General features: G+C 41.7%; 1 protein-coding gene across 2 annotated transcripts; it reads right to left on the reverse strand.

Moving 5' to 3' along the window:
• Positions 1-13,209: 13,209 nt before the first annotated feature.
• Positions 13,210-22,262, reverse strand: LOC147629507 (EH domain-containing protein 1-like). Of its 2 annotated transcripts, none has more exons than XM_086812768.1 (16): positions 22,036-22,262; positions 21,104-21,183; positions 17,078-17,146; positions 16,865-16,922; positions 16,710-16,753; positions 16,561-16,600; positions 16,365-16,426; positions 16,154-16,267; positions 15,828-15,930; positions 15,690-15,739; positions 15,480-15,608; positions 14,733-14,984; positions 14,522-14,601; positions 14,182-14,308; positions 13,917-14,060; positions 13,210-13,792 (listed from the first exon to the last, which is right to left on the reverse strand). In XM_086812768.1, exons 1-16 carry the CDS (start codon positions 22,118-22,120, stop codon positions 13,604-13,606), a joined length of 1,626 nt encoding a protein of 541 aa, XP_086668894.1. In that variant the 5' UTR covers positions 22,121-22,262; the 3' UTR covers positions 13,210-13,603. The 2 variants fall into 2 exon arrangements, with proteins under 2 accessions (XP_086668894.1, XP_086668893.1); XM_086812767.1 differs by having other exon boundaries at positions 16,701-16,753.
• Between the last annotated feature and the right edge of the window lie 49,827 nt (positions 22,263-72,089).

The following is a 72,089-nucleotide window of genomic DNA, read 5'->3' on the forward strand; positions in this document are numbered from 1 at the left end:
CTCTCTTCTCCCCTGCATCTTTTCATGGTATCAGAGCCTGGTTCATGCTAAGGGCTGAGCTGCAAGCAAGAGAAGCACAGGAAGCGATACAAGGGTAAGAGCTTCAACTACTCTTCCCTATTTGTGTTGGCGACTATACCCTTGTCGGGAGCTCTACGGGAGGCACCGGCAAACGATCTCTGATTGAGGATCTTTCTTCGCGGGAGTAAATCTATAGGGCAACTATAGAGTCCTATCGGACATAAATTTTTTGGGCCGAAAACGCGTTTCGGCCGCATCTTGACCTTCGTTTTTCAAAAAGCAGGTAATTTCGAGCACTGCGGGTAAGTCATCGATTCTCTGCAAAACTCTATTTTAAGAACTGCAAGGGAAGACATATTGGCTGTGCAAACACTGTGTGTGCTGCAAGGAGGTCAACAGTTGCCATTGGGTGTATGTATGCACATTGAGGCCACTGGTTGTGACATTTGAGTGTAGTACAGTACCGCTGCAGAAAATATAGCAATTTGTGTAGGACAAATCAGAGTGTTGTTTCTTGTAAATTTGTGTGTCTAGCAAGATGTCAAATGATGGCATAACCCAGATTGTTGCTAAGAAGCTTGATAAGAATAACTTCCATGCTTGGAGGTTCAAGCTGACAAATTTCCTGATGGGAAAGGGCTATTGAGACTATATAGAAGGTGAGCATGAAGAGGCACCGAAGATACCGGACATCAATCCGACTGCTGCAGATGTGAAAGAGTTCAAGGACTGGAACCAAGGAGCTAGAAAAGTTATGTATTGGCTCTCTATTAGTATACAGGACACCATGATTGGGCACATACAGGATGCCATGTCCCCCAAGGAGGCGTGGGACACCTTGGTAAAACTCTATGAAATGAATACCAAGGCATGCAAGATACAATTGAAGAATGAACTTCATACTGAAGAGAAAAAGAGTATGTCTGTGAATGACTATGCATTGAAGATAAAGGGTATTGTGGAATCCCTTGCATCTATTGGTGTTTTAGTAGATGATGATGACAAGGTGGAAGTCTGTCTACGTGGTCTCGGGCCACAATACAAGGCGTTCAAAACGTCTATTCAGACTCGGGAAAACATTCCCAATTTCACAGATTTGGTGTCTATGTTGATTATAGAAGAGAAGAGCTTGGGCGAAGACCAATAGTCTTCACAAAACAAAAACAGTTCAGAGCAACAGGCCTTCTACACAAGTTCAGGAAGAGGACGAGGTAGAGGAGGTCGTGGACGCAGTCAAGGAGGTGGCCGAACAAGTAATCAAAATTATGGCCAGCAGCAACAACAACAACAGTCCCAGAATTCACAACAACAACAACAACAACACGCAGGTGGAAGAGGCCAATTCAGAGGCAGGGGGAGTCAAAGAGGTCGTGGAAATTGGCAAAGGCAATATAATGATACACGTGGATGCTTTTATTATGGTAAGCCTGGACATGTGCAGGCAGATTGTTATAAGAAGCAAGCTGACATGCAAAATGGAAAATTGCAGCAAAACAACTATGCATCCTCGAGCAGAAACAATGAGGATAATGAAAGGTTGTTTGTTATGCAGCATGTCGTGAATGCCATGTCTGAAAATGTTGAAGCAGTACATAAAGATGATGTATGGTACGTTGATTCAGGTGCTTCGAACCACATGACAAGTCATGGGGAGTGGTTCAAGGAGATGAAGAACCTTGAAAGACCAGGTTTTGTGGAAACAGGGGATGACACTACTCATCCAATTGCCCATGTTGGAGATGTGCCATTGTCTATGCAGGATGGCAAAGTGAAGTACCTTGTAGATGTACTTCATGTTCCGAACATAACAAAGAATCTGGTTTCAGTTGGCGAGATGATTGAGCAGGGTTTGAAGGTTCGGTTCAACCCTGATGGTTGTTATGTTGAAGACTTTAAAGACAAGTGCAGGTTGGTTACAAAAGGCAACAGAGTGGGTAGAATGTTTACGTTGAATGTAAACATGCCTGAAGTGAGTGCTGCGATGTTTGCAAATGGTTCAGGAATTGTTGCAGACACAGACATTTGGCATAAAAGAATTGGACATGTGAATGTGCAAAGAATGAAGTCTGTGCAGACTAAAGGAGTTGTGACAGGGCTACCAAAATTTAAAGTTGAAGGTATGCAGAGAATATGTGAAGCATGCCAATTTGGAAAAAGCAAACAAAGCATGTATTTCCACGTAACAAATATGTGAGCAGAAATGCACTAGATGTTGTGCATTCAGATGTATGGGGTCCTACGAAGACCATGTCTATGGGAGGCTGCAGGTATTATGTGACATTTATTGATGACCACACAAGGAAAGTGTGGGTATACTTCATGAAGGAGAAGGGTGAGGTTTTTAGTCACTTTCAGAATTTTAGAGTTATGGTTGAAAAGCAAACAGGGAAATATGTAAAGTGCCTAAGGTCAGATGGAGGGGGAGAGTACTTCTCCAATGAGTTCTCTGAATTTTTGAAGAAGAATGGTATTCGGAGACAGTTTACATGCAGATACACTCCGCAGCAAAATGGAGTTGCTGAGCGAAAAAACAGACACATTGCTGAGATTGCGCGAGCATTGATGGAAGAGAAGAATATGCCGCATAGCTATTGGGCTGAGGCTGTTTCTACAGCAATTTACATCATGAACAGGACTCCAACTGCAGCCATACATGATGTAACTCCAGAGGAGAGATTTACTGGCAGAAAACCTGATTTGTCTCATCTGAAAGTCTTTGGATGCATTGCATATGTGCATGTACCAGATGAGCTGAGAACTAAGCTGGATCCAAAAGCTGAAAAATGTGTGTTTATTGGATATTCCCTTGAGCGAAAGGGATACAGGTGTTATAACCCTGCTACACATGAGTTGAGGGAAGCAGGGATGTTGTTTTTGATGAGATGAGCAGTTAGTATGCTGCTGAAAAAGAAGCTGTTGGGACTGATGTGAGTGGAAATGTGGTTGCACAGAATGCAAGTCAGCAATCACAATCTTTGAGTGGACCAGGAGAGTCCTCATCTAGTGGTTCAGTTGATAGACCATGGAGTGGCAGGCTGCGTCATAATACCAGTCGTCCTGCAAATGTGATAAGTACATTACATAAAGGCAAAGAGAAAGTGGTTGAGCCCCTTAGTATGCCTGACATTTCTGTAGGGCATTCTCATGTTGATGGAGAGTCTAGTGGCTCATAGATGAGCCTTGATGAGGAGCTTGGGATCCCAGCTATGAGAACACCTGGTGTAAAGAAGGCTATGGAAGCCATGAATGAAAAACTGCGAAGATCTGGGAGAGAGTGAAGAACCCTGTTGTTATATGTACATTATGTGTGCTATGTTATATACACATTATGTGTGCATATACTAGGAGGCTAACCCACATTAGGCTTGTGAGCATGGGAGCATGGGAACAAGCTCTAGTGGAGCATGGGTTAGGACTAACCTTAAGGTTTAAGGTTAGGGTCAGGCATCCAAGGGTCACACATGAGGAATGGAAAGTCAAGAGTCACTTGAGGGCCCTCCTATATAATAGGGACATGGGGCACACTCAAGGGGGCTTGGAGCTTGGGGGCTTGGAGGTTTGGTCTCCATGAGGCCAAGGCTATGTTATGCTCTCTTGTGTAGAGGTTCATATCTACTCACCTACCATTTCACACTATAGCTATACGCTATTGGATTGTGTTATACCTCTTGATGGTATGGGACATCAAGGTAGAGGTATGATGTATTTCATTCATTATTCATGTGTGCATCCCTTGGGCTCGGGGGTGGTTGGGTGGTTGAGTTTATGCCTGATTTATGCATGTTTATGCATAACAATTATCTAGAGAGATCTTAGGGTTTTAACAGTGGTATCAGAGCAATCTCTATTTAATTGTTGATTTTTTTTTTAGTAAATTTTAATATTTACTAATAAAATGTTATCTTTTGTTGATTTGTGTTGATGAATTGCACGTGGATCATCGATATGGTGATTGGAACGTGTGTAACTACAATTCAATGGACGAATCGACGTTGCGGGGGAATACCGTGAGTTAATGCTATTTTTTCTCTATTTTTTATGGTTAAAATCGAGCATTAATGGAATTTTTTACAAAAATACCATAAATTTTATGGTGGATATTTTTGTAGGATGGATTCCTTGAATTTCTAGAAATTTTAGAAATTTTTTCCTAATTTTTTAGGAATTTTTTGAGCATTTTTATGATTAAAAATATTTTTTATACATTTTTGCGGGTTTTTTCCGCGGGAATGCGATCAAATTTCTGTCAATTTGCTACTGAAATTCAGTAGGGGACAGCGTGTTGATGCATAAATTGCTCTCCGGTGTGCGTGGGGTTCTCTCCGCCTCTCAAATCTGATTTTTCCTTCTCTTTTCCGTGAGAAAATCTCTTTAAAATGATTTTTTTAAACATTAATCATAATTAATGATAATTATGATTAAGATATGTTTAATTAAAATATTAATCAATGGATTAAATTAATCTCTGTTTAACAGAGAAGGGAGGAGAAAGAGAATGGAAGGGAGAGGAAGGAGAGGAAAGAGGGGAGAAGAAGGAGGAGAGGGATTGATTTTCTACTCCCTCCCTCTCTCTTTCCATGCGCGCAGACGCGGGGGGGGCTGCGCTGCAGCCGGGCGGAAAAATTCGCCCCCCCCCCCCCCCCCTTAGAAAAATAAATTTCCATTGTTAAGCTTAATAAAAGCTTATTTTCATTTTTTATTTTTTTTTTTAAAAAATGAGTTTTTTATTTTAAAAAAAGAGCTTTTTGATATTTTTCAAAGAAAAAGGTTAAAAAAAAGCCTGAAAAATTTAGAAAATTTGGGATTTGAGGTAAAAAATCTCTGAAAAATTCTTGGAATTTTCTTATTGAAAAATTTTGGCTTTTCATCTTCCGAAAAACCTTTGGCTTTCCGTTTTCCCGAAACCTTTTGGCTTTCCGAATTCCGGAAAAACTTTTGACCTTCCGTATTCCGGAAACCTTTGACCTTTCACATTCCGATTTTTTTTTGTCTTTTCATTTTCCCAAAACTTTTGGCTTTCCGTATTCCGGGAAAACCGTTGGAATTCCGAAATTTTTTGACCGTTCGTAATCTAAATGCATTCGGGGTTGATTAAAAATTTCAAAAAATTCCTGAAAATTAGTGAAAAATTAGACAAAGGTTATTTTAAATTTTGGAAAAATGTGGGGTTGGTGTTTGGCATGTGGTGTGTCCATTCGGGCGCCCGTGACAATTCAAATTCCTTTAAAATTATATTTTTTGACCCAGAAAATTAGAAAAATCCATTAAAATTAGAAATTTTCATTGGATTTGAGAATTGTCGGGCGGAATTGGAAATTTCGTGAACGATGGGATTCTCAGGAAAAATTAGGAATATTCTAGATATTATATTTAGAAATCCTAAAAATTGGTATTTTTAAAATATCAATGGTATTTTAGCAAATTAAATTGCTAAAAATTTTTCTGGAAAAATATAGGTTTGGAATGCCATGAGATAGGTTTGGTGGAATTCAAAATTATTATATTTTGAGACCCTATAAATTTAAAAAAATTTGAAAAAATTCATGATAATTCTTTTTCTCGAGAATTTAATATTTTCGAGGGTTATTTAATGTTGAAGTACGTTTTCTCGTGCTGACATTAGATAGATGCGGATTATTCGCATATTATTAATACGATTATATCTCGTATTAATGGATATTTATGTTTGGATTAATTCTAAACGATGTATTCATGATTTTTTACCATTTTTTAGCCATTTTTTTGGACATGTTCCTTAATTTCTTTTAATGGCTATAATTTATGTTCAAAGTGTGTTTCACCTTTGACACTTTTCCATGATAATTTATTTTGCACTTTTTTAAGTGTGGTTTGTGCTTAATTTTTTAAGCCTCTATCATGGGTTAGTTGATCGGTTTATTTTGGTGGATTTCTATTGGATGTTTTCCAAGTTTTATATGGACTCATCAGGTTCTGCCTAGATCACTTGTGTCTAGGGGTTTTTTATTGAGTGCTACACACATGTGTTTCACTTTCTTACTTTGGAGTTTTATTTGAACAACATAACGTTCATATACTCCGGATTGATGATGAGTTGGCCCACCAATTTTAATGCTTCTTTTGGCATGATTTATGTCCATTAGATGGTATGCATTGTTTTTTATGATCAACTATGGTTTTTATGGATTCGAGGAGCTTCTATGCTTTTATCCATGGTTTTAGATCTTTTGATCTTTTGAATAATTACATGTGCTTTGAAGGTAGCATTTGCCTTCGTTTTTTGCACATAATTTTGGAGTATATTTATTGTACTCTTGTGTATATTCCAATTCGGATACCTAGTTACTTATATATCTAGGTGAGTTATTTTTCTACCCTAACTTTATTGTGTTTTGGGTAGTTATCATTAGAAAGGCGCCAATAATTCAATTTCTTTTCTGATGATGTACTCAGAAGGAGTTATTCCTTGATGTAGTCTCAAGTATATAGAGACAGGTTTAGTATGTGAAAGTCTGGATAAGGCCATCTTATTCCTTTTATACAGGATTTTATTCATATTTTCTTAGACGGCATACTAGGGAGTTTCAAATTGTTAAGGTATGTATGGGTGGTATCATGGTGGTATGGGACGCTAGGGATCCCTCACATATATTATCTTATGGGATAATTTGGACTCAAGATTGTTGCTTTGCTTACATCACTTAGCATGTTGACCTCAACATTCAAAGACAATCTTATTTTCTAAATTCACTAGAAGTTATAGTGTGGGCATTCTCTAGATAAACTTCTTTTATCTATAGCCTGCATGTTTTGATGAGGGTAATCTCATCGACATTTTCACTTGTTGAAATCTCTTTCTTTAGAGTTCAAACAAGTTTATCTTGTTGTGTTCGGATAAGGAAATTTGGATTCTTCCTTTGTTGGCATTTCTTTCTCTAGTTCCGTACTTTAGGTGATTTACACAATCAACCTGATAGGTTTACGGATGGACATATGTGACTCATCGAGACGTTGATGACTCTATGTTGATATGGGTAACTCGAGACGTCGATTATTCCATATGCAGATGTGGGTATGTCGGGGCGCTGATGAATCCCTGGTTTCTGCTGTTATAATGCCATGCTTTCCTACTTTATTCCGAAAGGTTTACAACGAAGAAGTTACTTTGAATGTGAATTGTTCTGATCATCCGTAGTAGTCTGATGGGCAAACAGAGTGTATGAATCAGATTGTAGAGGATATGCTTCGTGCATGTCTCTAGAAAATCATCATATTGGGAAATATCTTCCAATGATGGAATTTGCCTATAACAGTTCTAAATTTACGGCTATTATTTTAGTCCGTGCATACTTATGTATGGGTATCAACTCAGGGCACCTATTGATGTCAGTCTTAAGGACATCGAGCTTGATGCATCGAGGGATTTCTTGCGAGATATGCAGGAAATTCTGACCGAAGCTCGGGATTCTATCAAGAGTGCTCATGATAGGGCACGGTTTTATGCTGATAGGGGACGCTCATCTTGGTCTTTTGAACCAGAAGCGTTGGTTTATTTTAATGTTCTTAAAGATTTTCAGACTTTGTCAATGGGAAAATGCTCGAATTTATCTCCTAGATATTGTGGTCCAGTTCGAGTTATATATCGGATTGGCATGGTTGCGTATGAACTAAAACTACCTCCAATTGTTAGAGTTCATCCAGTCTTTCATATCGATAGATTGAAAGGGAAACTGGGAGGTGAGGATGACACAGTTACTCCTCAAGAACTCGTTGAAGTCGATGAATTATCCTATGTTCCACATGAACCTGATAAGGTATTTGAATTCAGGGAAAGGAAACTTTGTAGTTGACTAATCTCTGAGGTTAAAATTAGGTGGAAAGATAGGGAAATTGAGAATTCGACTTGGGAGTCGGTTGAGATTGTTCAGCGCAGTTCTCCTTCTTTTCATTGCAAGAGTGCAATGTTTTGAGAGAGGGGAAGTATGTTATATGTACATTATGTGTGCTATGTTATATACACATTATGTGTGCATATACTAGGAGGCTAACCCACATTAGGCTTGTGAGCATGGGAGCATGGGAACAAGCTCTAGTGGAGCATGGGTTAGGACTAACCTTAAGGTTTAAGGTTAGGGTCAGGCATCCAAGGGTCACACATGAGGAATGGAAAGTCAAGAGTCACTTGAGGGCCCTCCTATATAATAGGGGCATGGGGCACACTCAAGGGGGCTTGGAGCTTGGGGGCTTGGAGGTTTGGTCTCCATGAGGCCAAGGCTATGTTATGCTCTCTTGTGTAGAGGTTCATATCTACTCACCTACCATTTCACACTATAGCTATACGCTATTGGATTGTGTTATACCTCTTGATGGTATGTGACATCAAGGTAGAGGTATGATGTATTTCATTCATTATTCATGTGTGCATCCCTTGGGCTCGGGGGTGGTTGGGTGGTTGAGTTTATGCCTGATTTATGCATGTTTATGCATAACAATTATCTAGAGAGATCTTAGGGTTTTAACACCTGTGCAGAGGTTTACCTACAATGGTTATGTGGCACATCACTATGCATACATGGCAAAAGTTGTACAGGTTGTAGGGCCCACATGCATTGATGAGGCTATTGAAAATGTGTGTTGGGAGAAAGCTATGGATGAGGAGATGGATGCACTATATGGAAATGAGACTTGGGATTTAGTGCAATTGCCTGAAGGCAAGAAAGCCATTGAATGCAAGTGAGTGTACAAAGTAAAACATAAGAGTGATGGAAGCACAAACAGGTACAAGGCTAGATTGGTAGCCAAAGGATATGCGCAGATATATGGCATTGATTATGAGGAAACTTTCAGCCCAGTTGCCAAGATGGCAATAGTGAGAGTTGTGATAGCAGTGGCTACGTCGAAGCAATGGTCTTTACATCATATGGATGTAAAGAATGCATTGTTGCATGGGGATTTGCAGGAAGAGGTGTATATGTTGCAGCCACCTGGTTATGAGGATGTGTCACCTCGAGCATGTTTGCAAGTTGAAGAAAGCCTTGTATGGCTTAAAACAAGCACCAAGAGCATGGTCTAACAAGATTTCTGAATATCTTGTCACTATTGGCTTTCGTGTAGCCAATGCAGATTTCTTGCTATATGTGAGACACACTGATAGAGGGGTTGTGCTTGTTGTCATCTATGTAGATGACTTGATCATTACGGGGGACCATGATGCAGAGATCTTTGATGTAAAGATCTTGCTTAACAGAAGTTTGAGATGAAGGATCTGGGGGAGCTCAGATATTTCTTGGGCATTGAGGTGATTGGGTCACCACATGGTATTGGATTACTACAGAGACAGTATGGCTTGGACATGTTGTCCAAGTATAGTATGACAGACTGTAAGCCTATCTCAGTGCCATTGGATCAGAATGGCAAGTTGAGTGTAGATTCACGAGAGATTTTGGAGGATCCTACTATGTATAGGCGCATAGTAGGAAGCTTGATCTACATGACGATCACCAGGCCAGATTTGAGCTATGATGTTGAGTTGGTGAGTCAGTTTATGCAGGTTCCTCGGAAGCCGCATTTGGATGCATTGAGATGCATACTGAGGTATGTGAGGTCTACTTTGCATTGTAGACTATTTTATGAAACTAGGACAGAGATATGTGTACATGGGTACACAGATGCTGGTTGGGCTGGTAGTATCTCAAATAGAAGATCTACTAGTGGCTTCATGTTTTCTTTGGGGAGTGCTGCTGTGACTTGGAGCAACAAGAAGCAGCCTAGGATTGCTCTATCCAGTACAGAGACCGAGTACAGAGGTGCTGCTATGGCAGCATGTGAGGTAGCTTGGTTGAGAAAGCTACTTGCAGATTTGGGTCTATTAGTGGATAGACAAGTTGTCATTTTTTGTGACAATATTAGCAGTATACAGTTGGCCAGGAACCCAGTTTTTCATGCTCGCACGAAGCATATAGAGGTCCACTACCATTTTGTCAAAGAGAAGGTCTTGGCAGGAGACCTTGACCTTGTTTATGTCAGCACACAGGATCAGGTAGCTGACATCTTCACCCAAGCATTGGGTACAGAGAAGCTCCGCAGATTCAGGGCTTCGCTTGGTGTACATGAGATGGAGTTGAGCTGGAGGGGGAGTGTTGAGATATCAAGCTCATCTAGTGAGGCGGTGGACACTGATGACCCGCCTGGGGGATAGGCCCCATACTTACACCACTGGCATGGTTGGTGAGATCATGGGTGATATGCGGCCAGTGGGATGACAGGCTCTGTGACAACCATTCTAGAGACTGGCATAGTTATAGCGCCAGCTCATTTAGTTAGGTTCGCACTATAGAGAACCCTAGTATGTATTTGGTTGAGTACCTTTTCATATGTGTGTACTCTTATCTTGTATATGGTGTGTTGAGTGTTGAGTGAAGAAGAAGAAGATTTTCAGCCTCTCCTCTTGTGTGTTCTCTATTAGGGTTTTGTGAGTGTGTGTGTGCTTGCAAGAGCTCAAGCTCTCTTCTCCCCTGCATCTTTTCACTGAGCCCCCCGCAAACATATCCTTGAATGTCGAATTCAAGTGGGTGTGGAGACCCAAAGCCATGCCTCCGATGCCAACCCCAAAGCTTAAGTAAGAGTGGAGAGTAGTAGCTCCCACCTCAACTCATGTGCCTGCAAACTCTAAGCAACAAGAGGTCACACAGCTGCCCATGTTCTACCAATCTACAGACTTAGTGTACATCGTTACTTAAGATTGGACCATTTTAAAGTTTGTTCTTCACATATTGTCTTTTGGGTCAATTCTTCGCATATGCTCGATTCTTCTTGTACTCCTTAATTCTTCGCATATGCTCGATTCTTCTTGGGTCAATTCTTCGCATATGCTCGATTCTTCTTGTACTCCTTAGCATAATGCATCTTTGTGTTACAAACACTTGCCTCCTCCTTTCGTATATTCTAGGTACTTTTTTCCTTTTGGTTATGGAAGAGGATTGTTGAATGCCATACTTGATCACATTTTAGACCTTGTGTATGATCAATCACAACGCACTTTCTTGTAAGAGAACACTCATAAGAAATAGAACTTTCTTGTAAGAGAAAGCACTCATAAGAAATAGCGCAAAACTTTAGAAACTCAATTGGCTATGTGCTCCTATGAAGGGAGAGAGCTGGAAACGAAGGTTGTATGCTACTAGAAACTACAAAGTAAACTCAGAGTGATGACTAATGAAATGTGTAGAGAAGAGACTAGCTGTGTATCTTTATAGCATTATAGGCCATGACTTGAACGTGTAGGTCTGCAATCATGGTCGATGCCACCATCTGAGCTCATCTTGGGCCCTATTTGGCCCTCGCATTAGGGTGTCCAAGAGTAAATTACCACCATCCCCATTCAGCTCCCACAATAGGGTGTAGACTCTTTCTCCCACAACTAGCTAGGCTCATCATGGTCCCTGTTTGGCCCCCGCAATAGGGTGTCCAAGAGTAAATTATCACCATCCCTATTCAACCCCGCAATAGGGTGTAGACTCTTCCTCCCACGACCATCTGGGCTCATCTAGGGCCCCATTTGGCCCCCACAATAGGGTGTCTACCAAGAGTAAATTAAATTACCACTATCCACGTTCAACCCCCACATTAGGGTGTAGACTCTTCCTCCCACAACTATTTGGGCTCCTCTTGGGCCCTGTTCGGCCCCCGCAATAGGGTGTCCAAGAGTAAATTAAATTACCACTATCCACGTTCAACCTCCACAATACGGTGTGTAGACTCTTCCTCCCACAACTATATGGGGCTCCTCTTGGGCCCTGTTCGACCCCCGCAATAGGGTGTCCAAGAGTAAATTATCCCCATCCCTATTCAACCTCGCAATAGGGTGATAGGGTATAGACTCTTTCTCCCACAACCATCCTGACTCATCTTGGGCCCCATTTGGCCCCCACAATAGGGTTCCACCATCCCCGTTCAACCCAATCATCTACAATAGGGTGTAGACTCTTCTTCCCACGACCATCTTGGCTCATCTTGGGGCCCGTTCGACCCCCACAATAGGGTGTCCAAGAGTAAATTATCACCATCCCTACTCAGCTCCCGCAATAGGGAGTCCATAGTCGATGCCAACATCCACGATATAGACTATATCATTCATGCCCATCTAGTTCGTCTTGGGCCCAGTTTCACCCTCGCAATATGATGTCCAAGAGTAAACCTACTCGATATGTGGTCCAATGTAGCTAAGTGTGCCAAATCTAATCTCAACCATCTATAATCTACGTAGCCTCATCTCCTCAAGTTGCTCAACCATAGCTACTTGCATATCTGTCCATTTTTTCTCACTCTAGAAAGAAGTATGTATCATGCATTATGCATAGACACAATATCTCTCTCAAACTAAGTTGTCAGAAACATGCTATATCCATGAGGCTAGATGACAACGGTTTATAATGTATCTTACTTCCAAGCCTAACGAGATCAACGCAATGACTTGACTATCCGAGGGCAAGTCAAAGTGGTAGTAGGTTAATGGTTTATAATGCATCTACATTCCTTCACTTCCAAGCCATTATTGCAACGCAATGACTTGACTATCCAAGGGCAAATGAAAGTGCTATCAAGTCTTCTCTTTAATTCTTAGCGAATGGAACTTAATGGAATACTTAAAATTAGCAAGAGGCCTGGCTAGCAAAGTAACCAAAGCTGCGACACAAGCGTGTCGTGTAAGGACTATTGATGATTTGAATGAAAAAGATGGATTCATTAGACAAGAACTTGAATGGTAGCATTCATAATAGTGTGAAAGAGGCTATATAGATATCGATTAAGGAATAAATGACTTGCTGACTATGTCGACGAACTTTTAAATTGCTGTGCAATACAACCCCCTCTAACAAATAATATTCTTCATTCGAACACTACGAGTGATATAATGCAGCGTAATATACTATAAAACTAGATCATCTTTGTTCGTTATAGTAAAGTGATCCAGAACTGTACAAATTCTTGGGATACCATGACTTTTGCTTGTCAACTCAAAATGGATGCTAAAAGATGCAAACGACGAAATATGTGTTGTTCTTTTTGACTTAGTGTTGTTCTTTTTGACTTATTATATTATATAAACTCTCTCAGGCTTCAATCCTTAAGCAACAAGCGATCCGATACCCTTTTTAAAGAAAAACAAAATAAATAAATAATGTCTAGAAACTCCACAAACTAGCTCACTTGCCCTGATTCAGATATATCACATTCGCTTGAGGCTTCCTTGAGCCGAAAAACATCATCAAAAAGCCTTTGGAAGGAGAGACCGAAAAACTGTAATAGTTTCCAATATTATTAAACCCCCTCAATGCCTCACGCCCAGCTCTTCATGCCCCAAACTTTGATGGGGGGTGCTTGCATCGGAAGTAGATCACAGTGAAGAACATGCATATTTGGATAATGCATATTAGGACGTTCCAGATGCTAATCGAAGCTGGCATGATGACCAAAACATGGTTCTCACCCAAATGTAGTTCGAGTGGATTTTCGCACATGCTCATTTGCAGGTCACGTACTCGTGACCAAAACAACCAGCAAGACTCAATAAACATCATCATCATTATCATTTTTGTCTTAATCATCCATCATAAGGGTTGCGGAATCTTTTGATAAGGTCTGGCAGATCATTGCTCAGCATATCATCGATGGCTTGAATCATCTTGGGCTTGAACTTCTCGAACTTGTCTATGCTGTACGCTGAGAGGACCTCTTTGAAGTGCTCCACATTGGGGAAGTCTCCGACAGGAAGATGGTACTCCTTTTGCACCTGGCAGAACAAGAAAAACCATAGCATCTTTTAAACTTCAAAACGCTCCGAAGGGCAGAGAATGTAAAAAATTTCAAACTCAGGAAAGGCAGGAGAACTCTGGGTGCATGTTAGTATGGCTTACCTTCTTGAACTCCTCCTCTAGATTGTCCATAAGGCGCTGCTGTGCCTTCGTTTTGCCCATCATGGCCGGCATTTCTCTCTTCAGGTGGCCAATCAAGTAGGCATGGATTTTTGCAGCTCGAGCTCTTTTAACAAATTCATTTATCTTGCAAAAAAGTAAGTTCAAGAAATGTACAACTAAGAGGCAGTAGCAGAATTTGGTGAAATGTAGGCATATATGTCCCCCAAGAATCATGATGCATGAAAATGTGGGTGTAAATCATTACCTTTCGGTCACAGGATTTCCTAGGAATATCCTTCAAATCTGCAAGGAGATTGTCTTGTTCTGGCTCGAAGAGATCTTTACCAATTGAGCCTCTCAACGCCTCGCTTTTTGGCTTGTCATTGAATGATCTGATTGCAAGAAAAACACTCAGAGCAAAGTTTATCAAGACCTTACACCCAAACAATCATGAAAGCGGTACATCTATGATTTAACAGATTCTTACATGACCCAACAGCAGCACAACTTCATTATTTGAGACTGTTCTCTTTTGAATTTTAGGTGTCAAAAAAAAGCCCACATTTAGCACTCACGTACTTCAAGGAAGGCAGAGTGTTGCCTACCCAACATAGACACGTACAACCTCCGGAGAGTTCAGAACTTTTCCAAGGGACCACATGAGAGCTCCGTAAACCCTCGTCAACTGTATGGACAAATCCAATAATCAGCTCATACACATAGTTTAGCTTCAACAGAAACCCAAAAGACACAGGTACAAGCAAAATAGCTTAGCTTTATGAAGTAAACAAAGACTTTCGAAAAAGAATCTCTGACCTGTTGTGTGCTAACTTGATCAGCCTTGTTTAGGACAACTCTAATCTTGTCTTCATGCCCTCGAAGTGATGAGATAACACGTTTGAACTCATCACTGATGTCTAGCTTGTGAGGGTCAAAAAGCAACAAAATGAGGTCACTCTTTGCAGCAAACCATTCAGTCACTCCAGTGAAATCATAGCTACGCTGAGTCCGTTGCTTCTCTCCAGACAAAACTCCAGGAGTATCCACAAAAGAAATGTGCTCGAGTAACTACAAGGTAACAGATTATGGTAAGCTGTATCATGTGTAAACTGAAATGAGCAGGTTAAAGAATGCATGAGGTGCTTGCTAGAAGCAAGTTTAGATTATACTAAACCAGAGTTAACTTTGATAAAAGGTCTAAGGATGTAGCAGATGACCGAGAAACTCAGACAAGATTCCTTACATCCTTAGACACTTAAAAAGCATTCAAAGCTGAAGCATGTGTAAAACTAAAATGTTCAGGTTAAATTAAATCTAATGTCCCAAGGCGTGATGTGTAAAGACTGAAATGCTCAGGTTAAATTACATCTAATGTCCCAAGGCATGATGTGTAAAACTGAAATGCTCAGGTTAAATTAAATCTAACGTCCCAAGGCATGATGTGTTGTGTCTGCCAGAAGGTTTAAACTTAAGTCCATATATAGGTGAACTTCTTACTAAAGCAGAGTTAACTCTGATAAAAGGTCTAAGTATGTGAGCAGATAACCAAAAAACTTTCCTTACAGGATTAGGCATTTGAGAGCATTCAAACTTGGAAAGAAAAGCTGCTCCAAATCGTGTGAGCCCAGTGAATGGCATGTTAGTTTGCACCGCGATTGTATTCCCAGGTATACTTCGACCATCAGGACCTCCCTGCATTCAAAATATGTGAGTGACCAAAACAGTAAACTCTTAACCAAAATAATGGCAATGATAATGAAAGTAAGCTATTACCATGACAACAATAAAACGGTCTGTAGTAGGCTCAGGTCCAATGTGAGCTCCTGAAAGAACCGGCATGAAATCACAGTCAGATGTTAAAGCTATGAAAACCATGGATTCATGGGAAGCCACGTGGAAATGGATGTCAACCAGGATAATCGGTTTTCAGTAGATGCTTGATAAAAGTAGTTTTCCCAGTAGAGTATTGCCCAAGAAGCATGACCATAGGCTTTGCATCAAAATCACTGTCAGTCTGCAAACAGAGAAAACCAAGTTACATTTCAATTTCAACATGTACAGATCATTTCAAACAAACATTCTCTTAAAGATACCTGAGGTAAACATGCTTGACCACTTATCCATACACTAAAGTATGAAGCACCTTCAGCAAACATTCTTATGTTCCATTCAGTGCCACAAGAAAACAATCATGTATTCTACAATGCGCATGGGAGCGTACGCATGCAATGACTCACCAAAGGGGGCAAGGCAAAGTCATTGAATTGGTATGCAACTTCTAGAGGCTTCAATTTCTCCATGTAAAGCTTTTTGAGACCATCAATGATGGAAGTAACATGAGATGGTTCAACCTGGACAAAATTTGCAAGAAAACAAAACAGACTTGCTTCATGAACAATGTACATGTAAACAGCAATATGGCATGATCAACTTCCATGGCAGTCTCACCTTCTTGGTGGCTTTTTGTAAAAATAATCTTGACATCAGGGTTGGAATCTCTTGGGAAGGACCTGCAAAAACATGAGGTCATCTTCATCTTAGCCTGTAAGAGACACCAGATGCAATCGAGAAAACACCAAGGCACGTTCAATTGATGTCAAAAAATGGAATTGAGGCCAGCAAGACATGTTCACAGACACCTTACCCTTCATCTCAGCATCACTTTTTTGAGGAGTCCTCTTGACCTGCAAGCCAAAGAAAAACCCCAGAAGTGTAAGTATGGCCATACTTCGTTTGATGGGACAAACATAAGTATAAACTAGTAAGGCTATCAAGAGAACATACAGATAGCACCTCGTCTAGTCCTTCCATTATTGGGGGACTTATGTTCTCAGCCTCTGCAAGACAATGAAAACAAGAGAAATACAAAAGCTGTAGATCAGGCTGCATCAGTTAATGTCATGCCTAAGCTCCTCATTGCAGCTCATTCAAGTAAAGCAGCATCATACCTGCAGTTAGCAGCACATTGGCCGATGGTGTATTCCCAATCTGTACAAGAGATATGACCTGGCAACAAAACAACTGTATCTTCTAAGATAGAATCGAAAAGTGTTCACATCTTCAAGTTCACAAGAAAAACAATAAAGCAACCCAAAGCACTTATTACAGCATCAACAGAATTTTGTTACAAGTCATGTGCATGTTAAGCAAAGAAATGCAACCTGCATTGCTGTCACGAACTCGTGATAACCGAGGTAGCCCTGTCGTTTAGAGTCAGCGACGGCCCAGACCTGCAAAAATACTATAGTCACGACATTTCTTGCAGCATTCGTAGGTTCGTTCTTCATCAGTGTACAGATGGTGACTTCACTTAAACAACTCTCTCTCTCTCTCTCTCTCTCTCTCTCTCTCTCTATATATATATATATATATATATATATAGCATTCGTAGATGGTGACTTCACTTAAACAACTCTCTCTCTCTCTCTCTCTCTCTCTCTCTCTCTCTCTGTAAGAGAGCTTAAATAAAAAGAAACGTGGGAAACAGCTAATGGGAAACATGGGGGGGATCGTAGTTTGGAGGAGATGATCAGGAAATTCGTAAAAAATCAAAACTTACGGAGAAAACGTTTTGGGGGGAAATCTTAAGAGGAGATTACGAAATGGAAACAGAAACAGCAACTGTCGATATATTTGTGTGTGTTATATTTCTCCCACACTCTTACGCTAAACAGATCACCAGACTACTAACAAACTGAGCAGCCCATTATATCCCAACAAACCGGCCAGTAACCAGCTATGCATGCCGATCATAGTCACAAGGGACGGGGGACGGTGACGGGGGACGGGGATGGGGACGGGACGGGGGACGGCCATAAGTAGGGAACGGGGACGGGGGAGGGAACGGCACTCAAAAAATAATTTTTTTTTAAATTTTCTACTCTGCACTTATTCTACTTTGGAAGCACATCAAAATGAGCACAAATTTACACTAAAATGCTAAGATTTTGAGTCATTAATAATTAAGTAGATACAAAATGAGTCATGACTCAAGAAGGACGGACTCAAATGAGTCAATGACAAAAAAGTGCTGAAGACTAGAGGCTAGAGGCTAGAGCTAAGTAGTAAGGCCCATGAATCATGATCCATGAATGATCATCCACGTGAAGTGCTCGCCTCATGGTCATGCGTAGCTTGTGCGGCTGCCAAAGAAGCATCAAGCTCATCCTCAGTCTCATCCTCACTAGCATGCTGCTCCTGCACCTCATCCTCCCGTTGCTCTTCTTGTTGACTCATCTCCCACTCGGTGAAGGAATCTGCCTTCTTGGTCATGCTCTTGCAAAGCATTCGCAAGTTCGCGTTGACGAAGACAAGGTCATTGGCACGCTCTACCCCGAGTCGGTTCCTCTTCCTAGAGGCAATGTGGCTGTAGGTACTCCAAAGTTGCTCCAAGCAAGAGGAGCTGACGGCCTGGCTAAGTATGCGGATGGCAAGCTGCTGCAGCTCCGGTCCATCTGAACCAAAGTCCTCCCACCATAGAGCAGCACCAACTTTGGAGCGGTCAACCTGTGCATCATGACAGCAAGATGATCCTCCATCCAGCGCTCACCTCCCGGTCGCTCTCCTGCTTGTTGCCTTGGAATTCTGGGTCCACCACATAAGCTGCTGCATGCAATGGAGAGTAGTAGGAATTCCACCTTCCTAGACACAAGGCATGGATCTCCTCGTATCTGTCTTCGTCAGGCACGAAGTCTTTCAACTTCTCTATCATGCGATCCATGGCCTCGTAGACCTTGCCTATGCATGGCTGCATAGCGTCTACAATCCTCAACAGGTGGACTATGGGCCTCACCATAGCATCTGTGGTCTTCACACGCTCCCACCAAGAGGCGTCATCCGCCCGTAGCCTACACTCTTGGCCAGTGTTTGTATGGGACTCTTGCATGGCGACAAACTCGTCGCTAAGGAAAAGCCCCCTCAAAGCACCACTACAATCCTTCAACCGGCCCAACATGAGAAAGTTGTAGGCGAACCGGATGTCGGAATATTTGAGAAGAGAGAGACAGGACCTCTTGTTGAACTCATGCCGAAGTCTTTGGTGGTTGAGGACAAAGGAGACCATGGTGTTGGCCTCCTCAATGAGCGGGCTGATCCATGGTAATGCCCCGATGTCCTTGAGGAGGTTGTTTAGGCAATGAGCCATACAAAAGGACACCGTGACATGTCCATACATACCTTGGAGAATAGCTCCCGCCGCCCTATTGGAAGGCTCCCCATCCGCAATAAAGCCCACTACATGCTCGGGGCCAACGATCTCCATGGTGGTAGCCCTCTCCGCCGCAAGCACATCCGCGCTCTTCCCAGTGCCGGATGCATCATGAGATGAGATGAAGTACATCTCTCCACGGGAATATGCAACCATGCCGTGAATACTCCTCTTGCGGGTGTCACTCCATCCATCCACAATGAGGGAGACTCCGTTCCTCTCCCATTGCCGCTTTGTGTTGTCGGCCGCTTGCTCTACAATGCGCTTCTCCTTGTCGAGCAATGTAGTGCGCAAGCTCTCGGATGAGGGGGGCGTATAGGTTGAGCCATACTCCCCAATCTTCTTAACCATTACCTTGAAGTATTCCGACCTATTCAAGAAAGTAATTTACTAATGACAAGGAGACTAGTCACTAGGATGATGAAAACATGAATGATGAATTGGCAATGATCGAAAGCACTTACCTAGCTTGAAAGGCAATGTGGTCGTGGAAGAAGAAGCGGGCCACCGCCATATCCACCTCCTCCTTCAACTTGGGGTTCCAATTCTCCCCAAGTGTAGATTGTCGCCGTGGGCCACGTAATGATTGAGAGGCCGTGGAGATGGAGGGTGCCGGTGTCGTGGATGGAGTAACATTCCGACTTGATGGCGAAGGTGATGGTGTGCATGATCCCGATCCACCACATGACTCCATGGTAGAGGCTTGAGTTCCTCTCCCCATCGTCGCAGGATCCACGGCCACTCGTGGTGTCCTTCTTGTCGCTTCGACCGCTTCGTAGACGCTAAGCTTGTCAAGAAGTTCGCGTCTCTTCTCGGGCGTGACATTCGTGCAAAACCTCACCTCATGCCCACTCTCATGCAAGAGGTGGGCTCGCACTTTGTCGGCGCCACCCGTTCGCCGGTACGGGCAAAGCTTGCATACCCATGGCCGAGAACCGCCTCCATGAACGGATGTGGTGTAGTTTACCTCCTCCCACCATGTCCATCCCGTTGTCCTTCTACGAGAAGCCCCGGCACGTGAGGAGGATGCCATGGTTGAAGATGGCTTGCCGCTTGACTCTTGAGCCTTGAGGAGTGAGAGAGAGAGAGAGAGAGAGAGCCTTGAGGAATGAGAGAGAGAGAGAGAGAGAGAGAGAGAGAGAGAGCCTAGAGGCTTGAAAGTTGGAAGAGTCAAGACTCAAGAGGCTTGAGGGAGAGGTGAGAGCCTAGGCCCTAGAGCTTGGAACTTGGAAGTTGGAAGAGACTCGAGAGAACTTGAGAAGATTCAAGAAGCTTGAGCAATGAGCAATGAACTTGTGTGTGGCAGCTTGTAGCCTTGTAGAGGTGGGCTCTTATATAGATAGGCAAGAGAGAGAGAGGGCCAAGGCCCAACAGCCATAAACGGCTAGTAGAGCCCAAGCCCAACAGCCATAAACGGCTACAGTGGCAGGCACGCGCGACAGGCAGGCGCAACGGCCAGAAACGGGCGCCGGCGCAACGGCTATCTGCCGTCCCCGCACAGGCCGTCCCTGACAGCCATCCCCCGTCCCTGCGCCGTCCCCGGTTTGAAACGCCAGTCAGGGGACGTCCGTCCGTCCCCGTTCCTGCGCCGTCCCGTGTCGGCGTCCCCACGTTCCTAGGCACCGTCCCCGCCGTCCCCTGTGACTATGATGCCGATGGTGAAATGGTGACAAAAGAAATTCAAAGAAGAGGAAGCAACATAATATCAGCTATCAATGTGTAAGATGAAAAATCGACGCTTCCCATTTGAGCTACTGCACTGAGGAATTACCACTGGGAGCCGAGTCCCGACAATGTATCATGAAATGGCACAATGCAAATGTTTAACCCGGTCATGTTTTACGCATGGCACAATGCAAATGCATTTACCAACTCCTTTTTATGGTCACTTAAAAGTGATTATCATCACAAATAAAAGGTGAATCAAGCATTTAACCTCACAAAATCTAACTCTGTTTGCAGGAATTGAACAGTTATTCACCTGCTTAAGGTCTTCCTTTGACAGCTTTGAATGGGAAAAAAAATCAACAGCATCAGCTCCAGTGATCCTTCCATCACCATCTGCATGCATTCAAAATAACGAACTTCGATTGTTCAGTTAGTCCATCTGTTAATTAACACCTAACCTAAGTCCAGAGATTCCAAATCACAAATGAATGTAACGAAACAAAGTTACAAGAGAAAGTACACATGGCATAAACTAATGCTGGTATAAGTTTGGACATAGCAGAGATGTAAACAAATCCATGCAGCACCAAGAGGACAGTTTGTGCAACATGCCAGATGAAGGATATGCACAAGATTTCTGATTAATCAAGCCCCAAAGATGAGAAGATGGCATGGTGTGAACGGCATGATGTATGCCATAGGGGTGTACAATGCAATGAGGGATGAGAAGTACAACAGTGTGATTCAATCAGTATATAGAATGGTGAGCAGACAAACAACGAGGTAAACAATAGTCAGTGCATGGCATAGCGAGCAAAACAAACAACATGGTGTCTGCTGTAACTACCTGATCAATGCATGGCATGGTGAATGAAAATTAAGTAGGCGTAGCGCATAATGATCTGATCAATGTATAGCATGCTGAGTAAATGACAGGGTACATGATGTAATGATCTGAGTATTATGTAGCATGGGGAACAATGACACTATGTATCATTGGACATTCGTGCCCGGGGCTGTTTGGGGAGGGGGGAGGCGGGAACATATGGAGGGGTATGGCATGGTAAAAGCACATGGTGGATGTATACGGCATGGTGATGGAGGTAGAGCACGGTAATAACGTATGATGGCATGACATACAACACGGAGGCTATAGAAACAAGGCAAGGAGATTGTGATCTGAAGCTTCCGATCTGGTCAAGAAGAAAAGCTTGAGAAACAAAGGCGAAGGTGAGGGGAGCTTACCGAGGTCTGCGTATTGGAACCACTGCTTGTACAAGCGCTCGTCTTGTTTGGCGTAGTTGGAGTTGTGAACTGTGAGGATGTCCATGTCTGCTAGTGTTTTGTAGATCGCTCTGAAGAGTGAAGCAGTATGGATCTCTCCCTCTCTCGCGCTGTCAACGGCCTCTCAATCGCTGCCGCAGAGATTGAGTTTTCAAATGAGCCCCCTGCAACGGAAACTAGGTGAAAACGAGCGCCGCAACACCCCCACGTTCACACGCGGCCGAACACACGACCGATAGGGATTTATTTAGGACCGTTTCACAAAGGGCGGGCGGGCTCACAAAGGGCGGGCGGGCGGGCGGGCGGGCGCAGATTTTCGCGCCCATAACCGCTGTGTTTGAACCAGCCCTCAAAATGCTTGAGTGAACTGCCTAATAGACATCACTCAAAGTTAGCAACCCTCATTTGGCCCTTGGTGTTCAAGTCAAGAGCTTACCTTAGTCTTGCCAAGGTGTGTGTCATTGGGTCTTACCTTCAAGCCATTGTGGGTGTGCTAGCTTGTTCATCATTTCCTCACTCCGTTGTCACACAGGAATGCTCCTTGTCTCAAAGGGGTATATTAAGGTATTGAGCTCAACTAGTGTTGCGGGCATTGATGACCCGCCCTGGTGATAGTTTTCGCACTTACACCACTAGCTACGTTGGTGAGATGTGCTAGTAGCAAGACTGTGTGTTATGTTATAGTATGAGAGTACTTTCCCTTATAATAGCATGCACTTTTATCCCTTTATGTTACGGTTGTAGAGAAGAGAAAAGAATACAAGAAAATTTAGCCATCCACTACTCTTGTATGCTTGTCTACTCTGGTGTGTGTGTTTGCAAGGAGCTCGAGCTCATCGTCTCTCCTGCATTCTTCTCATGGACTAACCATTATATGTTATAGTCGGAGAGTACTTTCCCTAATAGAGAGAGAGAGAGAGAGAGAGAGACAGAGAGAGAGAGATGAATTAGAAAAGGTGGATAAGAGAGAGAAAGAGAGTTAGAGAGAGAATGTGTGAGTGAGTGAGAAACATTGATAGAGAGAGAGAGAGAGAGAGTGTGTGTGTGTGGGTGTGTGTGTGTGTGTGTGAGAGAGAGAGAGAGAGAGAAGAGAAGACAAAGGGAGAAATAATAAAAAAACACTGCATATATATATATATATGTATGTATGTATGTATGTATGTATGTATGTATAATGATTATTTATATACAATGTAGAGTCAGCTATAGACTCAATCAGCTCGTAAAAAGTCTACATCCTCCCCAAGAATAACTATCCTTTCTAAGGGTATATAATCCCTGAGTATAGTCTATATAATATGTGCTGAAGAATACAATCTAGAGTCAGGGTAAAGCATAACACTAGCTCATGTATAACTCCAAGTCATATGAGTACCTTTGTCAATTTAACATTCTTCTAGAACCTAGAAGTCAATGTGCAATACAAATGGACTCGCCTCGCTCACCATAGTACCATAAGTAGTATTGGTCCTCCTGAGTTGGGAAGAACTGATCAATGCAATGGGGGATCAAAGTAGGTCGCGACTCTAGATTTCCGGACAATAGGTGCTCATGAAAAGAGTCGGCAATATGATCTAACCCTTGGACCACTTAGGGTACTCTAGTAATCTGAACAGGGGGATCTGCTGAGCCATCTAAAAAAAGAAGAAACTATATGAGTTTCCCATCATGAAACATCCCCTCAATTGAAAATCGTTTAATTTTTCCCATGACTCACAACGTGAGTCCAAGAGTTTTATCCGAAGGATAAAATCTCTAATGGATTCATTGGATTGGCGTTCAATTGAATAGAGTTCTGTTGTTGCACTCCACCGATCACCTTGTCTGGAAAATCCATGTATAAAGGCTGATTTCAAGGTTTTGAAGTTGGTCTTGATCGCCGACATTAATGCGATGAACCATCAACTAGCTTTTCCTTCTAAGCATGAGTTCAATGCATGTACCTTAGTGGGGCAGTTGGGATTTCCAAAGGCTTCACATCTCTGTTCAAACTTTTGAATGAATTGAACAGGGTCTATTGTTCCATCGTATTTGCCCATGATTTTGGAAATTTAAACGGTCGTATTTCTATATGAGTCATTGAGGCCATATGTGAGTGCTCTTGTTGGAAGAGACTCACTTAGTCCTTGGGCTACCCCCCTTCCTAGACTAGTTAGTATGTCCAAGGTGTGGGCATCCAGGAAAGGGTTGGTACTTATAGGATTTGCAAGAATGTTAAGCAAGGGGCCAAAGCCTGGTGGAATCGAAGTGACAAGGGGTGTAAAACCTGATGACACGCTTGTTATAGGCATGGCCAATGGCATGGAGAGGTGAATTGGCGGCATGGATCTCAATGACTCGAAGATGTCAGCCATTGGGTTCAGTCCTTGTGTAATTGCAGGCAATCCCTCTATTGTGGCCATGTCAGAGTGCTTAAATGCTCCTTAATTTTTTATTTTTATTTATTTACTTATGCTTTTTATACTTTCCCACAGCCCGTTATAGCCTCAAGAGGCTTGGCGTACTCTTCGTTGGATCAAACGAGTGTCCGTTTGTCCTAATTAGCTTAGGCGCTATACGTGAAACTCTAAGATATTTTTTCGAAAAAAGTGTATGCTAGGAACTTTCCAGATGGAAGAGGGGGTCCTAAAACCTATTCTCCATCAATTAAATTTCCATTTTTATTTATTTATTTTACCACCGTGAACTTCTGTTTCACGCCGTAAAACACTCTTCACGTCTGAACCGGACTTCAAGTGGAAATTAAGTTTCAATTTTTATTTGTGCCACGTGAACTTCTGTTTTGTGCCGTGAAACACTCTTCATGCATAAACCGGACTTCACGTGGAAATTAAATTTCAATTTTTTTTGGGTGCCGTGTGAACTTCTGTTTCACTCCGTGAAACACTCTTCACGCGTGAATCGGACTTCACGTGAAATTAAATTTTGATTTTTTTTATTTTTTATTTTTTATTTTTTACCGCGTTGTAAACTTTTGTTTCACGTCGTGAAACACTCTTCACACGTGAACCGGACGGACTTCACGTGGAAATTAAATTTCAAAAAAAAAATGTCGCCTCGTGAAGTTCTACGCCGTGAAACACTCTTCACGCATGAATCGGACGGACTTCACGTGGAAATTAAATTTCAAAATTTTTTTTGCCGCCTCGTGAAGTTCTATGCCATGAAACACTCTTCACGCGTGAACCAGACTTCACGTGGGAATTAAATTCGATCTTTTTTCTCATGCGAACTGGTTTTTCACGTCATTTAAAGGTGTTTGACACTGTGAACCGGACTTCACGTGGGAATTAATTTTGATTTTTTGTATTATGTAAAGTTGTGTTTCACGCTGTGAAACACTCTTCACGCGTGAACCGGAGTTCACGTGGGAATTAAATTTGATTTTTTTTCTCACGTGAACTGGTTTTTCACGTCGTGAAAGATGTTTCACGCCGCCGTGAACTGGACTTCACGTGGGAATTAATTTCTTTTTTTTTGGAGTCTAGTGGAAAATACGAATTTTCTTTTTTTGGGGGGAATATTTTTTGAATTTAAAATGAAAGGGATATGGGCATTTTCCCAAAAAAGGTAAGTGGAATTTAGCCTTAATGAGTTATGTAAAAAGGTAATCAAGGATTAATCCTTTCACTAATCTTTTCCTTTTTTATACTAATTAAGGACTCTAATTAACCACTAATCCCTAATTAATTCACACAATTGAGCATACCATTGGATAGAGGAAGGAAAAACTAATCTATGTGCATCAACAATTGTATAAATTAATATAAATTAGGAAATTAATTAGACTCTTAATTATAGTCTCCTTTTTAAGGTAAAATTAAGTAAAGAGAGTCAAATTTCTCCAATTGATCAAACAATTGATGTGATTATGTGTTTTGATGCATTTAGATGCTCTTAAAACACTCAAAAACCTTAATGTTGACTACTCATATGATCAATTTAAACCCCAATTAACACATTTTCTAAATTTTTAGCAACTTGAACAAGATTAATCACTCTTAATGACAAAAACTAGTCCATTAAGGGAAATTAGTCAAATTCAAGGATTTTTTGATGGTTTTAAGAAATTTTTTGAAAGATTAAGCTACTCTCAATGCTTGCTAGCACTCTAATCCAAACAATTTTAGCAAAAAAACTCACAGTTAAACTAGAATTAATGATCTTAGATCTATGTTTAAACTAAAGAGAGCTAGCATTCACTAAGATATGCATTCTATTGCATTGTTTGATGCAACGGATGCAAACTAAGCCTAATACAACCTATGTGTAAGTCCTAAGAACATGAAAAACCACAAAAACAATAACAAAAACAACAAATTAATTTAAAAATTAAGCAAAAAGCATTCTTTTCAAAACAAAAAAGAGAGCTATTCTACACCAAATCTTACACAAATCACCATCAAATCCATATCTTTTTCATGGAAAACCACTAATCAAGATAATGGGCAATGGGTTATGCGTAGATTAGAGACAAAACGATGGAAAAAACCAAGGGATGGCTCCCTGGCACAACGGCGCCAAAAATGTTAAGGCTCACCCTAACCCTGCTTGAAACACATCCAAAAATGTTAAGGCTCACCCTAACCCTGCTTGAAACACATCCAAAAAGAGATTACCTGGTGAACCACAACTGTCGTGTGAGGATCTTTCCAATGGCCAAGCTCTCACTACCGCGTTGTACTACGGGTCCTCGTCCCTCCTCTCACCTCACTTCACTCACACACACTCACTAGCATGCATTAGGGAGAGAGATTAGCAAGAGCAAGACTCAATTGCACAATGGGAGAGTATGTTGTATTATGAGATAAATTCACTTATATACATGGCCATAAGTGTTCACACTCACATAAACTATGGCCAGTCGGGCGCACTTTAGGCTCATAAGAGGCCTAATGCTATTACAATGACTACTCTCATAATATATCCATGAAGTACATCACTTAGGACTTCATCCTAACTTGCTACCACACGCTCTTGAAGTGGAAATTGCCATAAATACTCCGTCACACCATTACAGGAGCCCATCCAAGTTGTAGTTTTGGTGGACACTATTGCTTCATATCCTGAGTGTATGACCCTTTGTTGTATCTACCGTGACTCCTTGATGTAAGATAATGGCGGTAGCTCTTGTTAATCCTAGAATTGGATTAACAGTAGCCCTTGTAATCATAGAGTTCATTTCTTTTAAGTTTTAGCCACCCAAGTGTGAATAAGGGTTAGGTGTTTAAATACCAAGTGTGAATAATGCCAAGACACAATCCCCCAATGTGCCAATTGAGTCTTGTGCTTATCTCCTTGCTCTCTTGTGTGTGTCTATGGTGTGAAAGAGTTCAAAGGAGTGAGTGCTCTCTTCTTGGTGCATGTTTCTCTTGTGCTTGTATCTATGAGTGCGAGAGTAGAAAGGAGTGAGAGTCCTTGTAAGGATAAAGGCAACCTCTTGGTGATAGCTTGAGAAATAAGGCAAAGGAGTGGAGCTAGCAATCAACTAGTGTAGCTTGGAGTCTTCAAAAGATATGAGTTCGAAGCCAACAAGTTTCCCATAATACATTAAGGTAAGTATTATCCATTGCATTTGAGGAGGGATAGTGTAGCCGTTAACATTTTTGGCAACACCACTAGGGAGCAACCAGTCTCTTTCTACTTTCTTTGTACTTCCATCATCTTGTTAGAAGTCCATATGGCTTCTTGAAGCTATGTAGATGGTTGAGAAGTGCAAAATGAGTGGATATAAGGTTGTGAGAGAAAGGAGAAGAAAAGAGAAAATGAATGGTTGTTTTTACATTTTGAATGATTGTTTACATTAATAAAGAGTTAAAAAAGTAAAAAAACAAGTCATTTGTATCTACATTTGCATGGTGGGAGCTCATTAATCACGACGTGATTATGCAGTAAACACCCTTATTTGCATTTTTCTTAATCATGAAAATTTGAAAAAATAGTGAAAGAGCCATGTCAAGTAGCCATACTAATCCTTTCCTTAGAGCATCCTTAGGTGAAGAGCCTGTCAGACAAATGCTAAGTGAACCATCTCCTAGAAATTGGGAGAAGATATGATCAAGAGGTTCAAATCTGAGAAGATTCTTTGTATCATCTTTGGTGGCAAAGTACGTATAAAGGGACTCTGAAAATAGAGTTTTTAATATCATTCCTATTGAGGGAACAAGTTCTAGTCCATGTCCCAAGAACCCTAATGCATTTCGAATAAATAGACTTGACTGAGTTCTAGTTTTATAAGGATGTATGGGGTAATATAAGTACATTCCTTGTATAGAGCCACAGGTGGGCGTACTCATGGAAGACCTTAGGCAAGGGGAGAGGGAACATTTTCTTGTTCCTCATCTCATGAGCCACCCCCATCAGGTGTTAACTCAACTTCCAATGAGGCAAATGCAAAATAGGGGAGGATGAAGGACTCTGAAGAGGAGCCTGGAAAATTGGAGCTTCAAGTGGATTCCCAAAGTTCACTTTCCACAACACCCAGGAAGAGAGAATCAGCCCACTACTCCTTTGCCACCCTATGACTTTGTAGTTCCAGATTCTTTAGCAGAAACTTATGCGGTGGAACCTACTAGCCCTATGCATTATGATTATATCAATAGTGTGGTTCCACCTATTTCTTTGGGCGAACACTTGTTTTCTCACTCACATTGGCAAGAGGTATGCCTATGCTTTCAACTACAGCTGCTGCCTTATAATCACAAAATAGAGGTAGCCCCCAATAGATGGTGTCCTCATAGGACCACATACATCATTGTGTGTATAAGATGCAATTTTTGGATAGCTCTAACTAAACCATCTTTGGGAAAACATGTTTGATAGGGGCTTCAAGATGTGGCAGCTTAAAGACCATGTCATGTTTATGCAAACGAAGCAAATTGCTAATGTTTAAGTGACCAAAGCGTGCATGCCAAATGTGGTTTAGCATCACCCAATGCCTGTGGTGGAAGAAATTATACATGCAGCATTTCTTTGTCTTTCATATGTATTTGGCCTGTAAAGGCCATGAGATAAAGTACCAGAAGCAATAATTGTCTTGCCTCACTACGATCATGAACAATACATGTGTCATCCTTAAATTGAACCACTAAGCTAGCCTTAGTAATGGTGGGCAGAGACAGATAACAAGTTCTTCTTGATCCCTGGTACATATAATACATCTGAAAGCATGATTGTTTCACCATTTGTAGCATATTGAGAACATTTTTACCAAGTCCTTTTACAAGATATGAGGCTTTGTTTGCACATTTATAGTGTTTCCTTGTGGAGCAGATTCAACTGATGAGAACAAATTGCAATGAGAAGTTGCGATGAGAAGTAATGTGCTTACTAGAACCACTGTCAAAGTACCAGACATGTACATTTGTAATAACAGCCATGCATACATCCTTATGTGAAGGATCATAATTGCATTGCACAATGAAAGCCCAATTATCATGTGCATAGTTTGTAGATTCTTTGTTTTCTACATCATTGGATGCTGATGCATCATCTATAGCCATACCTAAGTCTTTGTTTTTTTTTCCTTCTGTAGTCGTTTCCTGCACTCATTAATGTAGTAGTGACCAAGTGTCCTGCAATAGTTTCATTTGCCTTTTTTATTTAGCTTGTTGCCTTCCCTGTCCTGCAGGCTTTCCTGATGATGACTATGATTTCGGCTTGTAACTACCCTAAAGAAAGGATTTACCTTTGCCTTTTTGTTGATTGGCATCAAAAGCCTGATCTCTTGTACCCATGACCGATCTATTTTTCTTGGATTACTCTTCTTGTAAGATCACAAAAAATAACTCTTCAAACTTCAAGGCATTTGGATTGCCTTTCATCCTCATAAGTCTGATGGTAGAAGCAAAACCTTGATATGAGTATGGCAACGCATTCAAGACAATAGGCACCAATGAACTATCACGATATATTTCATCAACACTGGCCAACTGCTCCTTAAAATCCTTGATTTTTGTAAGAAAACTATCCATGGAGTCTCCCTCATCCATATGCTCTGACTCTAATTGCTTGCATATATAAGCAACATGTGCTTCATTACGTACATGGTACAATGACGCAAGTTGAAAGATCCTTGCCCCCTCCACGCAATGAATTCGGGGGTGCTAGTAGCGAAAGTAGCACTTCTTATGCAGGGCAGAGCCTCTCACTTGGGGCCTCGCCCATAGATATCTAGACAAGAGACTAATCCTTCGGTTCTTCCAAAACCAAACCCGGAAAAACTTCCCTCGCCCAGAAAGCATGGGTGATTCCTCAAGGATATTTTTACTCTAATGTAATCAAGAGCCTTATCTAAACAAACTGATCGGACCAAGCCTGTAAGTCACTTGGTCATATCAAGGAAGAAACTTGCACTTGGATCATAGAGCCCAACACTTTTTTCCTCATCTCAAGAGGCACAGCCGTTGATTCTTTTCCATAGAACAAGACTATCTAGGATTTACTTCATCTATCGTACCATAACAGAATTGAGTCTCATTTTAGGGATCCATCAGTCCAGCCTAACCCCATCTAGTCCCATGGGTTAGCCAACTGCCCCTAACCACTGTAGTGATGGGATCCAATTAGGAATTTGGTTAGGTTTTGTCCCGAGGGTACCAGGGAAAAGAGTTCCCAAGCCCCCTAGCCGGATCTTCATGCAAAGTTCAAGCTAGTCACACCACTTACACACCCAATGTGAAATTGACTTTTTCGCAGATTCAGTTGTCTTTAAAATAATCTTTTAATGAAACCATAGTGTCAGTGATCATAATCCTCTAAAATATCCGGTTGAATTCTAATTTCTAATCATTCCTTCATCAGTGTACCTATGGCATCATTGGCACTAGAACGCTCACCACCTATCCACTAAGGGGACTTTTCAATAGTTCCTAGTTCATAGTACCCGAAAATATATTCACTTATAAAAATCCAGATGGACTCTCTCCGTTGAAGATCATCAAGATCAACCAGCAGATCCATATAAAAGAGCCATGGACTCATCCGTTAAGGACCAGCAAGGTCAATTAACCAGATCCATGCCCGAATTCAGAAAACAACTCTTACTCCTTGTACCAATATCTTCCTCGATGCACGCGTGGGTATCTTCGGCGACCCAGAGCCCGAGCACTGTATGGTCAGCACCCTCTAGGATCCTTCGCAGGTCACCTAGCGCTTCACTCATAGGCCGCTTCCTTGGTCCCTCATCCACCGTACTGAAAGCTCACCATTTAAATCAAACCGAGGCTGGTCAAGACCTCGGTCGACCTTGCTACGTGAGACGTCCTCCGTTGACTCTCTGTTAGCTATTGCAACTTTATCAGTTAGGTCTCCACACGACCTCATTCACAAGACGGTCAAAATGCTTCCCCAGCATTCTTGACATAAAACAGTCATTTAAAAACAGGTCATAAATACAGTTTCTAAAACAAACTCTCATCTTTCCATATTGTTCCACATCAATCCACATTACTTAATCCAAGTCCAATCATATGTATTCCCATCGTCCTTCATCTATTCTCATCCAATTACATCATTTTCCGTCTCATCACATCTTTCCACATTTATACTCATCACATCTCATCCACTTGCATCTACCTATATCCACATCTCATCACATCACATTCATTCACATCTCATCCATTCATATCTACCCCGATCCATATCACATCACATCACATCACATCCATTTCACCTCACATATCATTCATTCACATCTATCCCGATTCACATCCCATCACATCTCATCCATTCACATCACATCTCATCCATTCACATCTATCCCGATTCACATAACATCACATCACATCCATTCACATCACATCTCATTCATTCACATCTATCCCAATTTACATCATATCACATCACATCCATTTCACATCACATCTCACCCATTCACACTTATCCCAACTCACATCACATCACATCCATTCACATTCATCATCACATTCATTATATCCCCATTCCATCACATACATTCTATCCACATTACATCATATCTCATTTGAAAAGATGCAGGGGAGAAGAGAGCTTGAGCTCTTGCAAGCACACACACACTCACAAAACCCTAAAAGAGAACACACAAGGTGAGAGGCTGAAAATCTTCTTCTTCTTCACACAACACTCAACACACCATATACAAAGATAAGAGTACACACAATATGAAAAGGTAAACAAAATACATACTAGGGTTCTCTATAGTGTGAACCCAACTAAATGAGCTGGCGCTATAACTATGCCAGGCTCTAGAATGGCTATCACATAGCCTGTCATCCCACTGGCCGCATATCACCTATGATCTCACCAACCATGCCAGTGGTGTAAGTGTGGGGCCTATCCCCCAAGCGAGTCATCAGTGGTCCACCGCCTCACTAGATGAGCTAGATATCTCAACACTCCGCCCTGAGCTCAACTCCATCTCATGTACACCAAGCGAAGCCCTGAATCTGCGGAGCTTCTCTGTATCCAATGCTTTGGTGAAGATGTCAGTGACCTGATCCTGTGTGTGTTGACATAAACAAGGTCAACATCTCCTACTACCAAAACCTTCTCTCTGACAAAATGGTAGTGGACCTCTATATGCTTCGTGCGAGCATGAAAAACTAGGTTCCTGGCCAACTGTATATTGCTAATGTTGTCACAAAAAATGACAACTTGTCTATCCACTGATAGACCCAAATCTGCAAGTAGCTTTCTCAACCAAGCTACCTCACATGCTGCCATAGCAGCACCTCTGTACTCGGCCTCTGTACTGTTGAGATTCAAGCTCGATGTCAGTGTGAGCCAGCTATGCTATGTGCTGGCATGTTAGGTAGGAACATGTGTGAGACATAAATGACCGCGTCCAGCTGGTCATACTGTGTGGACATTAGCTAGGGTTAGATGTGTGTGGACACAACTCACAGTGTGTTGTGTGTATTATGGGTTATGGCATTATGCTTTGTGGGAGAAGGGAGATGGCTTCCCTCTATGGTTAGGGTTTGCAATATACATTAGGGTTTGCTCCTGTGTGTGTGTCTCCTCCCCCTCTACTGTTCTTTCAACATGGTATCATTTTGTGCTGTTTATTAGGGTTTATGAGTGAGTGAGAGAAGAGGGAGAAGAAGCTGTGAAGAGAAGCTGTGAAGCTTTCCATTGGAGCTGTGAAGCTTGGAGCACACAAACTACTATCAGATCTGAGAGCTTGGCCTACCGGGTAAGGTCTTCTAAACATCCTTGAGTGGAAACATGTATCTGACAAGGAGAGATGTATTGGAAACTCCTATGCAAGCCCTATACTCATTTTGGAGCAATTTGAATGCATTTGAATGAGTGGAATTTACTGGTTTTTGAGCTCTCACAAAATAGAGAAAAGGAGGTGAAGATTTGATGCATTTGGAGCGTGTTTTTGGCAAAAATCCAAGCATTGACTGGTTGCACACATACCTAAGTGTGTTGGGCACTTGTAGGACTCATCAATTAGCAACTCAAACACTTCCAAAGGCCCCTACAGCAGGCGGCGCATTCTGCACAGGGAAACAAAGTAGTTTTGTGATCATTTTGAAGCGAGGAGGTCAATTATTACTTGGTTGGTTGATAACTTCCACAATTGCTTTAGCAATTGGTTGCTATACATACTAGAGAAGAGGGCTATGTGATTGGTTTGGTCAATTATGCTTAATTGAGCTGGGAATGAGCTGATTAAACAGGCTGTCCCACTGGTTGCAGAGAAACAGAGCAATTTTAATTGAGCAATTAATCTTTGGTCTTAAAAAATTGGACGAATTCCTCTTACATGGAGTTAGTGGACATTATTGCTAAGCTAATGAATGCATGGTTGCTCAATTTGGACAAGGATTGAAGAAATTAGAGCCAAATTACTACTGGTTTTTCTGGTTTTTCCCAAAACAGAGAAAGGGGTTTTCAAAAATTGATATGTACACATGTCAGATGGTGTTAATACTCTACATTGAGGTTGTTTAGGTGTCAATACAAGTTTTCCATACTTGATTGCACCACTACATTGTGATTTGGAGCCTTGGAAAGTGCATCAAAGCAGGGTATCCCGGACTGCGTGAGTCAATTCATTTTGGATGCATACAGGTTGATTTTCTACATCAAATTTGAAGATTGTTGGCTACTTTGGAGTATCTGGAACATTCATTGGAGTGTGGTTGAGCTGAGGAAGGCTCATTTACAGATTTGAAGTGTGTGGAAGGTGTATGCATTGAGCAAACATGTCGGATAATCCAGTACAGATTATTGGTGAAAAGCGGATAGGAAGAACTTCCAGGCATGGAAGTACAGGATAAAAAGTTTCTTGAAAGGAAAAGGATTTTGGAATCTCATTACAGGTGCTGAGCCAGAGCCTGAGCTACCCCGACAACCTACACAGCAGCAGGTTATTGCTCATATGCAATGGTCAGAAAGAGCATTCAAAGTGCTGCATTATCTGTCTATATGTATTTCTGATGCTATGCTCATACACATACAGGATGCTAAGAATCCCAAAGATGCATGGGATACTTTGGTAAAGATCTTTGATACAAACACGAGTGCTCGCAAGTCTCAGTTGGTTGCGACAGCAGATACATAATGTGAAGCGGAATAAAAGGAGCATCCATGATTATGTGCAAGAAATAAAGAAGTTTGCAGATGCATTGGCAACAATAAATGCCCCCATGCCTGATGATGATTTGGTGGATATTACCTTACGTGGTCTTGGCAAGGAATATAAATCTTTTGATACATCTATCTCAGTGAGAGGAGTACAGGTTTACCAGACTTTGATGAGTTCGTTTCACTCTTACTGGTTGAGGAAATCAAACTCAGTGATTCACTTCTGGATGCATCTACTAGCCATGATGATAATGGCAGAAATCAGGCCTTCTATTCGCACAGAGGTTTTAGAGGCAGGGGGAGATTTGCATCACGTGGCCGTGGTGGTAATGGTCGTGGATGGCAGGACAGGTCACCACAGCAGAATTTTCAGCCTTCATATGGTGCTAGAGGTGGTCGTGGATATGCACCTCAGAGAGGCAGAGGTAACCCCCGTGGTAGAGGACGTTGGCAATTTTGTTGGCAAGGCCAACAAAATTTTATGCAAGATGTGGAATGCCATTATTGTGGGAAATATGGTCATATGGCGAGAGATTGTTTCCGCAAACAGAATGATTTGAGAGGGGGTAGAGCACAATGTGGTGGTCATTATGGTGGAAATTATGCACAACATGGTGGAAACTATGCATCAAGCAGTAATGACATGGCACAGCAAATCATTTGTTTGCCATGAAACATGTTGTGGAATCGATGATGACAAATGCTGAGAATGATGATACATGGTATATGGACTCTGGAGCATCAAACCATATGACATGTCATAGTGAATGGTTTGAGCATATGAAGCCTATGGATGTGAAAGGCTATGTGGAGACAGGTGATGATACCCAGCATGTCATTACACATGTTGGAAGTGTACCATTGGTTATGCACAATGGTCAAACAAAATCTATGTCTGCTGTATTGTACGTGCCTTCCATCACAAAAAGCTTGGCCTCAGTTGGTCAAATGGTGGAACAAGGATTACAGGTTCATTTCAACGAGCATGGTTGCTTCGTTGAGGATTTCAAACATGGGTGTAGAGTCATTGCTAAAGGCAAGAAAGAAGGCAGATTGTTTAAGCTGGATGTTGGAATTCCTGAGCTAAAATCAGCCATGTTCTCTAAAAGCAGGAATGTAGTACAGGACATTGATATGCGGCATAAGAGGATTGGACATGTCAATATACAGAGATTAAAGAACATGCAAACAAGAGGCATTGTCAGTGGATTGCCTAGATTCAAGTATGATGGGCATATGCATGTTTGTGAAGCCTGTCAGTTTGGAAAGCAGGCAAGGTTGAGGTTTCCTAGAGAAGGAAACATGAGTAGCAGGTCACTTGAGATAGTACACAGTGATGTATGGGGTCCTGCACAAAACCCATCTATCAAAGGCAGTTTATACTATGTGACATTCATAGATGATTTCAGCAGGATGACATGGATATACTTTCTCAGAGAGGAGTGAAGTGTTGGAAAAGTTCATGGATTTCAAAGCTTTTGCAGAAAAGCAATATGGCTATTGGATTAAATGTTTGAGGAAAGATGGAGGTGGTGAATATGGCTATTGGATTAAATGTTTGAGGACAGATGGAGGTGGTGAATACACCTCAAAAGCTTTTGAGCATTTCTTGAGGAAGCATGGAATAAGAAGACAATTGACTTGCAGGTATACACCTCAGCAGAATGGTGTGGCTGAGAGAAAGAATAGAGTCATATGTGAAGTGGCTAGGGCGATGCTCAATGAAAAGAGCATGCCAGATTACTATTGGGCAGAAGCATGTGCTACTGCAGTGTATATACTGAACAAAACACCTACAGCAGCCATTCATGGAAGCACGCCAGAGATGCGGCTTACAGGTTATAGGTCAGACATTGGACACCTCAAAGTTTTTGGATGCATAGCTTATGTACATGTGCCTGATGAAAGAAGAAGGAAGTTGGATCCTAAGGCAGAGAAATGTGTATTTGTTGGATATGCACAGGATCGAAAGGCATACAAACGTTACAACCCACAAACTAGACAAGTGGTCATCTCACGAGATGTGGTGTTTGATGAGCTTACTAGTTGGTACAAAGCAAAAGATGAGGGTGTCATTGAGTCACTTGAGGCTGATGTGCCTGTGAACTTGCCACAAGCAAGTTCTAGTTCTACTTCTATGTCTGGGCCAGCAGAGGCTGAGAGTAGTACTGTACGTCCATGGTCAGGACGTTTGAGGCATGAGAGTGTGAGCACTGGGAGTAGTGCTATGGATAAAGGAAAGAAGAAAGTCGAAGGAATTGGAATCACAGGTTATGAGTCATCTAGTTCAGAGAGTTTAGATGAGGAGCTTGGCATACCTGTTTTACGCACACCTGGTGCTAGGCAGGATAGATATGTGCCACCACATGCTAGAGTTACAAGTGTTCAGAGTGACCCGCATGCATTGCAGAGATCCCAGAGAGTTAGATATCCAGTTGACAGATTGACATATCGAGATTTTGCTATGCACTATGCATATATGACATCTATGGTGAAGCATGTGGAACCTACATGCTATACAGAGGCTATTGGAGAGCATGTATGGGAGAAAGCAATGGATGTAGAGATGGACGCATTGGTCCATAGTGACACATGGGACTTGGTTGCATTACCAAAGGATAAGAATGTTATTGGATGTAAATGGGTTTACAAAGTGAAGTGCAAATCTGATGGTTCTATTGAGAGACATAAAGCAAGATTGGTTGCTAAGGGTTATGCACAAACCCAAGGATTGGACTATGATGAAACCTTTAGTCCAGTGGCTAAGATGGGCACAGTGAGAGCAGTCATTGCTATGGCTGCAGCTAATGGCTAGGAAATGCATCAAATGGATGTCAAGAATGCATTTCTAAATGGAGATCTACAAGAGGTAGTGTATATGGCACAGCCGAGTGTTAGTGAAGCAAAAAGCATGGTAAAGATTTGAGCAAGAGCACCCGAGGAACCACTAGAAGGTTAGCTATAGAGAGGTTAGCCTTTCCAATAATTTACTATAAGGGTCATTCTCTTATGCCGTGGTGGCGAGTCCCTTGGTGGGACAAAGTTGTTGTTGGAGTATTGTGACTTGTTGTTCATGGTGGGCTGATTCACAAGGGCATCCTTTTCCTTAGTGAGGATAGCCATTTTAACATATAGTCCCACTATTACTATATGTGTATCTAGAATTTGTTCATTCAATTGGGAGATGACCCCTGCTGTGGTGGCCTTGTAACATTGTCACCCTTTTTGTTTGTAAGCTCTGCAAGGTCTCCTTGAACTCCTTGGGGCTGATTTTATATATTTCTTTAGCTTGCACTATATTTCCTTCCAAGGTTGCCATCTATGCTTTTACACTCATCTATGTAGCCCTCAATTCTTTCTCCTTCTCTTCTAATCTTTTTTTAGGGCATGGTGACTATCCACCTCATTGTCAAGCTTTTCATGTGCATCAACCATTTGAGTGTGTGCCCTTGTTTGCAACCCAGCCACCCCTATCTTATGCTATTCCATAAGGCTTTCTACTTGGATCTATAGCTATGTCTAGCATGATCTTTCATCTTGCTTCTGGGACTCTAGCTACTTGAGTAGTGCCTGGACTTGTGTTATGAGGGCGTGGTTATTATTGTGCTTCAACTCAGCCTCCTTGGTGAGACCTGTTGAGATTCAAGCTTGATGTCAGTGTGAGCCAGCTATGCTATGTGCTGGCATGTTAGGTAGGAACCTGTGTGAGACATAAATGACCGCGTGTCCAGCTGGTCATAGTGTGTGGACATTAGCTAGGGTTAGATGTGTGTGGACACAACTCATAGTGTTGTGTGTATTATGGATTATTGCATTATGCTTTGTGTGAGAGTGGAGATGGCTTCCCTCGATGGTTAGGGTTTGTAATATACATTAGGGTTTGCTTTTGTGTGTGTGTCTCCTCCCCCTCTGCCGTTCTTTCAACATGGTATCAGAGCCTTGTGCTGTTTATTAGGGTTTATGAGTGAGTGAGAGAAGAGGGAGAAGAGGCTGTGAAGAGAAGCTGTGAAGCTTGCCATTGGAGCTGTGAAGCTTGAAGCACACCGAATACTATCAGATCTGAGAGCTTGGCCTATCGGGTAAGGTCTTCTAAACATACTTGAGCAGATTGCAAGTGATACAGGCAAAAACAAAGCAATTTAGAGCAACTCAAAACAAAGCAAATTTCTAGTTTTTGGAAGCTTTCCATTAAAGCTTGAAAGCATTGATGTATGGTGGAAATACATGTAAATTTGGCAAAAGACACATGTATCTGACAAGGAGGAATGTATTGGCAACTCCTATGCAAGCCTTAAATAAATTTTGGAGCAATTTGAATGCATTTAAATGTGTGAAAAATTCTGGTTTTTGAGCTCTCACAAAACAGAGAAAAGAGGTGAAGATTTGATGCATTTGGAGCGTGTTTTTGGCTAAAATCAAACCATTGACTGGTTGCACACATACCTAGGTGTCTTGGGCACTTGTAGACATCATCAAATAGCACTTCAAACCTTCCCAAAGGCCTCTATAGCAGGCGGCGCAGCCAGCAAAGGGAAACAGGGCAATTTTGTGATCATTTTGAAGCGAGGAGATCAATTACTCATTGGTTGCTTGATATATTTCACAATTGCTTTAGCAATTTGTTGCTACACACATTAGAGAAGAGGGCTATATGATTGGATTGATCAATTATGCTTAGTTGGGCTGGGAATGAGCTAATTAAATAGGCTGTCTACTGGTTGCAGAGAAACAGAGCAATTTTAATTGAGCAATTAATCTTTGGTCTTAAACAATTGGACAAATTCCTCTTACATGGAGTTGATGGACACTATTGCTAAGCTATTGAATGCCTGGTTGCTCAATTTGGACAAATATTGAAGAAATTAGAGCCATTTTACTACTGGTTTTTCTAGGTTTTCCCAAAACAGAGAAAGGGGTTTTCAAAAATTGATCTGTACACATGTCAGATGGTGTTGATATTCAACATTGAGGTTGTTTAGGTGTCAATGCAAGTTGCCCATACTTGATTGCACCACTACATTGTGATTTGGAGCCTTGGAAAGCGCATCAAAGCAGGGTATCTCGGACTGCATGAGCCAGTTCATTTTGGATACATACAGGTTGATTTTCTACATCAAATTTGAAGATTGTTGGTTACTTTGGAGTATCTCGAACACTCATTGGAGTGTGGTTGAGTTGAGGAAGGCTTGGTTACAGATTTGGACGAGTGCGGAATGAAAAGATGCAGGGGGGAAGAGAGCTTGAGCTCTTGCAAGCACACACACACACTCACAAAACCCTAATAGAGAACACACAAGGTGAGAGGCTGAAATCTTCTTCTTCTCTACTCAACACTCAACACACCATATACAAGAATAAGAGTACACACAATATGAAAGGTACTCAACCAAATACATACACGGGTTCTCTATAGTGTGAACCTGACTAAATGAGCTGGTGCTATAACTATGCCAGTCTCTAGAATGGCTGTCACACAGCCTGTCATCCCACTGGCCGCATATCACCCAAGATCTCACCAACCATGCCAGTGGTGTAAGTGTGGGGCCTATCCCCCAGGCGGGTCATCAGTGGCCACCGCCTCACTAGACGAGCTCGATATCTCAACACTCCCCCTCGAGCTCAACTCCATCTCATGTACACCAAGCGACGCCCTGAATCTGCGGAGCTTCTCTGTACCCAATGCTTTGGTGAAGATGTCAGCTACCTGATCCTCTATGCTGACATAAACAAGGTCAAGATCTCCTGCCAAGACCTTCTCTCTGATGAAGTGGTAGTGGACCTCTATGTGCTTCGTACGAGCATGAAAGACTGGGTTCCTGGCCAACTGTATACTGCTAATGTTGTCACAAAAAATGACAACTTGTCTATCCACTGATAGACCCAAATCTGCAAGTAGCTTTCTCAACTAAGCTACCTCACATGCTGCCATAGCAGCTCCTCTGTACTCGGCCTCTGTACTCGATAGAGCAACCGTAGGCTGCTTCTTGCTGCTCCAAGTCACAGCAGCACTCCCCAAAGAAAACATGAATCCACTGGTAGATCTTCTATCTGAGATACTACCAGCCCAATCAGCATCTGTGTACCCATGTACACATATCTCTGTCCCAGTCTCATAGAATAGTCCACACTGCAAAGTAGACTTCACATACCTCAGTATGCGTCTCACTGCATCCAAATGCGGTTTCCGTGGAACCTGCATAAACTGACTCACCAACCCAACAGCATAGCTCAAATCTGGTCTGGTGATCGTCATGTAGATCAAACTTCCTACTATGCGTCTGTACATAGTAGGATCCTCCAAGATCTCTCCTGAATCTGCACTCAACTTGCCATTCTGATCCAATGGCACAGAAATAGGCTTACAGCCTGTCATACCATACTTGGACAACATGTCCAAGCCATACTGTCTCTGCAGTAATCCAATACCATGTGGTGACCTAATCACTTCAATGCCCAAGAAATATCTGAGCTCCCCCAGATCCTTCATCTCAAACTTCTGTTTAAGCAAGATCTTTACATCAAAGATCTCTGCATCATGGTCCCCGTAATGATCAAGTCATCTACATAGATGACAACAAGCACAACTCCTCTATCACCATGTCTCACATACAGCTCCCAATACACATTTCCAACAGCCTCATCAATGCATGTGGGCTCAACAACCTGCACAACCTTTGCCATATATGCATAGTGATGTGCCACATAACCATCATATGTAAATCTCTGCACAGGGTTCTTCACTCTCCCTGATCTTTGTAGCTTTTCATTCATGGCTTCCATACCCTTCTTTACACCAGGTGTTCTCATAGCTGGGATCCCAAGCTCCTCATCAAGGCTCATATCTGAGCCACTAGACTCTCCATCAACATGAGAATGCCCTGCAGAAATGTCAGGCATACCAAGGGGCTCAACCACTTTCTCTTTTCCTTTACGTGATGTACTAATCACATTTGCAGGACTGGTATTATGACGTAGCCTACCACTCCATGGTCTATCAACAGACCCACTAGATGAGGACTCTCCTGGTCCACTCAAAGACTGTGATTGCTGACCTGCATTCTATGCAACCACACTTCCACTTACATCAGCCCCAACAGCTTCTTTTTCAGTAGCATACCAGCTGCTCATCTCATCAAAGACAACATCCCTGCTTACCCTCAACTCACGTGTAGCAGGGTTATAACACCTGTATCCCTTTTGCTCAAGGGAATATCCAATAAACATACATTTTTCAGCTTTCGGATCCAGCTTAGTTCTCAGCTCATCTGGTACATGCACATATGCAATGCATCCAAAGACTTTCAAATGAGACAAATCACGTTTTCTGCCAGTAAATCTCTCCTCTGGAGTTACATCATGTATGGCTGCAGTTGGAGTCCTGTTCATGATGTATACTGTTGTAGAAACAGCCTTAGCCCAATAGCAATGCGGCATATTCTTCTCTTCCATCAATGCTCGCACAATCTCTGCAATGTGCCTGTTTTTCTGCTCAGCAACTCCATTTTGCTGCGCAATCTCTGCCATGTGCCTGTTTTTCCGCTCAGCAACTCCATTTTGCTGCGGAGTGTATCTGCATGTAAACTGTCTCCGAATACCATTCTTATTCAAAAATTCAGAGAACTCATTGGAGAAGTACTCTCCCCCTCCATCTGACCTTAGGCACTTTACATATTTCCCTGTTTGCTTTTCAACCAAAACTCTGAAATTCTGAAAGTGAGTGAACACCTCACTCTTCTCCTTCATGAAATATACTCACACTTTCCTTGTGTGGTCATCAATGAAAGTCATATAACACCTGCAGCCTCCCATAGATATGGTCTTTGTAGGACCCCATACATCTGAATGCACAACATCTAGTGCATTTCTGCTCACATATCTGTTACGTGGAAACACATGCTTTGTTTGCTTCCCAAATTGGCATGCTTCACATATTTTCTGCATACCTTCCACTTTAAATTTTGGCAGCCCTGTCACAATTCCTTTTGTCTGCATAGACTTCAATCTCTGCACATTTACATGTCTAATCCTTTTATGCCAAATGTCTGTGTCTGCAACAATTTCTGAACCATTTGCAAACATCGCAGCACTCATCTCAGGCATGTCTACATCCAACGTAAACATTCTGCCCACTCTGTTGCCTTTTGCAACCAACCTGCACTTGTCTTTAAAATCTTCAACATAACACCCACCTGCAAACCCTGCTCAATCATCTGGCCAACTGAAACCAGATTCTTTGTTATGTTTGGTACATGAAGTACATCTGCAAGGTACTTCACTTTGCCATCCTGCATAGACAGTGGCACATCTCCAACATGGGCAATTGGATGAGCAGTGTCATCCCCTGTTTCCACAAAACCTGGTCTTTCCGGGTTTTTCATCTCCTTGAACCACTCCCCATGACTCGTCATGTGGTTCGAAGTGCCTAAATCCACATACCATACATTATCTTTTTGTGCTGCATCAACATTTTCAGACATGGCATTCACGACATGCTGCATACAAACAACCTTTCATTATCCTCATTATTTCTGCTTGAGGATGCATAGTTGTTTTGCTGCACTTTCCCATTTTGCATGTCAGCCTGCTTCTTATAACATTCTGCCTCCACATGTCCAGGCTTACCACAATAATAGCATTCACGTGCATCATTATATTGCCTTTGCCAATTTCCACGGCCTCTTTGACTCCCCCTGCCTCTGAATTTACCTCTTCCACCTGCGTGTTGTTGTTGTTGTTGATTCTGGGACTGTTGTTGTTGTTGCTGCTGGTGGCCATAATTCTGATTACCTGTTCGGCCACCTCCTTGACTGCGTCCATGGACTCCTCTACCTCGTCCTCTTCCTGAACTCGTGTAGAAGGCCTGTTGCTCTTACCTTTTTTTGCTTTGTGAAGACTGTTGGTCTTCACCCAAGTTCTTCTCTTTGATAATCAGCATAGACACCAAATCTGTAAAGTTGGGAATGTTTTCTCGAGTCTGAATAGACGTCTTGAACGCCTTGTATTGTGGCCCGAGACCACGTAGACAGACTTCCACCTTGTCATCATCATCTACTAACACACCAATAGATGCAAGGGATTCCACAATACCCTTTATCTTCAACGCATAGTCATTCACAGACATGCTCTTTTTCTCCACAGTATGAAGTTCATTCTTCAACTGTATCTTACGTGCCTTGGTATTTGTTTCATAGAGCTTTACCAAGGTGTCCCATGCCTCCTTGGGGGACTTGGCATCCTGAATGTGCCCAATCATGGTGTCCTGTATACTAATGGAAAGCCAATACATTACTTTCCTGGCTCCTTGGTTCCAGTCTTTAAACTCTTTCACATCTGCAGTAGTCGGATTTATATCCGGTATCTCCGGTGCCTCTTCATGCTCACCTTCTATGTAGTCCCAATAGCCTTTTCCCATCAGGAAATTCGTCAACCTAAACCTCCAAGCATGGAAGTTATTCTTATCCAGCTTCTCAGCCACAATCTGTGTTATGCCATCATTAGATATCTTGCCAAACACACAATTTTACTAGAAACTGCACTCTGGTTTTTCCTGCACAACTGCTGTATTTTTTGCACAGCGGTACCGCAGTCCACTCAAATGTCACAACCAGTGACCTCAATGTGCATACATACACCCAATGGCAACTGTAGACCTCTTTGCAGCACCCACAGTGTCTGCACAGTCAATCTGTCTTCCTGCAGTTCTTAAAACAGAGTTCTGCAGAGAATCGATGACTTACCCGCAGTGCTCGAAATCGCCTGCTTTTTGAAAAACGGAGGTCCAGACGCGTCCGAAACGCGTTTTTGGCCCAGAAATTTTCGTCCGATAGGACAGTATGGTTGCCCTATAGCTTTACTCCCGCGAAGAAAGCTCCTCAATCAAAGATCGTTGCTGGTGCCTCCCGTAGAGCTCACGACAAGGGTGTAGTCAATCACCAACACAAATAAGGAAGAGTAGTTGCAGCTCTTACCCTCGTACCGCTTCCTATGGTTCTCTTGCTGGCAGCTCAGCCCTTAGCACAAACCAGGCTCTGATACCATGAAAAGATGCAGGGGGGAAGAGAGCTTGAGCTCTTGCAAGCACACACACACACACTCACAAAACCCTAATAGAGAACACACAAGGTGAGAGGCTGAAATCTTCTTCTTCTCTACTCAACACTCAACACACCATATACAAGAATAAGAGTACACACAATATGAAAGGTACTCAACCAAATACATACACGGGTTCTCTATAGTGTAAACCCGACTAAATGAGCTGGCGCTATAACTATGCCAGTCTCTAGAATGGCTGTCACACAGCCTGTCATCCCACTGGCCGCATATCACCCAAGATCTCACCAACCATGCCAGTGGTGTAAGTGTGGGGCCTATCCCCCAGGCGGGTCATCAGTGGCCACCGCCTCACTAGACGAGCTCGATATCTCAACACGGAAGGTGCACATTGAGCAGTTATGCCGGATAATTCAGTATAGATTGTTGGTGAAAAGCTGGATAGGAAGAACTTCCAGGCATGGAAGTACAGGATAAAAAGTTTCTTGAAAGGAAAAGGATTTTGGAATCTCATTACAGGTGCTGAGCCAGAGCCTGAGCTACCTCGACAATCTACACAGTAGCAGGTTATTGCTCACAAGCAATGGTCAGAAAGAGCATTCAAAGTGCTGCATTATCTGTCTATATGTATTTCTGATGCTATGCTCATACACATACAGGATGCTGAGTATCCCAAAGATGCATGGGATACTTTAGTAAAGATGTTTGATACAGACACGAGTGCTCGCAAGTCTCAGTTGTTGCGACAGCAGATACATAATGTGAAAAGGAATAAAAGGAGCATCCATGATTATGTGCAAGAAATAAAGAAGTTTGCAGATGCATTGGCAACAATAAATGCCCCCATGCCTGATGATGATTTGGTGGATATTACCTTGCGTGGTCTTGGCAAGGAATACAAATCTTTTGATACATCTATCTCAGTGTGAGGAGTACAGGTTTACCAGACTTTGATGAGTTGGTTTCACTCTTACTTGTTGAGGAAATCAAGCTTAGTGATTCATTTCTGGATGTATCTACTAGCCATGATGATAATGGCAGGAATCAGGCTTTCTATTCTCAGAGAGGTTTTAGAGGCAGGGGGAGATTTGCATCACGTGGACGTGGTGGTAATGGTCGTGGATGGCAGGACAGGTCACCACAGTAGAATTTTCAGCCTTCATATGGTGCTCGAGGTGGTCGTGGATATACACCTCAGAGAGGCAGAGGTAACCCCCGTGGTAGAGGACGTTGGCAAGGCCAACAAAATTCTATGCAAGATGTGGAATGCCATTACCGTGGCAAATATGGTCATATGGCGAGAGATTGTTTCCGTAAACAGAATGATTTGAGAGGGGGTAGAGCACAACGTGGTGGTCATTATGGTGGAAATTATGCACAACATGGTGGAAACTATACATCAAGCAGCAATGATGGCACTGCAAATCATTTGTTTGCCATGAAGCATGTTGTGGGATTGATGACGACAAATGTTGAGAATGATGACACATGGTATATGGACTCAGGAGCATCAAACCATATGACATGTCATGGTGAATGGTTTGAGCATATGAAACCTATGGATGTGAAAGGTTATGTGGAAACAGGAGATGATACTTAGCATGCCATTACACATGTTGGTAGTGTACCATTGGTTATGCACAATGGTCAAACAAAATCTATGTCAGATGTATTGTACGTGCCTTCTATCACAAAGAGCTTGGCCTCAGTTGGTCAAATGGTGGAACAGGGATTACAGGTTCGTTTCAATGAGCATGGTTGCTTCGTTGAGGACTTCAAACATGGATGTAGAGTCATTGCTAAAGGCAAGAAAGAAGGCAGATTGTTTAAGCTGGATGCTGGAATTCTTGAGTTAAAATCAGCCATGTTCTCTAAAAGCAAGAATGTGGTACAGGACATTGATATGTGGCATAAGAGGATTGGACATGTCAATATACAAAGATTGAAGAACATGTAGGCAAGAGGCATCGTAACTGGATTGCCTAGATTCAAATATAATGGAAATATGCATGTTTGTGAAGCCTGTCAGTTTGGGAAGCAGGCAAGGTTGAGGTTTCTTAGAGAAGGAAATATGAGTAGCATGCCACTTGAGATTGTACATAGTGATGTATGGGGTCCTGCACAAAACCCATCTATCAAAGGCAGTCTATACTATGTGACATTTATTGATGATTTCAGCAGGATGACATGGATATACTTTCTCAGAGAGAAGAGTGAAGTGTTGGAAAAGTTCATGGATTTCAAAGCCTTTGCAGAAAAGCAATATGGCTGTTGGATTAAATGTTTGAGGACAGATGGAGGTGGTGAATACACCTCAAAAGCTTTTGAGCATTTCTTGAGGAAGCATGGAATAAGAAGACAATTGACTTGCAGGTATACACCTCAGCAGAATGGTGTGGCTGAGAGAAACAATAGAGTCATATGTGAAGTGGTTAGGGTGATGCTCAATGAAAAGAGCATGCCAGATTACTATTGGGTAGAAGCATGTGCTACTGCAGTGTATATACTGAACAAAACACCTACAGCAGCCATTCATGGAAGCATGCCAGAGATGCGGCTTACAGGTTAAAGGCCAGACATTGGACACCTCAAAGTTTTTGGACGCATAGCTTATGTACATGTGCCTGATAAAAGAAGAAGGAAGTTGGATCCTAAGGCAGAGAAATGTGTATTTGTTGGATATGCACAGGATCGAAAGGCATACAAATGTTACTACCCACAAACTAGACAAGTGGTCATCTCACGAGATGTGGTATTTGATGAGCTTGCTAGTTGGTACAAAGCAAAAGATGAGGGTGTCATTGAGTCACTTGAAGCAGATGTGCCTGTGAACTTGCCACAAGCAAGTTCTAGTTCTACTACTATGTTTGGGCCAGCAGAGGCTGAGAGTAGTAGTGTACGTCCATGGTCAGGATGTTTGAGGCATGAGAGTGTGAGCACTGGGAGTAGTGCTATGGATAAAGGAAAGAAGAAGGTCGAAGGAATTGGAATCACAGGTTATGAGTCATCTAGTTCAGAGAGTTTAGATGAGGAGCTTGGCATACCTGTTTTACGCACACCTGGTGCTAGGCAGGACAGATATGTGCCACCACATGCTAGAGTTACAGGTGTACAGAGTGACCCGCATGCATTGTGGAGATCCTAGAGAGTCAGATATCCTGTTGACAGATTGACATATCGAGATTTTGCTATGCACTATGCATATATGACATCTATGGTGAAGCATGTGGAACCTACATGCTATACAGAGGCTATTGGAGAGCATGTATGGGAGAAAGCAATGGATGTTGAGATGGACGCATTGGTCCATAATGATACATGGGATTTGGTTGCATTACCAAAGGACAAGAATGTTATTGGATGTAAATGGGTTTACAAAGTAAAGTGCAAATCTGATGGTTCTATTGAGAGACATAAAGCAAGATTGGTAGCAAAGGGTTATGCACAGACCCAAGGATTGGACTATGATGAGACGTTTAGTCCAGTGGCTAAGATGGGCACAGTGAGAGAAGTCATTGCTATGGCTGCAGCTAATGGCTAGGAAATGCATCAAATGGATGTTAAGAATGCATTTCTAAATGGAGATCTACAAGAGGAAGTGTATATGGCACAGCCAGAAGGGTATGTACACCCAAGATATCCCACTCACATATGCAGATTGAAAAAGGCATTGTATGGTCTGAAGCAAGCACCTCGTGCTTGGAGTGTGATAAGATGAGAAGATATCGTATCTCACTTGGTTTTTAGATTTCTACAGCAGATTCTTCACTCTATGTGAAGAAGACAGAGCATGGGATTGTTTTACTCGTCGTCTATGTGGATGATTTGATTATCATAGGTGATCATGGTGTAGATGTGATGCATGTCAAGAAAGCTTTGAGTGGGCAATTTGACATGAAAGATCTTGGTGAGTTGAGATACTTCCTTGGAATTGAAGTGGTCAAAGATCATGCAGGTACATGGTTAGTACAGCGCCAATATGCATTGGATATGTTGGTAAAGTATGGCATGACAGGGTGTAAGCCTATGAGTACACCTTTGGAGCAAAATGTGAAGTTGCGGGCTGATTATGGTGAGGAATTGGATGATCCATCTATGTACAGAAAGATGGTTGGTAGTCTCATTTACATGACAATCACACGCCCGGATTTGAGTTATGCTGTGGGGCTAGTAAGCCAGTTTATGCAGAGCCCCAAAAAACCTCATTTGGATGCAGTGAGACGCATCATGAGATATGTGAAGACCACTGCACATTATGGTCTACTTTATCAGAGTGGTAAAAGCTTGGATATACATGGTTATACAGATGCTGATTGGGCAGGTAGTTCATATGACAGGAGGTCTACTAGTGGTTATGCTTTTACACTTGGAAGTGCCGTGGTGAGTTGGAGTAGCAAGAAGCAACCTACAGTTGCTTTATCCAGTACAGAGGGGTGCAACCATTGCTACTTGTGAGGCAGTATGGTTAAAGGGTCTCTTGGCAGATTTGGGTGAGCCTATTGATGGCAAAGTTATCATTCATTGTGACAACATGAGCAGTATACAGTTGGCCAAGAATCCAGTATTTCATGCGAGGACCAAACACATAGAGGTCGATTATCACTTTGTCAGAGAAAAGGTGCTGGTGGATGGTACAGTTGATCTTCAGTATGTGAAGACTGATGAGCAGGTGGCAGACATCTTTACAAAGCCACTTAGCAGGGAGAAGTTTGTACTTCCGTACTATGTTGGGAGTACATGGGATGAGCTTGAGGGGGAGTGTTGAGAGCTTTGATATCCCAAGCTCATCTACATCTTCATCAGTAGTACATCATGAGCTTGAGAGGGGCTGTTGAGATTCAAGCTCGATGTCAGTGTGAGCCAGCTATGCTATGTGCTGGCATGTTAGGTAGGAACATGTGTGAGACATAAATGACCGCGTGTCCAGCTGGTCATAGTGTGTGGACATTAGCTAGGGTTAGATGTGTGTGGACACAACTCATAGTGTTGTGTGTATTATGGGTTATTGCATTATGCTTTGTGTGAGAGTGGAGATGGCTTCCCTCGATGGTTAGGGTTTGCAATATACATTAGGGTTTGCTCCTGTGTGTGTGTCTCCTCCCCCTCTACCGTTCTTTCAACAAGACCTAATCCATCTCTTCCATCACTTGTGCATTGAGCCTATTCAGAGTGCTAGCATGTCATTTGATCAAGCGGTTATTGGCACGGGCCTACATATTTAAATTTCACTCCATTATTTGAGCTAAGAAATATGCCTCTATTTCATAATCTTCCCTCTCTTCTGTTGAAATGTCAAGCTCGTATATAGCTGGAGGATAGCACATGGGTGCTGACAGACTGACAGTATGGTAGATAGATATCGTGTGGTGTGTTTATGACCGCGTCCAGCTGGTCATGTGTGTGTGGACATTACATTAGGTTTATCTTGTAGTGTGGACATAACACTATGTTGTGTTCCCTTTTGTGTGTGTGAGAGAGATGGTGACTATGGCTTCTCTCCTTCTTTATGATTGATGATTATGGATTAGGGTTTGCTTCTCTTGTGTGTGTTACATCCTGCTCCTGTTTTTTATCATGGTATCAGAGCCAAGAGCTCATTAGTTGTGTTGTGAGAGTGAGTGAGAGAAGAGGGAAGAAGAAGAAAAAGCTGTGAAGGAAGCCATTGGAGCTTGGAGCAAAGGAGAAGCTGTGGAGCACACATCGGCATCAGATCTGAGAGCTAAGGACCATTGGTGAGTGTAGCAAGACCCCCTCTGCGGATTGCAGGTATCAAAGAGCAAGTTCAGTGAAGATTGAAGTGCATAAAGCAAGCAGAAAATTTCTGGTTTTGAAGCTTTCATGGAAAGCTTGTGAAGGAATGTATTTTGTCAAAAGTATTGGTGCAAATACAAAGGAAACACAGAGGTTCTCATGTATTGTGAAAGGGCACATGTATTAGCAACACTGGAGCAAACCATTGCATGAAAATTGATGCATTACAGGCAATTTGTGAAGAAAAAAATTCTGGTTTTTTGGACTCTACAAAAACAGAGAACATATGCCCGATGGAGGATCAATTGTGGCAATTCTACTCAAAATTGAGTCAAACCCTTCATACCCATGATAGATTAGGTCATTTCTAAGAGACCTATCCACTCATTAGTGATTACCCCTCTCTCCTAGAGCTCCAAGAGAAGGCGGCGCTTTTTGGAAGAGTTTCTTGAAAAGTTTGCAATGAATTTGGTCTAATTCACTCATTTGAACACTAAATTGAATGCTTTAAAGCTTGGAGAGTTTAGCAAAGACATTGCTAAGGCCTTGTGATGCTTGGTTGTAGCTCATTTCATGTATTTGGAGCTCATTGAAGTGATTTATCAGAGGTGTGCAGGTTTGCAGAAATTCTGTCCAGAAACAGAGCATTTTTAATCAAGGCATTAATCTTTGTCTATATCAAATTGGCCTAATTCCTTTGGTACAAGTAAAGTCCTATGAGTTGCTAAACTTTTGAATCAAAAATTTTTGGATTTGGAGAAGATTTGAAGGAGATAGAGCAATTTTAGTGAGAGGTGGTACCTGACAGATGCAGAAAAATTCAAACCAGAGGTTACAAAAATTGGTGGTTCTCATTCCCCTTGAAGAATTGGATCAAACCCTTCTAGGATATGTTGGAGCAATGTGTTGGGAAGCCATTGCAAGTTGAATCATTGCATTTGGACAAGATTTGAAGGATTTAGAGCATAATCTTGACTGGTTACTGGCGAGAATTTACTGGCGAGAAAAAAAACCAGAAAATTTTTTGTGAAGGAGTTTCATTTGATTTCAACTTTGATCGAGTGTACATTGTTGGTGAATCATTGTGGGATGTTAATGCACACAATTTGCAAGCATTTGATGTGATTTGGAGAGATTTGGAGCATTACAGGTACTTCGTACATTGTAATCGAAAGGGTACATCTACTCTATTTTTTTGCAACAATGGGAGATGGTCCGATACAGATTGTTGGAGAGAAGCTTGATCGCACTAACTTTCAAGTGTGGAAGTTTCGAATGAAGAGTTTTTTGAAAGGCAAAGGTTTATGGAGTCTTGTCTCGGAGGAAGATCCGGAGCCATACCTACCTCCTCAACCAAATAATGCTCAGTTACTGGCTCACAAGCAGTGGGTAGAGAGGTCTTCGAAGGTGTTGCATTATTTTTCAATATGTGTAACAGATGCCTTGCTCATTCACATCCAAGATGCAGATACACCAAAAGAAGCATGGGGTATATTGTGCCGAATGTATGAGACAGACACTGGTGCAAGGAAGATACAACTGAAGCAACAGATTCACAGTGTAACACGAAAGAATCGGAGTATACATGAGTATGTTCAGGAAATCAAGGGTTATACAGATTCCTTGTCATCAATCCATGCCCCGATGGATGATGATGATTTGGTTGCTCTCACATTGCGTGGTTTAGGCAAAGAGTACAAATCTTTTGACACTTCCATCTCAGTAAGGTTGGGAGGAATGCCAGACTTTAATGAGCTTGTGTCACTGCTCATTGTTGAAGAATTGAAGCTTGGCCTTGGTAGTATGAGTGTTACAGGTGGTGCATCCTCGTCAAGCAATGATGAACATGCAAGAAATCAGGCTTTTTACTCATCTAGAGGCTTTCGAGGCAGGGGGAGATTTACCCCTCGAGGCCGTGGAGGACGTGGTTGGAATGACAGGTCTACTCAACCACAATCAAATCAGAATTTTCAGAATTCACAGTCATCATTTGGATCACGTGGAGGTCGTGGATTTCAATCCCATAGGGGGAGATTTGGATCAGGTGCTCGTGGTAGAGGACGATGGCAAGGTCCTCAACAAAATTTGAATGGGATTGAATGTTACTATTGTGGCAAACTTGGACATTTGGCAAAAGATTGTTACAAAAAGCAGAATGATGTGAGGAATGGAAGACCACAACATGGAAATTATGCATCTACCAGTAACAATGATGGGAGTTCGAATCATCTTTTTGCAATGAAGCATGTTATGGGGACAATGGATTCTCAGAATGCAGGAGATGAGTCATGGTATATGGATTCAGGTGCCTCAAACCACATGACATGTCATGGTGAGTGGTTTGAGAAGATGCAACCATTGGATACAAACGGTTATGTGGTCACAGGAGATTATACTCAGCATCTTATAACACATGTTGGCAGTGTGCCTTTGAAGATGCATGATGGAAATGTGAAAAATATGTCAGAAGTGTTATATGTACCATCCATTACAAAGAGTTTGGCATTAGTAGGCCAAATGGTTGAGCAGGGATTACAAGTAAGATTCAATGAGAAAGGCTGTTTTGTGGAAGATTTTAAGCATGGCTGTAGATTGGTTGCCAAGGGCAAGAAGGAAGGAAGGTTGTTCAAATTGGATGCAGGCATACCAGAATTGAGCTCAGCCATGTTTTCAAAGAGCAATGGGATTGTGCAGGACATTGACATGTGGCACAAGAGGATTGGACATGTCAATATACAGAGATTAAAGAACATGCAAACAAGAGGCATTGTCAGTGGGTTGCCTCGATTTAAATATGATGGATATATGCATGTTTGTGAAGCCTATCAGTTTGGAAAGCAGGCAAGGTTGAGGTTTCCTAGAGAAGGAAACATGAGTAATAGACCACTTGAGATAGTGCACAGTGATGTATGGGGCCCAGCACAAAACCCATCTATCAAAGGAAGTCTATACTATGTGATCTTTATAGATGACTTCAGCAGGATGACATGGATATATTTTTTGAGAGAGAAGAGTGAAGTGCTGGAAAAATTCATGGATTTCAAAGCTCTTGTAGAAAAACAATATGGCTGTTGGATTAAGTGTCTGAGAACAGATGGAGGTGGTGAATACACCTCAAAAGCATTTGAGCATTTCTTGCAGAAGCATGGGATAAGAAGACAGTTGACATGCAGGTATACACCTCAGCAGAATGGTGTGGATGAGAGAAAGAATCGTGTCATATGTGAAGTGGCAAGGGCAATGCTCAATGAAAAGAGCATGCCAGATTACTATTGGGCAGAAGCATGTGCTACTGCAGTGTATATCCTGAACAAATCACCTACAGTAGCCATTCATGGAAGCACGCCTGAGATGCGGCTTACAGGTTACAGGCCAGATATTGGACATCTGAAAGTCTTTGGATGTGTAGCTTATGTTCATGTGCCTGATGAAAGAAGACGGAAGTTGGATCCTAAGGCAGAGAAATGTGTCTTTGTTGGATATGCACAGGATCGAAAGGCTTACAAATGCTATAACCCTCAAACTAGACAAGTAGTCATCTCACGAGATGTTGTATTCGATGAGCTTGCTAGTTGGTATAAAGCCAAAGATGAGGGAGTCATTGACATACTTGAGGCGAATGTGCCTGTGAACTTGCCATCACAAGCAAGTTCTAGTTCTACTACTATGTCTGGGCCAGCAGCAGAAGCTGAGAGTAGTAGTAGTGTACGTCCATGGTCAGGACGTCTGAGACATGAGAGTGTGAGCACTGGGAGTAGTGCTATGGATAAAGGCAAGAAGAAAGTCGAGGGGATTGGGATCACAGGTTATGAGTCTTCTAGCTCAGAGAGTTTGGATGAGGAGCTCGGGATACCTGTTGTACGCACACCTGGTGCTAGGCAGGACAGATATGTGCCACCACATGCCAGAGTTACAGGTGTACAGAGTGACCCGCATGCATTGCGGAGATCCCAGAGAGTCAGATATCCAGTTGAGAGACTAACATATAGAGATTTTGCTATGCATTATGCATACATGACATCTATGGTAAAGCATGTGGAACCTACATGCTATTCAGAGGCTATTGGAGAGCATGTATGGCAGAAAGCCATGGATGAAGAGATGGATGCTTTGGACAAAAATGATACATGGGAATTGGCTGAGTTACCTAAAGGAAAGAATGCAATTGGATGCAAATGGGTGTATAAGGTAAAGTGCAAGTCAGATGGCAGCCTAGAGAGACATAAGGCAAGGCTGGTCGCTAAAGGATATGCACAAACTTATGGTCTTGATTATGATGAAACTTTCAGCCCTGTGGCTAAGATGGCTACAGTGAGGTCTATCATTGCATTAGCAGCACAAAAAGGTTGGGCTTTACATCAAATGGATGTCAAAAATGCCTTCTTGAATGGTGATCTACAAGAAGAGGTGTACATGGAACAGCCAGAAGGTTATGTACATCCAAAATATCCGACTTTTGTTTGCAGGTTAAAGAAAGCACTCTATGGTTTGAAACAAGCACCTCGTGCTTGGAGTGACAAGATCAACAGATATCTTGTCAGTATTGGATTTGTGGTTGGAAGTGCAGACTCGTCACTTTATGTGAAGAGGACACATGATGGTATTGTGATGATAGTCATTTATGTTGATGATCTGATTATCACAGGTGATTGTGGGAAAGGCATTGATGAGGTTAAGGCCTCTTTATGCAAAGAGTTTGATATGAAAGACCTTGGTGATTTGAGGTTCTTTCTTGGCATTGAGGTGATTAGAACAGGCAAGGGTATATGGTTGGTGCAAAGGCAATATGCACTTGACATGCTGGCAAAGTATGGTATGACAGCATGCAAACCAATGTTGACACCATTAGAGCAAAACATGAAGCTTAGGGCTGATTTGGGTGATGAGCTTGATGATATCACCATGTACAGGAAAATGGTTGGTAGCCTTATCTACATGACCATTACGAGGCCAGATATCAGTTATGCAGTTGGTTTGGTGAGTCAGTTTATGCAGAGTCCTCGTAAACCTCACTTGGATGCTGTGAGACGGATTCTGAGATACGTCAAAACTACCGTGCATTATGGTCTTTTCTATGAGGCAGGAAAAGACATGCATGTCTATGGATATACAGATGCAGATTGGGCCGGTAGTGCATATGACAGGAGATCTACCAGTGGCTATGTTTTCAGCCTTGGTAGTGGAGCTGTGAGTTGGAGCAGTAAAAAGCAACCTACCGTTGCTTTATCTACCACAGAGGCAGAGTATCGTGGAGCAGCCACCATAGCTGCATGTGAGGCTATGTGGTTGAAGAAGTTGCTAGATGATGTCAGGCTACAGAGTGATATGAGCGTTGTCATTCATTGTGACAACATGAGCAGTATTCAGCTTGCTAGCAACCCAGTTTATCATGCCAGGACCAAACATATTGAGGTCCATTATCATTTCATCAGAGAGAAGGTGCTAGATGGGCATGTTGATTTGACATATGTGCAGACAGATGAGCAGGTTGCTGATATCTTTACCAAAGCACTTGGTAAAGATAAGTTCGAGTATTTCCGTACTAGATTGGGAGTCCTAGAGATGGACATGTCGAGCTTGAGGGGGACTGTTGAAATGTCAAGCTCGTATACAGCTGGAGGATAGCACATGGGTGCTGACAGACTGACAGTATGGTAGATAGATATCGTGTGGTGTGTTTATGACCGCGTCCAGCTGGTCATGTGTGTGTGGACATTACATTAGGTTTATCTTGTAGTGTGGACATAACACTATGTTGTGTTCCCTTTTGTGTGTGTGAGAGAGATGGTGACTATGGCTTCTCTCCTTCTTTATGATTGATGATTATGGATTAGGGTTTGCTCCTCTTGTGTGTGTTACATCCTGCTCCTGTTTTTTATCATCTTCTTTAGGTATTTTTCCATCTTTATATTTTGTTTACAGATAGTGTATAAGGCCTTTTTCTAGCTCATGGACTACCACCCACCTTGCTATGTTGTCCATGTCTTGTAGTTAAAGTCGAAGTGGCTTGAAGGTATCTTCTTCTTTTTTCTTTTCCTCTTGCTTTTGCCACTTTTCTACCATATTAAAACTTACTTGAATACTTTTTATGCATGCATGCTTTTTGGAGGAAGACAGTTCTGCCGCTTGGGTTTGTACGCAATAATCAGATCTTCTAATCTTTGAACAAATCAATAGAATCCTCATGATGTACAAATGGGGCTTGTTGTTATGGTAAAGGTAAGCCTCCTTTTGGCTTTGTGTGGTGCTCAACATTGTATGGGCATGTTGGTGGGGAGAGTGGCTTTTTCTTATACTTCCAGGATAGCAGGTTCTTGTAGAGTTGGAGAAGGTGATGATGGAGTACTTGGGACTTCTTCAGCAGTACCCTCTACATGCTAGTGGGGAGAGTGGCCTCTTCTTGTACTTCCAAGATAGGAGGTTCTTATAGAGTTGGAGAAGGTGGTGGTGGAGTACTTGGGACTATTGAGAGATGTAATTGCAATGTTGTGTGTATGTGGGAAAGCACCCTAGAGGTGGGTGTAAGCAAGTTAATGTAGTATGTTATTTATGCTTGTTAGCACATTTCAAAAGCTTCTTTAACTAGCATAGAAGATAGTAGTTGTGTGGGGTAATATTATAATAGCCTAAAATGTGTGATAAATCTTAATAGTATATTTACCATGTGTGAAATGTCACGTCAAGTTTTCTACCACTATTCTTAATGATGACTCAAGTTTTTCACCACTATTCTTAATGATGAATGACGAGGAATAAGGGAATCGAAATGTGAATCATAAGTCCTACTCATGTAAAAGTAAAGTTTTGAAATTTTTGTGGGCACCACTTGTGGGGCTTACATTCTGTTTGTGAAAGGATGAAGCAGCAGAGGAAAATATCATGCTCTCTACCAAATCGAGCGAAGAAATTTGAAATAGCAGGTTCTCCAGCAGAGCAAAGAACACCAAAGAGAGCGAAGAAATTTGAAGCAGCAGTCTCTCCAATAGAGCAAAGAACACCAAAGTGAGCCCGAGTAGCCCCTCCAATCAAGGTGGAGTCAGATAGAGAAGAGGAGAAGATGCTGAAGAAAGATAAGTTTATTAAAAGACTAAGGTCATGTAAAAGGGTAGGAGAAGGGTGTGTGTGTGAATGGACTTATGGTCCACTAGCTCACCTATTTAAAGGCAAAGCTAAAAGGCATTTTGTATGGTGCAAAGGCCAAGTTGTATGCATAAGAAACTTAATAAACAAGTTCATTTCTTGTATTTTTGGGTCTCTCTCCTCCACATCTTCTTGATCTAGCATAAGTACCACGTTTTCTCAACGTGGTATCTAGAGCTAGGCAACTTGCAAGGTGTAGACTAGGTCAAAAAGTTGTTTCTTGAGTGCATCTCATCTACCCCTAGCCACAGTGGAGGCCTTCTAGCATCTTGAAGGAGGTCGAATCTCGTCGAGATTTCAACTAAGGAAGTGTGAAGGACCTTAGGGCGCTCATATCCGTATAGCCAATTTGGTGTTTTTACCTATCTGAGCAGTGGCATTGCATCTGGTTCAAGTCGGCGCCCGTTTTTCTGCAGCACTGAAGTCGTACAGTACATTCGCCGTCTGTAGGAGATTAGGGGTTATGTGGGCTTAGGGTTTTTGAAGCCCATAGTCTTGAGGCTTCTCTACTTGAGTTTCAGCCCACGAGGAGCAGTAATGCGCCGGCTAGAACCAAAAGACAAGGCCTGGGTTTGCGTTCTCCATGGCAGCTTTTATAAAAGCTTCAAAAATTAGTGTTATTAAATACTAATGATGCAATAAATCTAGCAAAGGGGAGCCATTACAGAGTGCTTCTAAAGCACTAAGAGTGTTCTTAAACACTAATGGTGCCTAATCCCCAATGCAAGTGTCATTTGACACTAAAAAAAAATATGCTCTTAAGCACTAATAGTGTTACTAAACACTAATGGTGATCTTAATCACCAAAGAAAGTATTTTTTTAACACTAATGAATCTCATCTCCATCAAAATTTATGGTCGATCACACACCCTAACTGGTAAACCATAAGCTTCATCAACTTAATCACTTTCTATGCAACATCCTTGGCTTGATTAAGGGTTGTTGCACTCTTATAAGCCATTCTCTTTCTACTTAAGCCAAAACATCACAATTTTTCTGGTTTTCTTCTTCATAAATCAGCCCATTAACACTCTTGTAATCTCCCTTCAATACCCAATGTCAAAGGAAAACACCCAAATTAAGAAGTTCTGGGCTTCCACACTTGGCAAGTTCTTGTCAAGTATAAGATGATGTCCAAAGGTTTTTGGCCATTCATTTCTGGCACTAAGGTTATTGATCAAACTAAGGCTAAAGATATTGAAGATGATGAGATGGCACAATCCATCATTATGCTCCATCTTGATGAGGCTCTTATTCATCATGTGGACTAGCTTCCGACTGCAAAGGAGAAATGGGATGAGCTTGACAAGCTGTATGGAGCTCGTGGTGGTAAGAATTCCAAGATCTCACTTAAAATTGAATTTTTTAGCTTGGAGCTCAAAGAGGGAGAGGGCATTGGAGCCTTTATCTCTCATTTGAAGGGCCTTATGACTAAGTTGTCCTCATGAAGTAGGTTTCTAACTCATAGAATGTGTTCTCTTTCTTTCTTCTCATTTATATAATTCTGATATTGGTGTTTCTTGCATGTCATTTCTACAGCAAGATGGAAGGCCCCTAAGGTATATTATCCACTTCAAACTGCTTTTTGTTTAACAAAAGAGGATTTCCACACATAGTACGGCCTCGACATAGAAGGCAAGGACCCAAGGCTCTTAAGGGATTCAAATGTCTCCGAATCTGATTAGTTGTCAATATTCAAGCACACGAGTGAGACAGGTGCATATCGGATTAAGTGCAGTAGTATTTTAGTAGCAGAGCAGTTCCAAGACATTTTGATATTTTACAACAAGGTATACAAGAAGCATCCTACGAAACATGGAGTTTAACGTCTCATTTGCTAGAGCATATGTGTTGCAGTTCAGTCTAAGTGTTGTCAGAGCAGGAAAGGCAATGTCTTTTGCTTAGGCTATTGTTGTCGAAGATCACAACAATGATCTTCAGAAAGACAGCTACTTTGACAGCCATTCCCTTTGAAGGTAAACAATGGTGGTGTGGATAGTGCCGTGGAGGACAACAAAGGGGCACAACTCCAAATTGAAGAAACTCCTAACTCAAGAGCAGCAGAGCAAGCAAGAGCTTAAGTTTCCCGCATGCAGATTATATGTTTGAGGCCTTGAAGATGAAAGCATTAATTGAAGATGTAGAAATAAGAATGAGAGAGGCCAAGGATGCATATGAAATTTGTGAGAAGAAATTGGAGGCTGCAAAAGTTTAGAAATTGAGTGAGGAGAAATTTTCCAAAGCCCTCAAGCTATTAAAAAAGAACAAATGGAAACAACACAATCCAAGTTGGCTTCCTTGCCTGATGAAGACTCTGTTTCACAAGAACCACACTTAGTGAGCAGCTAGCAACACAGGAGTCGATGTTAGAGGTTCTTGGAGGAGGATCAACAGATTTTGTCAACCTATCAGTGATTGATGTGAATTTATTAGTTTTTCTATTTTTTATATTTATTGTATGTGTGTACATTTTGATTGAGTGCCTTATGTGTGTTTTCTATATAGATATTGATTGACTGCAAGTTGATATTGATTGAGTGCAGGTTGATATGGAGCTATAGGCTGATGTAATCAAGGAGCTAGAAATGTAGCATGCTTGGCTTGTAGAGATGCTTTAGTAGAGTCGAAGCGGGCTAGCAACAAGTGTGCCTCTTCCCATCTCCACCTTCTCTGGTCTCCCACACCATAGACAATCTTACTATAGCAGGAAAGTGTGCTGGGTGTGGGTAGGGTTTCAACATCAATGAAACCCTGATGTTGGTGGTACTTCCATGCAAGCACACATATCACTCAATGTGCTTTGCATCATTATGCACTCTTAGGGATCGATGTATATTTCCCTATTGTACTATGGTGATTCCAGGTAGTGCTCATTTGAGTGTGGTTTGGAGAGTAGGTAAAGACCTTTGTTTCATTTTTACATGTATATAATTTGTCACCAAGATGCTAGTTAACACTCACATGTATGCTAGTTGATAGGATCCAGTATGCTAGTTAACAGTCACTAACATGCTATAGTCAGTAGTCACCTATGTTAATTAGCACTCAACATTTTCTAGTTAGCAGTCACCTATTCAATAGTATGCTAGTCAACAGTCACCTATATGCTAATTTATATTCCCCAGTATGCTAGTTGACACTTACTAGTATGCTAGTTAATATTACCAATATGCTAGTTAATATTGCCAACAAGTATGCTTGTTCTGTTAACAAGCATAATAGTTAATAATGCCTAGTATGCTTGTTAATAGTCACCTATTAACAACCATAATAGTTAACAGTGTCCAATATGCTAGTTTATAGTCCCCTCTATGCTATTTTATAGTCCCTAGTATGCTAGTTAACACTTATCAATATGCTAGTAACAATGCCCACTATGCGTATTAACAGTCACCTGTTAACAAGCATGATAGTTAACAGTACCCAATATGTTAGTTAACACTCCCTACTAGTATGCTTGTTAAAACAATTTCCAACATATTATTTAACAATCACCTGGTCTCACTAGCATGCTAGCCAACAACCACCCATGTTAGCTAGCAATTAAATATGTTTAATTAACAGTCACCTATTCATTAGCATGCTAGTCAACAACCACCCATGTTAGCTAGCAATTAAATATGTTTAATTAACAGTCACCTATTCACTAGCATGCTAGCCAACAACCACCCATGTTAGCTAGCAATTAAATATGTTTAATTAACAGTCACCTATTCATTAGCATGCTAGTCAACAGTCAGCTATGTTAGTTAGCACTCAAGTATGTTTCGTTAACAATCACATGTTCACTAGTATTTGACTAGGTATGTTAGTTAGCACTCATATGTAGATAGCACCCATACACTAGTGTAGTCAACTACTCCATAGACTCATATGTTAGATAGCAAATGGTTTCCAGTTTGTACTTATGTTTTCCAGTGGGTTTGTCTATTTTTGTAGCTCTATTGACATGCAGCTCATCAAGACGAACAAATGCCCAAAATATGTTTTCACGAAAATGGAGAGCAATGTAACAGCGGGTCATATGCACATGCAGGATAAGGGTGGTGAAGACAACAGCTCTTCTACAAATTTGGCCAATTTGAAGAATGCTACTGATAGTGTCGGTGTTGACATACACCCTATTTACAACATGTTAAATTTGGAGCAGAAAGGTGACATACATGACCTGAATTATAGTGAGACACAAGAGTTGGAGGAAAAGGTACAGGACCTGAATTATAGTGAGACACAAGAGTTGGAGGAAAAGGTACAGGACCTGAATTATAGTGAGACAAAAGAGTTGGAGGAGGAAAAGGTACAGGACCTGAATTATAGTGAGACATAAGAGTTGGAGGAGGAAAAGGTACAGGATGAATTAGACCACCTGCAAGAGGATGCAGTACTGTCTGCCCCATATGAAGAAATTGCTGATGTCCTAGAGTTGGAAAGTCAAGGGTATGATCCAAAAATTGTGAATGTAAGAGATCCTTGGGCCACCTTGTAGGTCAGATTGCAAGGAAGGGTCGTAAGCACATGGTGAGCCGAGCATCTCCTGCAAAGAAATGGAAGGTCACAGCAGGTACAACGAAATCCCAGAATCCAAAATCACCTAGTGTAATAGTTGGCAAAACTTGTGCATGCAAGAAACTGTGAGGTCACAAGGCTAGGTCTTTCTTTTATCCATCCTAGTAGCTGCACACCTCATGGAGGTGGTGTATTTTGTAGTTCTCAATTATATTGGAACTATGTTTTGTAAACCAACGATATAATAAAAAATATTATTTTTTAATCCATGAGTTTCAATTTTGTGTATGAGTGCCTAAGTAGTACAACTTTGTTTGCATGATACTTTGTTCTAGTGATGTGGGTGCCCCCATGTTTATGTATTGCAGTTGACTGCTCAGTAGGGAGTTTAATGCACGTTCTTTGGGTACCTTAAGTTTTGTGTTAGTTTTCAAGCCTGCAATCAGTTTAGTGAGGTGTTACACATCTAAACATACCAATAATAAAGTTAAAGCCATTGTTGGCCCCTGGGTCATAGCCAATAAAGAAACGAAAACAAAAGAAAACAAAACAAAAGAAAAGAAAACAGGTAGTCAGGCAAGTGGAAGAAATAGTGATTGATCGAGTGCTACCTAACGGTAACATGTGAAGAGCCGGATTTGAACCAGAAACTAGCTTTAGAGGAGAATGATCGCAGCTATTGTGCCATTTTAGGGAAGGTGAATACATTCCAAGGTATACAACACGGATGAAAGAGGTGACATATGCCCCTGGAGAGCGAGTATTTATCCATGAGGGAGCCTCTGCATTTTTGCTATGGTGCATGAAAAACTTCACTATGTTTATATGGAGTTGTGTGTGTAAGCAAGCTGTTAAGGGCAACATTTCCAGAGTCTGCAACCAAATTAGTAGGCTGCCTAAGGGTAGCATTTCCAGAGTCTGCAACCAAATTAGCAGGCCAGATTTTGTCCCAGCAGCATTGTCAAAGACAGGAAGACAATGCAAAAGTTCTTGGAACATAAAAGCCGATTTTTTATAAGTACATGTTTGATTTCTAGAGCCACTACAAGCAGTTTAACGATTCGAACACTTTGATAGTTGATGATTCAGCTTACAAGTGTTTCAAAAACCCACATCACTGTTGTTTAATCATTCCAAAGCTTGTAGACATGGAAATGTCAAAAATCATAGGGTTTCTTAATGATAAGATTCTTAATTGGATTTGGCATTGGCTGCTTGCTGCAGAGAACCATCTCCAGAGCATGTAATCGCCAATCTTATGTGTACACCCTTGGATAAAGAGAGCCTGGAAGTGTTTTACATGGTAACCAAAAAGTAGCTTTAGAGGGATTTTGTAAATTTGTGGCCCAATATGTAATCAATACTTCTTTTCACCTCTTGCAGCCTTTTCAAGGGGCTTTTGTAAATTTTTGTAAATTTTTGGCCCAATATGTAATCATTACAATGAATATACATTCAAAGAATATGCAGTCTATTAAAGTGTGTATAAACTAACATGTATAGTTTATGAAAGAGTGTTGTTTGTTAAAATGAGTCACATGTTGATTAGTTACAACAGTCACCTATTCTCTCTAGTAGTCAATATGTTTAGTTAATAGTCATTTGTATGCTAGATAACAGTTACCAGTGCTAGTTAATAGTCCCTGGTATGCTTGTTATCAATCACCTATATGCTAGCTAACAGTTACTATTGCTAGTTAACAATCCCTGGTAAGCTAGTTAACAGTTAGCAGTATGCTAGTTAACAATCCCTACTATGGTGGTTAACAGTATACCAATCTTCTTTTCACTGGGAAAACAAAGCGGCACCTATTCTCTTCTCTCTAGTTAGTTAGTTAACAGCCTCCTGTATGCTAGCTAACAGTTACCAATATGCTAGTAGTTTTAACAGTCACCTCTATGCTAGCTAACAGTTTACTAATATGTGTGTTAATAGTCACCTTTCCACTAGCATGCTGTCAACAGTACCTATGTTAGTTAACAGTACCTATGTTAATAGTCACCTTTTCACTAGCATGCTGTCAACAGTACCTATGTTAGTTAACAGTATACCAGCCTTCTATTCTCTGTCAAAACAAAGAGGCACGTATTCTATTCTCTCTAGTTAGTTAACAGTCACATGTATTCTAGTTAATAGTTACCAATATACTAGTTAACAATTACCAATCAATATGTTTGTAACAGTCACCTTTTCACTAGCATGCTATCAACAGAAGTCACCTATGTTAGTTAACAATCCCCAGTATGCTAGTTAACAGTTACCAATCAATATGTTTGTAACAGTCACCTTTTCACTAGCATACTATCAACAGAAGTCACCTATGTTAGTTAACAGTATACCAGTCTTCTGTTCTCTGGGAAAATAAAGAGGCTAGTTAGTTAACAGTATACCTGTATGCTAGTTAGTTCTCTAGCTAGGTAGTTATTAGTCACATGTATGCTAGTTAATAGTTACCAGTATGCTAGCTAACTATTACATGTATGGTAGTTTAGCAGTCACTTGTATGCTAGTTAACAATCACCTGTATGCTAGTTAATAGTCACTTGTATGCTAGTTAATAGTCACCAGTCTTTTTTCTAGGAAACAAAGAATGTGCAATCTATTAAATTGTTTATTTATTAACACATAGTTTATGAAAAATCATACTTTGTTTAAATGAGTTTATAAAATGCCATGCATTAAAAATGAGTGACATATCAAATGGCATGCTATTATAGATTGCCTCATGGGTTTTTGGAGTGATACATTACAAATTTCTTTTTTTTGGAACATGCTCCATGGGTATCTTAATACAACGCACAAGATGTGATAGTATGTGAACTGGGGGTATATTAGAAAGAAGATTAAAGGAATATGCATCTCTTTGCTTGTAATACAAACCCTTGATGACATATGTTCCTTTAGCAATTTTATTCTGCCATTCATCCATATAATTGTCTTCAGTCTCATCCTTCTCTGCAATACATTTGATGAGGTAAAAGTCAACTGCCTTTGTATTGGTTGCAGCACTGACCAATTTGTAGTGCATTGCTCAACACATCATGATGTCCCTCATATGACACTTCATCATATGCATCTTCGTCACATCAGGAAGGGGTTCAAAATCAGGTAAGGGTTGCAAATATGATAATCCCAGGAAGGAACATGTTCTTGTTGACACATCTATTTCAACATCATTCATAGATGCATCACAAAAGCAAGCCAAATGTCTGATGGCAAGTCCTATAAAATCCCGTGGGTTATGAGCACGAATGGCATGCACAGAGCGTGACTTTGGGATAGGTTCACAATTCCATTTTACCTCCCTATTTACATCTCCTACTTTGACCTCCCAAAAAACACGGGCACAGTTTCTCTGTTTTGAAGAATAGCAAGCTTCAGCACCCTCTAATAGGTTGGCCCTACAGTAAGCGACTACATCGCAGCAACACACTTTAAGGTAGCACCGTTTGGCTTTAATTGTTCATGTGTCCACATTCTCTTCACCACAGGTCCTGCTCTGTCATGTTCTGCCTTGCCATGTCCTGATGCTGAGAAGAAGTAACTCAATTGTATCCCAATCAAACTTGCATACCTTGCTACAAAAATAGAATGGCCTGCGTGCCTTGAACTGTGAAGCAACACCATCAGACCACACCCAATGTGATTTAATTGTTACCCCTTGTTCCTTCAACCATTCAAAGTGCAACATAAAGCAATGTTGCACAAACAAGGTGTCATGAACTTTGTCATCTAAAATGAAGAAGTGGATAGTTTTGATGAGTTCACCTACCTTCCTATAGTAAGTTATGTGTACAAGTATGGTAACTTATGTCGAATGCCAATGCATAGACTAGATCTCATGATTCTCTTTAAAAGCATAGTTTTCATCAAAGTTGATCACAAATACAACCACATCATCAAGGAAATTTTGAATACACTCTTTAAACTGTTGTGCTTGCCACCGGGCAACGTAATTGTGAGTAATGAAGAAACGTAGCTTGGATTTCAAAAGTGCAAGAAACTCCCAACACTACATCTCTTTGTCCAAAAGATCTTTCCTCTTCCATTTGTTTCCTTCTTTGTCCATAGTCTCCTTCTTTGTCCATAGTCTCCACAAATGCAAATACCTTCTTTCCTCTTCCTTTTGTTTCCTTCTTTGTCCATAGTCTCCACAAATGCAAATACCTTCACAATCATAGAATTCCCTCCCTTTCTTGTCTCCAAAGGGCAGCATGCCAAATTCTTCACACCACAATTTTTGCATTGCCCCATCAAGCACTTTCTGTTATGGAAGGACTCATCTTCTTGCTTTGGGTAGACTATTGACTCCCACAACTGTGTGCCATTGAAGGTATGCCCTATAGATGAGCATGTTTTGTTGGTACCATCTCCAGCACAAATCTCACAACTGCATGGACATCCACGCCCATGGAGACCAAATTTCTGAGAGCGCATGTGATTGAGTGCATCTTTCAAGAAAGACATCTGCACGTGATATTCACAGCAACATGTATATCTGTCCTTCACTCGACAAACAAAGAAAGGCTTCAAATACTCAAATGAACGTAATTGAATTTTGCATTATGGATGACAAGCTTTGAATCTATGAAACAACTTAACCTATAGATAAAAAAACCAAAAAGATACATTACTTAGCATGAAAGATGACATGCTACTTGGTTGAAAGATATGCTAACAGCACGATAGATATGCTACTTAGCATGACCTAAAGCAGGAAAGATATGCTAACTAACATGCAAGATATGCTAATTAGCATGAAAGATATGTTACTCAGAGTGAAAAACATGCTAACTAGCATGTATGATATGCTGCTTATCATAAAAGATACATTACTTGACTTGAAACTAGCAAGATCAAATAGATGTGCTACTTAGTAGGAGATAACTAGCATGCAACATATGCTAATTAGCATGAAAGATGTGCTACTTTGGATGTAAGATATGCTAATATCACAATTTTCATGCAACTTAGCATGAAAAATATGTTACTTATAGTAATAAACATGCTAACTAGCATGTACAATATGCTACTTAGCATGAAAGAAATGCTAACTAAATTGAAATATATTCTACTTAACATGAAAGATATGTTACTTTGCATGAAAGATATACTCAGTTTAGCATGATAGATATATTACTTAGCATGATAGATATACTACTTACTTAACATGATAGATATTCTAACTAGCATGAGAAATATGCTACCTAGCATATATGAACTTTTTATGCCAGCTAGTTAGTATCATTTAGGCTAATCAGCATGATAAATATGCTAATTAGACAAAGAATGTGCCCATAAAATGAATTAGTAAGTTGGTTAACACTTGAAACTAGAACAATTAAACATAATATACCTGCGGCTCATCGAGTAGATGGACTAGGTGTTTGATGTAACTTTTCTTTCCTAATATTTTTCTACAAACATCCTTCTTATTGGGAGAAACACGTGACTCAGATTCCCAAAATGAGTAAACTAGTTCTTTCAATTCTTCAGTTATGGTACTGCCACATTGATGCTTCCAACATGCCGCCAATGAGAATAAGCCATTACCATCATCTGAAGTAGCTTGGACATGAGACCTTGCCTTGTACAAGGATGGTTTGGAAACTTGCAAAACCCTTACCACCTTAGCAATGGGCATGTCTGCAGTTGAGTTCATCAGCATGGTCAAAGTACTTTTCTTTAAGAACAACTCTTCTTGTGGTTGCTTAACAATTGCCAATGTGTTATGCACATTGGCTACTAGAGCTGCTTGCACTTGCAACTCCTCTATAGATGATTGATCTCGTAATCTTAGCACTGCAGGGTGTTGTAGAATTTGATTGAAGATTTCACACTTTAGTTTCTTTTCCATGCTTTGGGTCTTGTCATTGAAGAACTTTACTCTCTTAAAGATGATTCGCTGCTTTATTGATTCATCAATCTCCATCAAGTTAGTCTCGCTCTTGTGCCTTGCAACCGGAATCTTATTCTAGGAAAGATTGTGGAAGAGTAGAGAATTCACAAGAATTGATTCAACCATAAAAACATTGCTTTGTAAGCTTCAACTAAATCAAATCAATTGAAATTCAAAACACTTAACAAAATTAAAATACTTAGCTTAATAGACCATATTGGGTGCAATCTTCCCCCCTCTTGTGCGTGGCCTCTCCCCACACAAGAGTATTTCTTTATTAGCTTTCTTTCCACCAAAATTAGGCCATAGCCCCCAAAATATACAAGATGTGCTTTTTAGAGAGCACGGCACTCTTCTTTTACAAAAATAGTGTGTCAAATATTGGGACTAGGATAAAGCCATAGGCTTTAATAAATTCCACATAATAAATGTATCTTTCTTAAAGTTCAAAATGGAAAAATTCATTTACTAAGGTTGCAAGCTACTATGCTTGCCAAAAATGAAATGTGATGAACCAAGACATTTCTTCCAAAGTAAACTCTTCAATTCCCATAGTCTTCATCACTTGAAAATATAAGCCCAATTAATTATTAAATTAATTCCACAAATATTAAACAGGCACAAATCATCACCAACTCATGATTACCAGGCGTAAGTACCCCAGGAATCACCCTGCCATACAAACCTAACTAAAATAATCATAGGTGGCCTCAAACATACGTCATATACCGCACGTATTAATATTTATAGTGGTATCACCTACGATATTAACCTAGCCGGCATGACGCAAGAGTAACCTAGGCGTCCCCAAATTACTCAAGAGGGGATAAATAATATTTTTCTAGAGGACTTAAAATATATTCTCATGACATGCCTGCTTTGTTCCCATTGTTCTCTCTTCTTTTTGGCCTCCTACTCCTTGATGATGGCACGTGATTCAAGTTGTTTCTCCCAAAGGGTATGATTGATTAAATCTTCATGTCTTTGAAATCCTATAATTAGTGAAAGTGAGCTTTATAATCCAGTCAAGTGACTTGGTAACAATACAAAAATGTAGCATGTACCATCTTCTTCCATGACCATTGCAATCATAATACAAAAATTTACCTTCTTCCATCACTATTGGGAATGCACCTCTGTTGTCCTCAACAATCAACCCTGTAATCTTGCCTCTAATGTCCATGTTTGGGGGAGAGAGAGAGAGAGAGAGAGAGAGAGAGAGAGAGAGAGAGAGAGAGAGAGAGAGGAAGAATGAGACAGGGCGTTCTGAGTGTGTGTGTCCACCAAAAATTTGTGTGTATCAACAAATCAGCCCTTCCAACCATCACTACTGAGAATGCACCTCTATTGTCCTCAACAATCAACCCTATAATCTTGCCTATAATGTCCACGTTTGTGTCAGAATATGCAGCGAAAATGATAACCAAACTTGGGTAGACAAGAGCAAGTAGAATGCAGAAAATAGACAGCACAAGAAACACAGAGAGATAGGTGTGTAAACTCTTCTCTATACACAAGATCGCGCAGAAAACTGAATAAGGAAGTGATGGGGGCATGGGGCCTATTTATATGCCCCATGTGAGCAGTTGGCTAGTTGTAAAAGCTCTCCACGACTGCATACATCAGTCGGCTAGCAATAAAAATGTCTAGGACTGCATACATCCAGTCGGCCAGCAATACTACAGAAGCCCACGACTGATGTCTGGGCAGTCGGCCAGCCCCACAGGACTGCAGATGGGGCAGTCGGCCAGCCACTAAGTGCTCCTGCCAACCTATGGCATCCCTCCACACCATTGGAAAAAAATGGGAAAAATAGGGAAAAATATAGGGAGTGAGGAAAAATGATAAAACACCTTATACAGGGCGGGCACACCCACAACAGAGGCCATGGTGTATAAATATAGACAGGAGATGACTTCTAACACCCCCTCTCAGCTCCTGGCTATGAAACCAACCCAAGGGAGCTGGAGTGCCGCCTGAGCGTAGCCTGAGGTAGAGACTTCGTGAAGAGGTCCGCCGCATTATCCTCCGTCGAACAATAAAGTAGCAAGATGTCACCAGCCAAGATCTTCTCACGTACAAAGTGATACTGTATTTCTATATGATTGGTCCGGGCATGGAAGACCGGGTTCCGAGCAATAGCTATACAACTCTGGTTATCGCACTGGATGATTGTGGGCTCCTTCTGTGGAAACCCAATCTCACCTAGCAGCCTCCGCAGCCATACAACCTCACAAGCAACACCACAAGCAACCCGGTACTCTGCCTCTGTCGAAGAAAGGGAAATAGTTGGCTGCCTCTTACTGCTCTAGGAAACTGCTCCTGAGCCGAGGGTAAAACTGTATCCTGAAGTAGATCTCCTCGTGTCTGGATCTCCTCCCCAATCTGAGTCACTCCAACCTTGGAGCCTGACTCCATTCCCTCCTGTGTAAAAGAGTCCCAGATCCTTCGTACTCTGCAGATACCGCAAGATCCGTAATCCTACGTCCCAATGAGACTTCAATGGCATCTGCATAAAAGATCTCAACAGCCCCACGGAGAAGCTCAAGTCCAATCTGGTGTTCAGCAAAACCAGATCAATGAACCAACCAATTTCCGGTACTGCAAGGCATCAATTGGCTCACAAGGATCAGTTAACTGTTAACTTTGTGTTCGGGTCCATCGGCGAAGTAATAGGCTTGCAGTTGATTCCAAGCCTGGGAGCTTGCTTAAGACCATACAAGGCCTTACGTAACCTGTAAACCATCCCTTCAGATCCTGGAACAATAAAGCCTGGAGGCTGCTCAACATACACCTCCTCCTGCAGGTCACCATTAAGGAACGCAGATTTTACATCCATTTTGTACACGGGCCACCTCTAAGAAGAAGCAAGGGCAAGAACGGTCCCAATCGTGGACATCCGCACTGTCGATGCAAAGGTATCCTCATAGTCGATGCCTAGCTACTGAGCATAACCTTTAGCCACAAGTCTGGCTTTGTGTTTGTCCACCAACCCATCAGATGCATATTTGGTCTTAAAGACCCATTTGACACCAATGACTGACCGCTTCGACGGCCTCGGTACGAACTCCCAAGTGTTGTTCTTCTCGATGGCATCAAGTTCCACCTGCATGGCTTTCCTCCAAGTATCCTATGAAAGGGATTCCTTTACGGAAGTGGGCTCTTTGTCCCGCATGATACGAGACATCAAAGCATAGTTCACCTGAAGAAGCTCCACCGTGTTGCTTTTATCTCGGACTCTATGTGATCTTCGAGGGCCGTCCTCTGTGGTCCACTCGCCGGAGGGTAGCTCCGTGACACCTGACTCCCAAAGGGTGTCTAACAACCACCTAGGTACTCGAATAGATCGTGGAGCCTCCTGTGATCGCGGGGGATCTACTTCAGCTATGGGCTCAACCTCCTGTGATGACTGAGGTTGATCAACTGGAATGATAGTCTGGGAATCATCATCAAACTCCTCTGGATCTCCAAGAAGTGGCGGCTCCTCAACAGTGGATACTGGAACATGCTCGTCAAAGACCACATCCCGACTGACAACAATCTCGTTCCTGTCTGGATCATACAACCTGTATCCCTTGGAAAGAGAGTTATACCCCACAAATACAAGCTTGCGGGACTTGGAGTCAAGCTTCCCCCTCTGCTTCTTTGGAATATGTACATACGCGTCACTCCCAAAGACACGGAAGTGCGAGACATCGAGGAGACATCAGGTTTCCTGCCAAAGTATGCCTCAAATGGAGTCATATGGGGTATTGAAGTCGTCGGAGATTGGTTGAGGGTATGGATAGCCGTTGCCATAGCCTCTCCCCAAAGTGGACGAGGAAGATCACAATGCTCCAGCATGGTCCTCGCCATCTCCACCATAGTCCTGTTCTTGCGTTCAACAACTCCATTCTCCGAAGGCGATCCAGTATTGGCCAGTTCCCTTTTGATGCCATGATCTGCACAAAATATGAGAAATACAGTTGAGGAGAATTCACCTCCTTTATCAGCCCTGAGAGTCTTGACCTGAAATGCAGACTCTTTATCCACCATCACGTGCCAATCCTTGAACCGAGCAAAAGCTTGGTCCTTCTGGGTAAGAAAGT

Source organism: Cibotium barometz, chromosome 18, assembly GCF_041138505.1.
Source record: "Cibotium barometz isolate CiBa-2024 chromosome 18, ASM4113850v1, whole genome shotgun sequence".
NCBI lineage: Eukaryota > Viridiplantae > Streptophyta > Polypodiopsida > Cyatheales > Cibotiaceae > Cibotium > Cibotium barometz.

What these genes read in the sequence shown, in the direction of transcription:
- LOC147629507 (XM_086812767.1), bottom strand. Translation starts at nt 22,120, where the DNA reads ATGGACATCCTCACAGTTCACAACTCCAACTACGCCAAACAAGACGAG. An exon ending in CAATGTGCTGCTAACTGCAG is followed by an intron (nt 16,754 to 16,864) that starts GTATGATGCTGC and finishes ATTGTCTTGCAG; the next exon opens with AGGCTGAGAACATAAGTCCC. An exon ending in GACTAGACGAGGTGCTATCT is followed by an intron (nt 16,601 to 16,700) that starts GTATGTTCTCTT and finishes TTTGGCTTGCAG; the next exon opens with GTCAAGAGGACTCCTCAAAA.